The 72089-nt window shown below is 42.9% G+C and overlaps 2 protein-coding genes and 1 pseudogene across 2 annotated transcripts; 1 reads left to right on the forward strand and 2 right to left on the reverse strand.

Annotated features, from left to right (window-relative positions):
• Positions 1-31547: 31547 nt before the first annotated feature.
• LOC140855743 (G-type lectin S-receptor-like serine/threonine-protein kinase At2g19130) lies at positions 31548-34493 on the reverse strand. Its single transcript, XM_073252369.1, has one exon. It carries the CDS (start codon positions 34199-34201, stop codon positions 31835-31837), a length of 2367 nt encoding a protein of 788 aa, XP_073108470.1. The 5' UTR covers positions 34202-34493; the 3' UTR covers positions 31548-31834.
• A 7585-nt stretch (positions 34494-42078) lies between these two features.
• On the forward strand, positions 42079-42660 carry LOC114914509 (uncharacterized). Its single transcript, XM_029266598.1, has one exon. It carries the CDS (start codon positions 42079-42081, stop codon positions 42658-42660), a length of 582 nt encoding a protein of 193 aa, XP_029122431.1.
• A 17989-nt stretch (positions 42661-60649) lies between these two features.
• LOC140855345 (uncharacterized) lies at positions 60650-69036 on the reverse strand (annotated as a pseudogene).
• Positions 69037-72089: the final 3053 nt, after the last annotated feature.

Raw genomic sequence — 72089 nt, forward strand, 5'->3', positions numbered from 1 at the left:
TCCGAACCTGAAATCGGAGTGTTTTGGGTTTACTTGTACCCGGAAAACAAGTGATCTAGCTTGGGATAGCTAGTGTCGGAGTTTCCGACGTTTTGTATTCGGGTTGAATACAAAGGATAGTGGATTGAAATTCCCAAGTAGGATCTTGGGGAGTGGATGTAGGTGCAAGGTTAGCACCGAACCACTTTAAATCCTTGTGTTTGTGGTGTGCTTTATCTCTTCACTTTATTTCTTTATTATATTTTTGCATTCTTGCTTTAAGTAATTAATATTGAATTAAAGTCTTTGTTTTGTTCTTCATAAGTAATCTGTTGGGCTTAAAATTTTTAGAAACCCAATTCACCCCCCCTCTTGGGTTGCATAGCTGGGCAACAAGTGGTATCAGAGCCGGTGCTCTAGCCCTTCTTTGATCTAACAATCAAAGAGTCAAAGATCTATGGCAACCCATGTTGGTACTTCTCTAGCCGAGGGGCAATCAACAAACCGACCTCCACTTTTCAATGGGTCTAATTACACCTATTGGAAAGCTCGGATGAAGATTTTCATACAAGCACTCGACTATGATATGTGGAGTATCATAGTGAATGGTCCTCACACACCCACCAAGATTATAGATGGTGAGGAATCAACCAAATCCGAGAAAGAATGGGATGAGGTTGACAAGAAATTGGCACAATTAAATGCCAAAGCCATGAATGTTCTTTATTGTGCACTAGATGCTAGTGAATTCAATCGCATTTCTACTTGTGCATCTGCTAAAGAAATATGGGATATGTTAGAAGTCACCCATGAGGGGAACAAATCAAGTAAAAGAGTCTAAAATAAACATGCTTGTACATAAATATGAATTGTTCAAAATAGAGCATGATGAGTCCATAACTGCTATGTTTACTCGTTTTACTGATATAATCAATGGTTTAATCTTATACTAACAGTGAACTTGTAAGGAAGATTCTCAGGTCACTGCCAAGAACTTGGGAAGCCAAGGTGACTGCCATCCAAGAAGCAAAGGACTTGAACACTCTACCTCTAGAAGAGCTTCTTGGATCCTTGATGACTCATGAACTTAGCATGAAGCAACATCAAGAGGATGAAGTCAAAAAGAAAAGAACCATTGCCCTCAAATCCACAACTTCGCCTGATTATGAAACGGATGACTCTGAAGACGAAGATCAGGATGAAGAGATGGCTCTCATCACCCGGAAATTTAAGAAGTTTTTAAGAAAAAGGAAACAGGGGATGAGAAAGAAATTCACAAAAGGGGATCAAAGCAAAGAAAAGGAGAAAGATCAACCCCCTATATGCTACGAGTACAAGAAGCCAGGACATTTCAGATCCGAATGTCCACAATTGAAGAAAGGTCCAAAGAAGTTCAAAAAGAAGGCAATGATGGCGACCTGGAGTGCGAGTGATGACTCAAGCTCCGACGAGGAAACCTCAACAGAACAAGCCAATCTGTGCCTGATGGCACATGAAAATGAGGTGTGTCTAGCATCCCAAGAAGGAAACAGGAAATGGTATCTTGACAGCGGATGCTCGAGACACATGACTGGTGATGAATCACAATTCATCACGCTTGATGCTAAGGATGGAGGGATGGTCACCTTTGGAGATAATGGCAAAAGAAAGATCATCGGGATAGGTAACATTGGTATCACTCCCTCCAAATACATTGAGAATGTTTTATTAGTTAAATGTTTAAAGCATAACTTACTTAGCATTAGTCAATTCTGTGATAAAGGATATAAAGTAAGTTTTGAATTATCTGTTTGCATTGTGACGAGTCCTATTAACGATGGCATTAAATTTATAGGACATAGGCATGGCAATATTTATATGGTAGACTTGAATGATTTAACAAAATTAGACATGCAATGCCTAGTTTCCTTAAATGCTAAAATAAATGAGACTAGTTGGCTGTGGCATCGTAGACTTGCACACATTAGCATGCATTCTCTCTCAAAATTAATTAAAAAAAAAATTTAGTTCTCGGTTTGCCAAAACTGAATTTTGAAAAGGATAGAATTTGTGATGCATGCCAATTAGGTAAACAAACTAGAGTATCATTTAAATCCAAAAACACTGTTTCAACTTCTAGACCTTTAGAGCTCTTACATATGGATTTGTTTGGACCAACTAGAACCACTAGTCTAGGAGGAAAACGATATGGATTTGTAATAATAGATGATTACTCTCGTTTTACTTGGGTTTTCTTTTTGGCTCACAAAAATGAAACTTTTCATATTTTCACTAAATTTCATCGAAAAGTCTCTAATGAAAAAGGTTTTTCAATTCAAAATATTAGAAGTGATCATGGAACTGAATTTGAAAATCAAGATTTTGAAAATTTTTGTGATGAAAATGGAATTGGCCATAACTTCTCTGCTCCTAGGACACCCCAACAGAATGGGGTAGTTGAAAGGAAAAACAGAACCTTAGAAGAAATGGCCCGTACCATGCTTTGTGAAAGCAACCTTCCAAAATATTTTTGGGCGGAAGCAATTAACACAGCATGTTACATTTTAAATCGTGCTTTAATTAGATAATTTTTAAAGAAAACCCCCTATGAACTTTGGAAAGGAAGAAAATCAAATATTGCATATTTTCATGTTTTTGGTTGTCGATGTTTTGTATTAAATAATGACAAAGAAAAACTTGATAAATTTGATGCAAAATCAGATGAAGCAATCTTTCTAGGTTACTCCTCCACTAGTAAAGCATTTAGAGTTTTCAACAAAAGAACTTTAGTAGTTGAGGAGTCCATACATGTTATTTTTGATGAATCTAACGATCTTCCTTCAAGGAAGAATGAGGGTGTTGATGATGCAGAGCCACTAATAGAAGGTATGAAGGAGATCACTCTGAAAGACTCAGCAACTCCAAAAGACAAGGATCAAGAAGACGAACAAAATGAAAGAGGTGAAGAAATTCAAGAACAACCTCAAGGTACAAATGACCTACCCAAGGAATGGAGGTATGTTCACAACCACCCTAAGGAGTTAATTATCGGTGATCCTATGCATGGGGTAAAAAACACGTTCTTCACTTAGAGATGTACTTAATCATTGTGCTTTTGTATCTCAACTTGAACCTAAAACTTTTGAAGAGGCTGAAAATGATCATAACTGGATTAATGCTATGCAAGAGGAACTTAATCAATTTGAAAGAAATAATGTTTGGACCTTAGTATCAAGACCTAAAGATTACTCAATAATTGGAACAAAATGGGTCTTTAGAAACAAATTAGATGAGCGTGGAAATATAATTAGAATTAAAGCAAGACTGGTTGCTAAGGGATATAATCAAGAAGAAGGAATTGATTTTGATGAAACCTTTGCACCTGTTGCTAGATTAGAAGTCATTAGACTTCTACTTGCTTATGCTTGCTTTATGAAATTCAAATTATTTCAAATGGATGTTAAAAGTGCATTTTTAAATGGATATATTTTTGAAGAAGTATATGTAGAACAACCCCCTGGATTTGAAAATCATGCTTTTCCCAATCATGTCTTTAGATTAAATAAAGCTTTATATGGATTAAAACAAGCACCTAGAGCATGGTATGAAAGGCTAAGCAAATTTCTACTAAATAATGGTTTCTCAAGAGGCAATGTAGATACAACCCTATTTATTAAAAGAAACCAAAATGATATGCTAATTATACAAATTTATGTTGATGACATAATTTTTGGGTCTACTAATGAATCCCTTTGTCAAGACTTTGCTAAGCTTATGCAGGGAGAGTTCGAGATGAGCATGATGGGAGAATTCACTTTCTTCCTCGGACTCCAAATCAAACAATCAAAAGAGGGAATCTCCATCACCCAAAGCAAGTACACCAAGGAACTACTCAAAAGATTTGGAATGGAGAACTGCAAACCAATTGGTACACCAATGAGTCCCTCATGTAAGCTTGACAAGGATGATGAAGGTAAAAGCGTAGACTTAAAATACTATAGAGGTATGATTGGCTCATTATTATATTTAACTGCAAGTAGGCCTGATATCATGTTTAGTGTTTGCTTATGTGCAAGATATCAATCTAATCCTAAGGAATCTCATTTGAATGCTGTTAAAAAAAAATCCTTAGATACTTAAATGGTACACAAACTATAGGGTTATAGTACTCTAAGGACTCACAAATTAATTTGTTAGGATATTCAGATGCTGATTTTGCTGGATGTAAATTAGATAGAAAAAGCACAAGTGGAACTTGCCAATTTCTTGGAGTTAACCTAATCTCATGGTTTAGCAAGAAACAAAATTCGGTGGCACTGTCTACGGCTGAGGCCGAATACATTGCAGCCGGAAGTTGTTGTGCTCAAATCTTGTGGATTAAGCAACAACTCGAAGATTTTGGAATCAAACTTAATGAAACACCAATAAAATGTGATAATACAAGTGCCATAAATCTATCTAAAAATCCAATTCAACACTCAAGATCTAAACATATTGAAATAAGACATCATTTCATAAGAGAACATGTTCAAAATAAAAATGTAATTCTTGAATATGTTTGCACTGAAAATCAATTAGCTGATATCTTTACAAAGGCCCTTAGTGAGGATAGATTCTGTGAAATTAGGAGAAATCTAAGAATTCTAGATCCATTTGCCTAAAATTTCTCAATTTCCAAAGAATTGATTAGAGCTCAATTTTCAACATCTATCCTGGTCCCAAAAGCTCAGATTTATCACTCTAAAAACTTATCATTGAGCAAAATTCCTTCACTCAAAATTTCAAATTTTTCTGGAATTTATTCATATTTTTCCTGATTTTCTGAACTTCATGAGTCGACCCCCATGAGTCGACTCAATGGCAAACTTGTAAATCCCACAAACTTCCCACGGGCTCATTGTTTTTAAACGGGAACCCTGTTTGTGAGACGACTCATCTTCCCATCGTCTTCCTTCCGAAAGCCGTTCTTTCCAACTCTTTCTTGCTCCAAATCCAAGGATCAATTTTGAGGCAATTCTCCCTCCTACTCTCCACCAAAAAATCGCCTCCTTGGAAAAGAGATTTCTCGTGCTTTCTTGCATTGCTTGGCGCGGTTGGAACGTGCCCTAGCACTTCACCGAACTTCCAATATCCACTTCTTTTCTCCACCAAAATCTTTCTTTACTCTCTTGTGATCCCTCCTCCTCTCAATTCAAGTCTTCTTGTCTGCTACTTTATTGGATATGGCTCCAAAGATGAAACTTCCCCAAAGAAGGAAATCAATCCGTGAGCCTGAAAAAATTGTCCGAAAGAAAAGGCATGCTCAGTCTTCCAGTGTTCCCGATCCAGTTTCAATACCTGCTCAAGGTCCCTCTCAATCCTCCATAAGCCTCAGTGTAAATCCTCTTTCTGATAGAAAAGTAGAAACCGGGAAAAATATAGATTTTCGGTTCTTTGAGAAAGAAGGCTTTACTTTTGCTAGTAAGATCAAAAATCAAGGATGGAAACTTTACTGCTCCCTTAAGGAAGTCACCTATGTTGATCTAGTCAGAGAGTTCTACCAGAACCTACATTATGGAAATGGGTCAGTGACTTCAACTGTAAAGGGAATTGACATATGCTTGGATTCTAGGATATTGGGAGAAATACTTCAGTTGCCTTGTGAAGGATATTCATATATGGAACTCCCAATTAAAGAAGAAGGGATCAGAATTATCTTAGGAGAAGCTTTTTCAGGAAATTTAAATAAATTGGAAGCAAAGCTATTGTCCATTGAGATGAGGGTCCTGTATCAGATTGTAACAAAACTCTTCTTTCCTAGGAGTGGTAGGCATGATCTACTGTCTGGCAGAGATGTATGTATCATGTTTCATGTCATCACTCAGACCCCCCTGAACCTCCCTGTACTTATGATAGAGGCCATGAGAAAAACTTTGAACAGATCCAAGGCACACTTGCCTTATGGTATGGCCCTTACTAGAGTATTTAGGAGGTTTGGAGTTAGCTGTGAGGGGGAGGCATCTACCAAGCTCTCACATGTAGACACTTTCAACCAACACAGCCTGCACCGAATGAGAATTACAAAGACTGTTGGTGGTTGGATCAAGGGCTCTGAAGAAAGAGCTGAGGAGAGAGTTGAGGAAAGAGCTGAAGACAGAACTGAAGGCAGAGTAGAAGAAGAAGGTCCATCTTCTCCTGTACATGACTTCAGGGCAGCTTCACCAGATACCCAGTTCATTCCTGATACTGAGGCTGGCCCTTCTGAGTTTATTAGGATGCCCACACCAGTGTATCAGTCAGAGAGCAGAGCACCTCATTCAGAGTTCAGACTGGCTGACGATCAGTTTGAGCATATTTCTCAGCGTGTGGCTTCTTTGCTGTCTAGCCAGTGGAGTAGTACTTCTTTTGCACCTGGAGCTACCTCTTCTGATCAGACCATTACTCCCCACATCTCCACTGTGTTTCAGATGATTTCAGATCAGTCCATCCGGATCCAGCAGCTTGAGGACACAGTATGGCGACTGACTGGCAGAGTTCTTGACTTGCAGGGGCAAGTCCTTGCATTGGCCCATCCCCAGCCACAGGAGTCTACTATTGAGGTCACAGACCTCACTGCAGAGGCTGGCAGGCTCAGAGGAGCACTAGAAGGTGGATATGAATTACTGAGGAAAGAGATCCGAGGATCGAGTGAGCATGCTACCACCCAGTTCACTGCTCTACTTCAATCTGTTTCCAGAGCACTGAACGTACTTGATTCTATCAGACTCATGGTATCAGCCCTAGCATCTCAGCGTTCTCAGCCACCCAGTTCATCTCGTTCTCCTGCTCGTGCCAGAGGCAGACGGGGTAGAGGACGCACTTCTGATCCATCATCTCCTCATCCTATCTCTGATGACTCCGATCATTGACTTATCTTGATCTTTACTAGATCCTAGGTGTTAGTATTTTGTTCTAGGATCTATACCTCGGGGCCATGTATTGACAATTAGCTGGTTGAATTTTATTTTTAAGAACTGTATTGAAACAATTATGATATTAATGGAATCATCTTTTACCTATATTTCTACCTCTTTGTAATGATCATATTTTGGTTATATATATTCTTCTTGTGGAAAAATTGTCTTCTCCTTGTTGTTGTTTGCTGTTGATAATTGCTATATTAAGGGGGAGCAAACATCTGTGAAAAACTCTAAAGAGGAAGAAAATAAAGAATATTTCAGAAAAAAAAAGGAAGGGTTAACTATGTTTGATGATGTCAAAAAGGGAGAGAAATTAAACAAAAACAAAAATTAAAATTAGACAAAAAGCAAAACCCTAAATTATGAAAAAAAAAGGGGGAGAAATTAAACAAAAACAAAGATTGAAAGATTAAAACAAATATTGGAGAAATTAAATAAATATTGAAGAAATTAAAACAAAAACAAAGATTGGAAGATTAAAACAAATATTGAAAAAATTAAACAAAAACAAGGATTGAAAGATTAAACAAAACTTTGAGAAATTTGGTATCGAAATTTGGTATCAGACAGAACTTAAACAAAAAGCCATCCATCAAAAGCAAAATCATAAGTACAATGCAAATAAGTATTTTTTTTATGCTCTGATATATTTCAAAATTCAAACTTGCTCTGATACATCTTTTGAAATTTTATTCACCTTGATACATCTTAAGAAATTTGTTTTACTCTGATACACCCTACAATTTCTTTTAACTTGCTCTGATACATGATAAAATTTAATCTGATACAGTGTGAAGGTTTCTCTGATAAATTATAACATTTGCTCTGATACAGTGTGAAATTTTCTCTGACATTTGCTCTAATACAGTGTGAAATTTTCTCTGATATATTATAAAATTTTCTTGCTCTGATACATTATAAAATCTTTTCTAATATCATTGTAAAAATTATTTTTCTTGCTCTGATACATTGCAAAATTTATTTCTCTTCTCTTGCTCTGATATATCTTAAACTCAAAATGATCTAATACCCTTTTCAAATCTTTAAGAAAATGGACAAACTATTTTTGCATTTATATTACATGCCAAAAGAATCATATTCTTTTCAAGCATATACACCTATAATGGATTCTTTTGAAATTAATGCATTAACATAAATATTTTTGTTCAAATATTTTGTCATCATCAAAAAGGGGGAGATTGTTGCTCCTAGATTGATTTTGATGATTACAAAGCAGATTGAAGGGATACAAATAATTTTAAAATGAAAAAGTTCTTATGCTCTTCAAGGGCAAAATCATAATTTTACTAAAATCCTGATTTGATAGTACCATTTGGTAGAACAAATGATTTGAAATCTATTGGTGAAAATTTCATTGTGTTTGGACTTATATTTTTGAAGTTATGAAGGTTTGAAGTGCATGAGTCGACTCATGAGTCAACTCATGGCACTGTGAGCTGATTGGCACGCAAAAATTCTCCTTGGCACACTAGTTTTCTGGCTTGGCACGACCTGTGAGTCGACCCATGAGTCGATCCACAAGGCATGAGTCGACTCATGAGTCGACCCCTGCTAATTTGAGCCAAGAATTTTCAGAAACGCATTCTCTGATTTTTGCAACAGAGGTCGACTCATGAGTCGACCCCTGAAGCATGAGTCGACTCATGAGTCGACCCCTGCGACGGGAAATGTCAGCAACGGCTATTTTTTTTCCCATTTTAATTGCCATTTATGCTTCCTAAAAATCCTCTAACGGCTCTTTATCTACCTAAATTATTTTCTCTTGCTTCTAATGCTACAAAATGCTTAAAATGATGAAAGAAATTGCAGATTAAATAGCGGATCAAACGTGAAATCAAAAAAGAGAAGAACAGAAGAGAGGATCCAAAATTTGCAAGAAAAAGCCTGAGATCAACGAAAAATTCAAAAAGAAAAAGAGAGAGGATCCACAATATACCAGAGAGATTGTGAAAGAGAAAAGTAAGATCTTTCAAGGAGAGAATTCTTCACGCCTATTGTTTCAACCTTGATCTAGAGATCGTTTCAAAGCTTTCAAGAGATCTTCAATCAACAATCAACCTCTTCTCAAGCATTCAAGCGTTCATCCACTTTGAGAAAATCTGAAAAAGGGGTTCTTCATTTGAGTAAAGCTTTTATTGTTATATTCGCTCATTTAAGGAGCTGTTATTGTATTTGTGCTCTAAATTTTCTAACTCTTTGTGAGTTTTTGTTCTTGTTTTTGGAGGATTTCCAAAACAAGGAAAGGTTGATCCGAACCTGAAATCGGAGTGTTTTGGGTTTACTTGTACCCGAAAAATAAGTGATCTAGCTTGGGATAGCTAGTGTCGGAGTTTCCGACGTTTTGTATTCGGGTTGAATACAAAGGATAGTGGATTGAAATTCCCAAGTAGGATCTTGGGGAGTGGATGTAGGTGCAAGGTTAGCACCGAACCACTATAAATCCTTGTGTTTGTGGTGTGCTTTATCTCTTCACTTTATTTCTTTATTATATTCTTGCATTCTTGCTTTAAGTAATTAATATTGAATTAAAGTCTTTGTTTTGTTCTTCATAAGTAATCTGTTGGGCTTAAAATTTTTAGAAACCCAATTCACCCCCCCCTCTTGGGTTGCATAGCTGGGCAACAACAGCTGCCTGCAGTGTTAGTCATGCTGACACTTGGATCATGGATTCTGGATCATCCTTTCACATGACACCTCACAAGGAATGGTTCTCTTCCTTTAGATCTTGTGAAGGTGGTACTGTTCTTCTTGGAGATGATGGTATTTGTAATATAGAAGGTATTGATGTTATAATCCAAGTGGTGTGCCCAATGCCCAGGGGATCAAGGCTAAGGCCAAGGTCCATCATTCATGAGGGCTTCATGGAGGCTCTAGGGCTAGTTGGGCCCTAGGTTGAAAGGCTGTGAGTCTTTCGGGTTCTTGAGGTCTAGGTTATGTGGGCCTCAAGGGACCAACTCTTTATGGGTCAGGTCTGAGCCCAGGATAGGTGAGATTAGGTCGAGTCATGGGTGTACATGGGCTTGGGTTAACCTAATCTCCTATAGAGTTGGTCAAGGGAGTTTTGGGTTTGGGTCACTTGACCCTGTGTTTATATATACATGTATTGTGTATAGGTTTGATTAAGCCAAAAAAATACAAGACTCTTTCTCCCAAGTCTCTCTCTCTCTTCTCCCTCTCTCTCCAGCAATTCTCCACACCCCAGGAGCAAGAAACCCTAGGGTTTCTTGCTGCCAGTCCATAAAAAAAAAGAGAAGAAGGGGAGGCGCTAGCTCCTTCCCTCTTGCAGCCGCCTACCACATCTGCTCTTCCCCTCTTGCAGGCACCCAAACATCAGGTCCAGGATCTGAAATCTCTTGAGAAGAGGTTGGTACAAATCTCTCTCAGATCTGGAGTTGATCTGAGGTCGTTTGAGGCATGGGTGAGATCTCCATCAATAGATCTACAAGAAAGGCTGCAGTAGGACAGATCTGCAAGGTCTGTCTCCATCTATCTTCTTCCCCAACTAGAATGCCCCGATTTGAGATCTATGAATTGAAGGACCTCGGTCCAGGTCTGATCTAGTTGGGTACCAGATCTTGGATTTTTTAGAGATAGTTTCAGAGGCGTTCTTCATCTGGAACGAAAGGCTGACGAAGAAGACAGCAACCAGGCTAATTTTGTCAAGGGCCTTGGATCGTGTCCAGACGACTCCAAATCTATTCGTTGCTGGTTCTGCTGCACCCAAGGTCCGTGGGAGGAGCCGGGATCATGCTCCAACAGTTAGTATCAGAGCCACGGTGGTGAGGAAGCGGTTCCAAGTACGAGAAGTTGAAAATCCCAAGTGCTGAAAATTTTCAGCAAGGTACCATCAAGGTATATTCTACACTTCTTGATTTTATATTGCTTGTTTGGCTTGGATCCAGTCATGGACAGCAATATAAAGGTCGATGTTGAGAAGTTTGATGGCAAGAAAAATTTTTCTATGTGAAAAATCCGGATGGAGGATCTTCTGGTGTAAGTAGATCTGGATCAGACTTTGGATGAGAAGCCTGAGGGAATGACAGATAGACAGTGGGCATCGTTGGAGAAGAAAGCATGCTCGGTGATCAGAGGATGTTTGGCGGATGCGGCGTTGTATTCGATGCTGGAAGAAAAGACCCCGAAGGGCCTTTGGTCGAAGTTGCACACCATGTATATGGGGAAGAATATGTGCAACAAGCTGATGCTGAAGAAGAGGTTATACAGTCTTCAGATGTAGGAGGGATCTGATGTGATTGGCCACATTCAGAGGTTTGACCAGTTGTGCATGGAGTTGATGAATATCGGGGTGAAGCTGGATGAGGAGGACAAGTCCCTGTTGCTTTTGTGTTCACTACCAGGATCATATGATTCTTTGGTGACTACACTGCTCTACGGCAAGGAGACTCTAGAATATGAGGACATGGTCTCGGTGCTGAGGTCTAATGAGGAGAGGAAAAAGTTGACCAGAGATCGGGCTCCCCAGAAGGGTTTGGCAATAGGGGAGAGGACAGGTAGAGGCAGAGGCAGAAGCAAGTCCAGGGGGCGGTCCAAGTCCAGAAAGGGAAAGAAAGAGGTGAAATGCTTCAAGTGCAACGAGTTCGGGCACTTCAAGCGAGAATGTCCACTATGAAAGAGCAAGAAGGGAGAAAGAAGTGGCTCAGAATCAGTGAGTGCAGTTGCTGGGCAATAGATGGAGGATGATCTACTTGTGGTATCAGATGGTCACAGGCATTACACAGAGGAGTGGACACTAGACTCTGCATGCTCACATCACTACACACCACACAGGTCTTGCTTTGCAACATACACCAAGACAGATGAGGGATCAGTGACTCTAGGCGACAATCATCCTTGCAAGGTGGCTGGGATAGGGACAGTCAGGGTGAGGATGTTTGATGGGATTGTGAGGACATTGACAAATGTAAAGCACATCCCGGAGCTGGAAAAGAATATGGTGTCACTAGGCTACTTGGAGCGCAGTGGATATAGCTTCAGCAGTAGGGCTAGAAGCGGAGTACTAAACATCTCCAATAGAGCTATAGTAGTGATGAGAGGCAGGAGATTGGACAATAACCTCTATCGCATGGAGGGATCTATGGTGACCGGAGAGTCTAATGCAGCAGCTGCAGCACAGGACCAGGAGGGGACTTACAGGATGTGGCACTACCGCCTAGGCCACATGGGTGACAGGGGGCTGAGGGAGTTGAGCAGGAGAGGACTCATATCTGATCTGGAGGATGGTGCTACAGGGGAGATCTGTGAGCCTTGCCAGATGGGAAAGCAGAGGAGAGTTTAGTTCACCATCAATACAGCCCACAGTGCAGCCCCTTTGGAGTTAGTACACACGGATGTGTGGGGATCAGTCCCAGTTTCAGCTAGGAATGGGGTCAGATACTTCATGACCCTGATTGATGATTTCTCAAGGAAACTCTGGATTTACTTCATGAGAGAGAAGTCAGAGGTCTTCACCAAGTTCAAGATTTGGAGAGCGGAGGTGGAGAAGGAGCAGGGGAGGAGTGTGAAGTGTCTGAGGTTAGACAATGACGGAGAGTACACTAATAAAGAGTTCCAAGATTACTGTGAGGAGTGTGGGATCAGGAGACACTTCTCAGTTAGAAAAACTCCATAGCAGAATGGGGTGGCCGAAAGGATGAACAGAACACTTTTGGAAAAGGCACGGTGCATGAGGCTGCAGGCAGGGCTTTCAAAGGAGTTCTGGGTTGACACAGTAGATGCAGTGGGTTACTTGGTCAATCGGTCACCTCACACCAGGTTGGATGGCAGGCTTCCAGAGGAGGTATGGTCTGGGAGGACAGTTGGGCTGGGCCATCTACGGATACTTGGGTGCACGGCCTATGTGCACATTGGAGCTGGTGAGCGGAGCAAGCTAGACGCCAGATCATGCAAGGCGGTGTTTCTAGGCTATCCGCGAGGAGTCAAGGGATACAGGCTGTGGGATCCCTTGGAAAAGAAGGTCATCATTAGTTGGGATGTGACTTTTGATGAGGAGTCAGTCCTACAGAGGCTAGCAGGCATGGAAGAGCAGCAGGAGCAGGAGGAGGTCCAGCAGGGTGCTGCTGGACAGCTTACCTCTTTGATTTTGCCTCTTGCAGGTACTACGGGAGGACATGACATTCAGGTGGAGCACCTACCTAAGGTGTCTCCACAGGTGGAGAGGACTCGGACGGATGATCGAGGTGGAGAGGTCCAGCAGGAGCGAGTTAGATCGAGAACTGATATCGGTGTTGCCCTACACAAGCCCAAGAGGACCATCAGGCAATCGGACCGATATGGCTTCGAGGAGACGCTGTCATATGCCCTGGTGACAGCGAATAGAGATCCATATACGTATCAGGAGGATATTGAGTGCCAGGACAGAGAGCGGTGGGTCCAGGCGATGTCCGAGGAGATGCAGTCTCTCCACAAGAACCAGACGTGGCGATTGGTGCAGTTGCCACAGGAGAAGAGGCCCATTGGCTGCAAATGGGACTACAGTCACAAGGACAGAGTGGAGTTGGTTGAGGCCTTGGGACACCAAGGTGGAGATTGTTATGATCCAGGTGGTGTGCCCAAGGCCCAGGGGACCAAGGCTAAGGCCAAGGTCCATCATTCATGAGGGCTTCATGGAGGCTCTAGGGCTAGTTGGGCCCTAGGTTGAAAGGCTGTGAGCCTTTCGAATTCTTGAGGTCTAGGTTATGTGGGCCTCAAGGGACCAACCCTTTATGGACCAGATCTGGGCTCATGATAGGTGAGATTAGGTCAAGTCATGGGTGTACATGGGCTTGGGTTAACCTAATCTCCCATAGAGTTGGTCAAGGGAGTTTTGGGTTTGGGTCACTTGACCCTGTGTTTATATATACATGAACTGTGTATAGATTTGATTAAGCCAAGAAAATACAAGACACTTTCTCCCAAGTCTCTCTCTCTCTTCTCCCTCTCTCTCCAGCAATTCTCCATGCCCCAGGAGCAAGAAACCCTAGGGTTTCTTGCCGCCAGTCCATAAAAGGAAAGAGAAGAAGGGGAGGCGCTAGCCCCTTCCCTCTTGCAGCTGCCTACCAGATCTGCTCTCCCCCTCTTGCAGGTGCCCAAACACTAGGTTCAGGACCTGAAATCTCTTGAGAAGAGGTTGGTACAAGTCTTTCTCAGATCTGGAGTTGATCTAAGGTCGTTTGAGGTGTGGGTGAGATCTCCATCAACAGATCTACAAGAAAGGCTGCAGTAGGACAGATCTGCAAAGTCTGTCTCCATCTATCTTCTTCCCCATCTAGAACATCCCGATTCGAGATCTACAAATTGGAGGACCTCGATCCAGGTCTGATCTGGTTGGGTACCAGATCTTGAATTTTTTAGAGATAGTTTCAGAGGCGTTCTTCATCTGGAACGAAAGGCTGACGAAGAAGACAGCAACCAGGCTGATTTCGTCAAGGGTCTTGGATCGTGTCCAGACGACTCAAGATCTGTTCGTTGCTGGTTCCGCTGCACCCAAGATCCGTGGGAGGAGCCGGGATCGTGCTCCAACAATTAGAACGATACAAATTAAATCTAATTCAAATACCATGGTGATATTGGATGATGTCAGATATGTTCCTAAATTAAAAAGGAACCTTCTCTCAATACATGCCTTTGACAGAGCAGCATATGAGGGCAGATGGGGTAGAGGATCAAAAGGATATTAACTTTATTGAGAGGTAAATTAAGTGGCACTCTTTACTACCTGGATGGTAGTACAGTTGTTGGTCAGGCATCAGCAGTACAATCTTCTATTGAGCAATTGACACATTTATGGCACCAGAGATTAGGACACATTTCAGACATAGGTCTACAGGAGCTGAGCAGACATGGTCTGCTGAGTGGTCAGAAGATTGGTACACTTGGATTCTGTGAGCACTGCATATTTGAAAAATAACACAGAGTCAGCTTCACTACAGGCATGCATAGGACAACTGGTATATTAGACTATATTCATTCTGACCAATGAGGACCTGCCCCAATTACATCCAAGGGTGGATCAAGATATATACTTACTTTTATTGATGATTACTCTCGAAAAGTCTGGATATACACCATTAAAAATAAGAGTGATGTATTTGAAATATTCAAAAGGTGGAAGTCTATGGTCGAGAGGCAAACTGAAAGGAAGGTGAAAATTTTTCGAACTGATAATGGTTTAGAATTTTGTTCTATAGAATTTGATAACTTTTGCAAGTCATAAGGCATTATTAGACATAGAACAACAGTGGATACACCTCAACATAATGGTGTGGCAGAATGCATGAACCACACACTATTAGAGAGAGTCAGATCTATGCTATCTAGTTCTGGATTAAGTAGAGATTTTTGGACAGAGGCCGCTCACACAGCCTGCTATATTATAAACCGATCTCCAGCATCAGCATTAAGCATGAAGACTCCAGAAGAGATGTGGACAGGAAAACCTGCAGACTATTCAGTACTCAGAATCTTTGGGTGTCTAGCTTATGCACATGTAAGAGATGGAAAGTTGGACCCCCGGGCTAAAAAGTGCATATTTATTGGATATGCATATGGGATAAAGGGCTATAGATTATGGTGCATAGAGCCTAGATCTCAAGAATTTCTAGTCAGCAGGGATGTGACATTTCATGAGACAGCCACTGCTTCAAGGCAGCTACAGCCTAATTCTTCTCACAGCAGCAGCAGTCAAGTGAAGATACTTATAATGAACAACAACAACAAACAGATGCAGAGATTCAGACTCAGGAGGAGGTGACATTACAAGATCAGGATCAGATTGATAGTATTGCCACTCAAAGACCCAGACGTCAGATCAGAGCACCTCAAAGGCATGGCTTTGAGGATTCTGCTTGTGCTGAGTTAGTCTATTATGCTCTGAGTGTTGCAGACACCATTGGTGATGAGCCGACCATATATCAGGAGGCTATTAGTAGTTCACGGGCTGATAAATGGACCATGGCTATGGTTGAAGAATTTCAGTCTCTAGAAAAGAATCAGACTTGGGAGTTAGTCAAATTACCAAAAGGTGAGAAGGCAATTGGCTGCAAATGGATCTTCAAAAGGAAAGAAGGAGCCACTCCTCAAGATTTTAGATATAAGGCCAAGTTAGTAGCAAAAGGATACAGTCAACGAGAGGGTATTGATTATAAGGAGGTATTTTCTTCTGTAGTCAAACACTCTTCTATCCGTGTATTACTTGCTTTTGTTGTTTCTCAAAATTTGGAGCTGGAACAACTAGATGTTAAGATAATTTTTCTTCACGATGATTTAGAGGAACAGATCTATATGCAATAACCACCTGATTTTGAGGTTCCAAATAAAGAAGATCATGTATGCTTACTCAAGAGATCATTATATGGTCTCAAGCAGTCTCCAAGACAGTGGTACCGCAAATTTGATAGATTTATGGTTGACCATGGATACAGTAGATCTCCATATGACAGTTGTGTGTATCACCAGCAGCTTTCAGATAGGTCCTTTTGTTATTTGTTATTATTTGTGGATGATATGTTAATTGCAGCCAAGGACATGTCAATCATCCAGAAACTGAAAGCCGAGCTCAGTACTGCATTTGATATGAAGGATCTTGGACCGGCAAAGAAAATACTTGGGATGGAGATTATTCGTGACAGGCAGTCAGGTAGATTTTTTCTTACTCAGCATAGTTATATTGAAAAAGTCTTGGATAGATATGGTATGTCTACCGTTAAGCCTGTCATTACCCCCCTTTGCCAGTCATTTTAGACTTTCTGCCAGAGACTCTCCTCAGACTGAGGATGAGGAGAGATATATGTCTAGAGTGCCATATGTGAGCGCAGTTGGCAGCATCATGTACGCGATGGTCTGCACTCGACCTGATATTTTACAGGTAGTAAGCATTGTAAGCAGATACATGGATAAGCCTAGAAAGGCTCACTAGTCAGCTGTGAAATGGATACTCAGATATCTAAAAAGTACTTCTAAATTGGGATTGATATTTACTGCACAGAGTAATTGCATAGTTACAGGATTTTGTGATTCAGATTATGCTTGTGACTTGGACAGGAGAAGATCTTTGACCGGATATGTGTTTACTCTTTCTGAATGTGCAATCAGTTGGAAGGCTACTTTGCAGTCTACATTTGCTTTATCTATCACTGAAGCAGAATATATGGCATTGACAGAGGCAGCAAAAGAAGCTATTTGGCTAAAAAGGTTGGTACAGGATTTGGATCTCGAACAGGATTGTTTGGACACTCATTGTGACAGTCAGAGTGCTTTGCACCTCGCCAGAGATCAGATGTATCACGAACGAACAAAGCATGTAGATGTCAGGTATCACTTCATCAGAGATCTGGTAGAGAAAGGTGATGTCAGGCTTCAAAAAATTTACACTGCCCATAATCCGACTGACATGTTCACTAAACCAATCCCTGCAATTAAGTTCAGGAATTTCCTGAACTTGATTGGTATAAGCATTTGGTAATGCCCTGTGGGGCTTGTGGTGAGGAGGAGGTTATAAAAGTTTTTTTTTCCACATCTGATATAAAAAGTATAATATTTGTCGCAAGGAGAAGGATTGTTATATATTGCTCCAAAATTATAGAGAGATCAAGGGATTTTCTGTAAAATGGTTATATATATATATTCGTTCCTTGTTTATCTCCTGTGACAGCTTAGAATTCCTCTTCGGGTGAACCTCTATTTAAAGGGTGCACGGTGGTTCTTGGTGTTCTTGCGCAGGCTTGGTTCTTGGCTTTCTCCCGCTGGTATTCTTCCTGGCATTCTTCCGCTGGTGTTCTGTTGGTGTTCTCCCTGGTGTGTCATCTCTCTTTCTTCTTGAGTTTCTGGTGGATGAAGGCTTTTGGTTGGTGTTCTACCTTTCTTCTTCCTTCTCGATTTCACGGATGCCCTATGCTAATGACTGAATGCTTCTTCGGTTGGTAAGGAGGTATTCATCTTGATTTTTTATCGAGGATTGAGAAAGGTTTCTTCGCCTCAGGTATTCTCTTACCCTTGATCTATTGCCGAGGCTGAGATTGGTAGATCCGATTGGATCTTTGTTGCCTTCTATTCGATACTCTGTTGCCTTCTTGTTGATTTCAGTTTTGGATATTTTATACCTCATATTGTATCTATTTTTTCGAGATGGATTTATAGTGGATTGCTCCTCCTCCCCATGGATGTAGGCCCCTTGTACCGAACCACGTAAATCTTGATTTCTTTATCTTTGTTTATTTATGCCTGTAATATGTTTGGCGAATTGTCTCAAAGAGATTAGACATTAGATCAAAAGCCTAGGTCGATCCTATCCGATGCGCATGATCTCAACACCTAGTCTCCTCTCCTCTCTGACTTAAGCATGGGAGGGTCTCCGTCGGAGACAACTCCGATCAGTGTGGACTTCTTTTGCAGGTGCTCATTCCCGGCGAGCAGGCAACGAGGGGATTGGCCGCAACAGATTGGCGCGTCAGGGAGGAATACTACTCGTGATGACGAAAATAAGAGCTCAGCGATCAATGACTACCAGATCGATGAGACACTTTTCTTGTCGGGAAGAGGCTCCTCCCCTACCCCCAGTAGCGGAGTCCAGTTCTCCGCATCCTGTGGTGACCACGGAGGCACAGATCGTGACGATCGTGCAACAAATGACTGTTTTGACGGAGGCAGTCAAAAGCCTCCAGCAGTAACAAATCCAGCCGTCGCAACTGCCGGTGGAGCAACGGGTGGCACGCTCGATGCCATCCAAAGCCAGCCGCAGATGTCCACAGCAACCCCCATCACCTCCACAGGAGCGGCCATCTCGGCATTTCCATCGAGATGGGCAGAGGCATTCGCATCACTCACGATGTGCTACCTACTAGTCGCAGCATCCCTCTCCTTCCTAGGTGGATCGAGCGAGGAGGGAAAAACGGCCACAGACACTGTCTGCCTCTCCCTCGAATTCGTCAGGAGGCTCAACCCTTGGAGTCTCCCAACATAGATAGCTTAAGGATTACGAATGCAAGTTCGAGAAAATCGATCGTCAGCTCACCCAGATTCAGAGGGATGGTCAGAAGTCTTCGAATGATGTCAACTTCCGCATCGCCCAACCTCTCTCCCGATTCATCTTGGATGAACCGATCCCTAGTCGGTTCAAGATGCCCCACGTGGAGCCTTATGACGGCTCCACCGATCCAGTTGATTATCTGAAGAGCTACAAGGCTCTCATGATGATCCAGGAGGCAATCGATGCCCTCCTCTACATCGACTTCCCCACTACACTCTACAAAGCTGCTAGGGCCTGGTACTCCGGGCTCTGCTCCGGGAGCATTCATTCCTTCGGACAGTTGGAGCACTCCTTCGTGGCCCACTTCACCACCAGTCAAAGATCGTCATGAATCTCGGATAGCCTTTTCTCCATTAAACAAGGAGAAAATGAAACACTCTGGGACTTCGTGACCCGATTCAATGCGGCCATGCTCAAGGTCAGGGATCTCAATGAAGACATGGCCATCTCAGCCATGAAGAGAGGACTGAAAGGATCCCGATTCACATACTCCTTAGACAAGACTCTTCCTCGAATATATGCAGAGCTTTTGGAACGCGCATAAAAATACATGCGCACGGATGAAGGAGCTTCTGACCGACGCCAAATCGAAAGCAAAGATCAGAAGAAGAAGCAAAAGAAAAGTGGGGATCGTACCGAATCCAGCAAGCTCCCGACCAACAAGTAGGTCTCACCCTGACAACGGAGTCCGAGACTGACATACACCAGGTATAATTCCTATACTCTCCTTTCCACTCCTCGTGCGCAGATTCTCATGGAGATCAAAGGAGCGGAATATCTACCACACCCTCCGCCCATGAAGACGAAGAATCATGACCGGAGAAGATACTGTCAATTCTATTGGATCACGACCACGATATTGAACAATGCATCTAACTCAAGGATGAAATAGAGACCCTCATACGATGAGGATACCTCGAGAAATCTCGGAGGGATCCACCGACTCAGCCTCCTCCCGATCGATGGCCCCAATCGATAGAAGAAGTTGTTAACAACCAACCGACTGTCGGAATCATCAACATGATCTCCAAATGGCTGGATCGATGAACAACTTTCGAGGAGGAGTTGGCAAAAAGACTGCACCAAGATGATGTAATTACTTTTATAGATGAGGATGCTCAGAGAATTCAAACTCCCCACGATGATGTTGTTGTTGTCTCGACAACAATAGCGAATTATGATGTAAAGAGGATTCTCATTGATAATGAAAGCTCAACCGATATTTTATTTTACTCAACTTTCTTTCGAATGCGATTGTCGACTGACCGACTCAGGAGAGTCTCTACACCGCTAGTAGGTTTCACCGAAGACGCCATCACAGTGGAAGGAGAAATCACTCTCCCTGTAATCGCTGGGATCGAACCATGATAGAGTACTGTCTATCTGACTTTCATGATCGTCCGAGTACCCTCGGCTTACAATGCCATACTTGGAAGATCCAGACTAAATGCTCTCAGAGCGATAGTCTCGACATACCACTTGCTGGTCCGATTTTCGACTAAACTGGAGAAATACATGGGGACCAACAACTCGCTCGACGGTGTTTTCAAATCTCAACTCAAAGCAATAAGTCGGAGGATTTCTTGTCGGTCGACAAGCTGGACCAACGGAAAGATCAGAAAAGGGGTGAATCGGCTGAATAGCTGGTTTCCATCCCGATAACAAATAATCCTGAACAGGTAGTCCTGATTGGATCACAATTATCCGGCCTGGAATGCCAACAGCTAGTAAAGCTGCGAAAAAAGTCAATGCCGATGTGTTCGCCTGGTCAACCACAGACATGCCCGACATTCTCTCAGAAATAATGACTCGCCGACTCAACATTGCTCCAGACATGAAGCCGGTAAGACAAGAAATGGTCTTTTGCTCCGGAGAGACAGAAGGCCATTGATGAGGAAGTGGATAAACTACTTGAGGCGGGCTTCACTAGAGAAACCACATATCTCGATTGGCTCGTCAATATCGTCATGGTGAAAAAAGCCAACGAAAAATGGAGAATCTGCATCGACTACACCGATTTAAATCGTGCTTGTCCAAAGGACAGCTTTTCACTATCGAAGATCGATCAACTGGTGGACACGACGTTCGGTCATCGGCTACTCAGCTTTATGGACGCCTTCACCGCATACAATCAAATCCGCATGGTGCCTGAAGACAAAGAATGTACGGCTTTCATAACCGCTAAGGGTCTTTACTGCTACAAAGTGATGCCCTTCAGTCTGAAAAACATCGGAGCTACCTATCAACGACTCGTCAACAAGATCTTTAAAGCACAAATCGGACGCAACATGGAGGTGTACATTGACGATATGCTGGTGAAAAGCACACAAACTTCAGATCATGTTCAAGATCTGAAAGAAACCTTCAACACACTTCAACAACACCGGATGAAATTAAATCTGATCAAGTATGCCTTTGGGGTGACCTCAGGAAAGTTCCTTGGATTTCTCATTTCTCAATGCAAAATTGAGACTAATCCTGAAAAGATAAGAGCTATCATCGACATGAGACATCCGACCACCAAAAAGGAAGTGCAGCAACTGAATGGAAAGATCGCTGTACTCAGCTGATTCATTTCTAGGTCGGCTGAGAGATGTCTTTCCTTTTTCAAAACCTTAAGGCAAACAAAGGATTTCTCCTGGTCAAGTGAATGCTGACAAGCCTTCGAAGATCTGAAGAAGTATCTGACTTCTCCACCTCTACTTACGAAACCAGAGGTCGGAGAAATATTATATCTCTACTTGGCTACCACTCCAGAGACGGTTAGTTCGGTACTTGTCCGAGAAAGTGAAAGCCGGACTCACCAACCCATCTATTATACCAGCAAAGTACTTCATGAAGCCAAAACCCGATATTCAAAGGCCGAGAAGATGATTTTTGCTTTGATCATATCGGTGCAGCAGCTTCGATCGTACTTTCAAGTGCACACTATTGTGGTCCTCACCGACCAACCCCTAAGAGCGATCCTACATCGTCCCGACACATCAGGATGAGTGGCGAAGTGGGCGGTGAAGTTAAGTAAATTTGACATACAATATCGACCACGACCGGCTTTGAAAGCACAAGTCTTAGCCGACTTCATTGCAAAATGCTCAATAACCAACGATAGGCTGGAAGATGAAAGTGCAAAGGAAGCTATGACCTCTGAATGTGACCCTGAATCAGCCTGGGTACTACACATAGATGGGGCATCTAATGCTCAAGGGAGTGGAGCTAGATTCCTGCTTACCACTTTGGAGGGAGTGGTTACTGAATACACCCTTTGGTTCAATTTCAAGGCTTCAAATAATCAAGCCGAGTATGAAGCTCTTTTAGCCGGCTTGAGGATAATCAAAGAACTTGAGATCAATAGCCTCAAGATCTTCTCCAATTCTCAATTGATTGTAGGATAAGTCAGAGGCGCGTTCGAGGCTCAAGACCCAACTATGGCGAAATATCTCCAGAAAGTCAAAGATCTCATGATTCATTTGAAATATTTCAAGATCTCCCACATACCCAGAACGAAAAATGCTCGGACCGATGCACTCTCCAGACTTGTAACGACTGTTTATAGTGCTCTGGGTCTAACACTCGTAGAGTGTCTCGAACAACCAAGCTCGATAAAAGTTGAAGAGGTGTTACAACTGACAACCGAACCAAGCTGGATGGATCCGATCATTCAATATCTGACTGATAGAACTAGCCCTGAAGACCCTATAGAAGCTATGCGGCTTCGATGGACGGCCTCCCAGTACGTGATGATGGACAGTCGTCTGTACAAGAGATTGTTCTCCCTTCCTTTGCTGAAGTGCCTAGGACCGACAGATTCAGACTATGCACTCAGGAAAGTGCATGAAGAAATTTGTGGAATCACTTGGGAGGCAAACTTTTGGCCTATAAAATCTTACGACAAGATTATTATTGGCCTACTATAAAGAAAGACGTGGCTGATTTAGTTCGAAAGTGCGAACCATGCTAGAAGTATGCCAACATACAACATCAGCCCGTCAGTCAGCTGACCTCCATCATCGCACCGTGGCCTTTTGCCCAGTGAAGAATCGACATATTCGGTCCTTTCCCTCTGACGTCTGGCCAAAGGAAGTTCATAATCGTCATCATCGACTATTTCATCAAGTGGGTGGAAATCGAACCCCTGACGCAAATCACCGAGCGCAAAATGGAAGACTTTATCCCAAAATCCATCATTTTCAGGTTCGGATTGCCACACACTATCATTACCGATAATGGACGGCAATTTGACAATAAAGACTTCAGAGAATTTTACGCAAGATTCCACATCACGCACAAGTTGACTTCAATCGGGCATCCACAATCCAACGAAGAAGTCGAAGTAACGAACCGAACCATATTACATGGATTGAAGACTCGACTGAATGAAGCCAAGGGTCTCTGGGTCGAAGAACTGCACTCAATCCTATGGGCATACCGAACGACACTCCGTATTCCAACTGGGGAATCTCCTTTCAACTTGGCCTATGGGACGGAAGCAATGATCCCACTTGAGATCGGGTTGCTATTAACTAGAGTTGAATAATATGGTGAACCGAACAACTCTGAATGTTGAAGAGCCGACTTCGATCTCCTACCAGAGCTCCGACGCGAAGCTCAACTCCACATGGCTTCTTACCGACAAAGAGTAGCCCGATACTACAATGCTAAAGTCAAGCCGAAGATTTTTAGACCCGGGGACCTAGTTCTGAGAAAAGCAGAGGTCTCAAAACCTCTGGATCAAGGAAAAATATCTCCGAACTGGAAAGAATCCTATAAGATAGCGGAGACAAACAGATCAGACGCCTACCAACTTGAAATCCTGAAAGGGATGGCCATTTTTCAAACTTGGAATGTCGACAATCTGAAGTTGTATCATCAATGACCCTTGTATATCCCTACTTGAAATACAATTCAACTTCAGAATCATAAAGTCATCGATGTTTGTCTTCCTGCGGAGAGTCAGCCCTCATGGAAGAGGTCTGAGCCCCGATGCTGTGACTTGGATTTGACGTTTCATTAGAAATCGATGGCCTAACTACCGACGACATATCGGGTTCCCACAAGAATCGATCTATCAATGTCAACGGGAGGTTAGCGCCGGTAATAAAATCTCTTCAACCAAAGCTGCGCTCCTTCCATAGTCAGCTCGCGATCAAAGTAGTTGGCTAATTTGCTGACTTAGTCTCAACTAAGAAAGACAAAATACCAAGACGACCAAGGTCGGATTGGTAATATGCTGACTCGACCACGGTCAGTCAGGAGATATTTGGCTTGCCATTGTTTATCGTACATCACGATGTATACGTCCGACCAAAGTTCGGGCAGTGGATATTCGACTTACCATCGATATCCAAGCTAACTACGTCGGATGCCTCTCAACCATCAGATCCTATAAAGTCTGTATGACGGTCGGATCAACGAGCTACATTCAGAACTTACTCTACAAACAGCATGACGTGCAAGGTATGCTGTCGACTATCCTATCTAGGTACATCGGATGCTATCGACTATCCTAACTAAGTACGTCGGGGACTACGCGACCAACAGATTCGGCAGAATCTATGAAGGTCAAGTCTACGACCTATATTCGGGAAAGACTTCAACAAGACATGCATTCTGGATTGCACAAAATTCCATGATTTCATTAAGTCAAAAATTGGACTTACAAAATTGGGCTAAGGCCCGATTACAAGTATCAAAAAAAATAAAAAAATACACCGACTAAACATCGGGGTCGACATCTTCGGCTTGGATGAGTTCGGGCCCGATCGGTGCTTCCACTTGAGTCGGAGTAGTGTCGAGGGTTGGAGCGGCCTCATCTTCGGCAGCTTGATCTGCTGACCTTGGGGCAGCCTCCAACCCGGCAGCTCGACCTTCCAACCTTGAGGCGGTTTCCTCCCCGGCAGCTTGATCCCCCGATGCTGGAGGAATGATGCTACTCAAGTTAAGGTCTGGATACAGTTCTTTGACTGCATCTCGGGAATCCTCGTACCCCACGTAGTAAGAAGTGAAGCTACCTTCAAGAAGCTCTTCCTTGAATTCTTCTGATTCATGAAAGTCTTCCACCGCTTGGCGCAGAGCCTCTCTCGCCGACTCTGCTTCTGCCTTCGCCATGTCGGCGTCGGCTTGAGCAGAAGATAAGTTCTCCTCGGCCAGTGCCAACCTTTCCAAGCTGGCCTGATGACGTCTGCGCTCGGCTTCAAGCTTGTCAATACACCCATCCCGCTCATGTCGCAACCGATGGGCGGAGTGTATTTTGCGCTTGACCTGCTCGCAAGCCAATTGAAGCTCGACTTTTGAAGATGCCAAACCTTCAGTGAGTAGGTGAACCTCCTCCTGAAGCATTGCTTCGCGTTCTGTTGCCGACTTCAATTTCTCTTGCAAGGCCGCCCTCTTGGCCTCAGCGGTTTGCACCCGATTCCTCCAGGCCGCCCGGACGTCATCGAATTTTCGATAGCCGGCCTCTAATTCAGACATATCATGAATTAGCTGCAAGCAAAAGATAGGTCGTCAAAAAAAAATGGGAGAAGAAGCTTACCCAGATGATAGTTGGGTAGAAGAAGGCAGCCTCCAACCCGACAGCTCGACCTTCCGACCTTGAGGCAGTTTCCTCCCCGGCAGCTTGATCCCCCGATGCTGGAGGAACGATGCTACTCAAGTTAAGGTCTGGATACAGTTCTTTGACTGCATCTCGAGAATCCTCGTACCCCACGTAGTAAGAAGTGAAGCTACCTTCAAGAAGCTCTTCCTTGAATTCTTCTAATTCATAAAAGTCTTCCACCGCTCGGCCCAGAGCCTCTCTCGCCGACTCTGCTTCTGCCTTCGCTATGTCGGCGTCGGCTTGAGCAGAAGATAAGTTCTCCTCGGCCAGTGCCAGCCTTTCCAAGCTGGCCTGATGACGTCCGCGCTCGGCTTCAAGCTTGTTAATACACCCATCCCGCTCACGTCGCAACCGATGGGCGGAGTGTATTTTGTGCTTGACCTGCTCGCAAGCCGATTGAAGCTCGACTTTCGAAGATGCCAAACCTTCAGTGAGGAGGCGAACCTCCTCCTGAAGCATTGCTTTGCGTTCTGTTGCCGACTTCAATTGCTCTTGCAAGGCCACCCTCTTGGCCTCAGCGGTTTGCACCCGATTCCTCCAGGCCGCCCGGACGTCGCCGAATTTTCGATAGCCGGCCTCTAGTTCAGACATATCATGAATTAGCTGCAAGCAAAAGATAGGTCATCAAAAAAAAAAAAAAAGTGGGAGAAGAAGCTTACCCCGATGATAGTTGGGTAGAAGGAGGAGAGCATTTCGATCACTTGTCGATTCCTCCTAAGCTCCCGATCAATCGGGAGAATGGTTGCCTGACACAACTTCCTAGACAAGTTGTGAATGGCTAGGGCCGACTCGCCCTCGGACACTTGGAGGTCAAAGTGCACCGCTCGACCCTCGAACACAGCCAGCGCCGCACGATTTCCGACATGGTGTCGTCTACCGACGCCATGGGAGATTTCCCCTGGTCTGCTGCCCAGGATCGGAGGTCGGAGAGTGAGGGGAAGCTCGAGCTCGACTGCGTTCCCCCTGAAGGAACGGTGGGGGCAGCCACAGATTGTTTGGGCTCTCTTACCTCTGCCCGAACCTCCTCTGCAGGCGGAGCTTCCGACATTTCTTCGGCAACTCTTTCTGCTGCCCAGTCCTCGGATGGCGCAGCAGGAAGCGCCACTGGAGCAGACAGAGCAATAACTGGTTGGAAACCCGACACATGTTGAGTGTCGGGCTGCACAGCCGGCGTCGGGATATCGGCCGAAGTCAACATTTGGAGACTCTTGGGCGGTCGTGAAGGCCTGACCCCGAATGCCGCCCATGTTGCCAAATGTCAGCAGTAGACAATCACATTTTCGGCTGCATACCTGCAATCGCAACAAAGGTCAGTACAAGTCCAAAAGCAAAGGAAAAATCAAAAACAATAGATGGATTATATCGTACCTAGACGAGGGACCGAACTAAGATCGGCGTCATAGAGAGCCTGTTCGGTCACAAGCTCTCTCTGCTTCGAGACCGACATATCCTTCAGCCGATGAAAGTCTTCTTGATCGTCGACCTCTACTCGGCTGTTTTCATTGGGATGAGTTTGAGGATTGCCCCAGCGAAAAGGAAACCCCCAAAAAAGCGAAGAAGAAACAAAAAAGAATTGGTTCTTCCATCCGTGGATCGACGATGGAAGACCGATGATAAAAGAAAGGCCCTTCCGAGGGTTAAAGAACCACCACCCTTGGGCTTTCGGATGAGGACAGAGGACAAAGAACATCCGAAAGAGAGAAATGCATGGAACGGTCGGTAACAGCCGACACAACAGGGCAAAGCTGATTATTAACCGAACTGAGTTCGGCACCAGTTGAGCCGGACAAAGTTCGTAATAATCCAAGATATTTCGAACAAACTCCAGAACCGAGAATCGAAGACCTGCTCGGAGATCTTCGACATAAAAGGCCACCTGACCCAAGGACGGGTTGTTCACCCGACTGTCGGCCCCAGGGGCAAAAAATTGAAATTGCTCCAGGATACAAAACTGTTCCCGGAGCCGTTCAACGTTCGACTCCGAAAGTGAAGAGACCTCCACATCCGGAGTCGACTGGGATTCATCAGCTGGATTCTCCGACCGATCTTCTCGAGAAGAAGAAGCCCTAGCCATGCAAGCAAAGATAAAAAATTCCAAAGAGAAAGTTTCTAAAAGGAAAGGATGAGAGCGACAACCTGGGAGCTGGGGCGACAATCTGGCAGAATCTCAGCACAAAGGCAGTGGAAAGTAAAATTTTGGAGATAAGTGATCCTATATATATAGGATCCCTCAATGGTCGAGATAAGAGCGACCTAAATGAGGACATTCCGGATGACGACATGTGGTAGCATCTGGGCCCTTCAATGACCCGACGGTTCGACACACCTACACTAGATTGAACCACGTCACCTCCATCCGCGTGAACAACTCCGACTCAATGATGCCCCGACACATGGCGAAAATCTATGCTTCAGGATTAATTACCGCGACGACGGTTCACATCCCCGATATGACGCCTGACGCTGGTTTGTATTCCCGATATGGCGTCTGACATCAGATCATCCTACTGATACGACTGCTCAGAAAATGACAAAGTTTGTTGGCAGTATTTCAATGAAAAAGACGGCAGAGTCGGGATGTGACGTGACAAAGGACAACTCCTTTCACCTGAAGCCATCACCTAGGTGGCGACACACATTGCAATACGATATCAGACTCAGGAGTGGAGGGGCAACTATTGGGATAAACCGATTGATCCCGAAAGCTGACTGATCTCCGGCGTCCATCAGTTGACGCTCGACTCTAGCCCACCGAGTGAGTGGACGACTCTAGCCCACCGAGTGAATAGACGACTCTGGAATGACCGACCGACTATGTGTCGGCTAAACAGTCCAGTCCCACTTCCGACCAGCCGGACTTCCTTCACCAACTCGTCGTCGGCATACGATCGACATTCGGTTCCCACAAGCAACAAACCGCAACTGTCGGTATTTCAGAGTCATTGACCGACATTTCGACATTTGGACCTCGACACACAGTCGGCCAACTCATTCAAATGCAGTATAACCGCTTGGGGCGATTATCCTATGAAGATTATGGCTTAATTCTCGGGATTGACAACCCACGACGAGATAACAACCTGATTTTTCTTCACCACGAAAGGCGAGATTACCCCTGACGGTTACGGAATTCTATTATATAAAAAGGGATAAGGTAGCAGCAAGGGTAAGCCCTTTTTGAATGCTGAGCTCGTCTCTATTGCTGTTGCCTAGTCTCCTCTCCTCTCTGACTTAAGAATCGGAGGGTCTCTGTCGGAAACAACTCCAATCAATACGGATTTCTTTTATAGGTGTTCATTCCCAACGAGCAGACGATGAGGAGATTGGCTGCAACAAATACTTTAACCTTCTTAGCCACTATAGCCTTCCAAATTATCCTATGTAACTACCAACTGATCCCACCACTAACGATGAACTTATGAGTCCGCACCGTATATCTCACCGCAACAAGGTCTCCACATTGGCACATCAATTGTCATGCCCCAGGCCTGGGACATAACATGGCCATCTTACCATCAGGTACCGCCTATAATAGCATGAAACCAACAATAGCAATACTGTAAACAAATCCATCTCAAATAGAATATAACAAAAAGGGTCCAAATATATCATTTATTAAATAAATAAATAAGTACCGGCACAGAGCGTCTAAATCCAAATGTTTGACTGTACTAACTAGGTCAATTAGCCTTATTTTCTTTAGAACTGACACAATCATTTATCAACCTCCAATTCCTTTATTTATTCAGTGAAGAGCTAAAACTAGAAGCCCAATTAGCTCAAAACAGAGTACAGATCAGATGCGTGCCATCTACTGCAGAGCCTAGAAAAGATTGCCAGTCGTCTTCAAATGGTTTTTCTGGAAGCTTGAACTGATTTAACACTCCCTCATTTGTTATGTGGGTAAGCGCAAAATAGAATTAGATTGTGCGTGATTAAAGAAGGAAATTATATATTTCTTAGTCGTATGCCATTTTTCTCTTCTTTCAAAGAAGTGAGAGGGAGGGTGGAAAAAGGAGTGGGAGGGAGGAAAGCCGCCTCCAGCTCTAATTGACATCATCTGTAATCAAGAAAACATCAATGGTGTATGATCACCTCAGATGGCTGGGCCATGAACTTCACAAACACAAATGCATACGTGGTTTGATTGTTGATGTGATTCAGTAAAGCTGAGAAATTGTGAAATATATTCCTTGAAAATAAACAGATCAAATGATCGAAATGGGTGGTAGGGCGGTTTAGGGGGTCAACTTAGATCTATAGGATATGAAAAATGGGATCCGCTACTGGGATCCATGAGTCTTCTGGGAGAGAAAAAGAGAGGAGAAAGAAACACTCGAGAGAGAAAAAGAGAGACAGGGCTGATTTCTTTCTTACCTCTTTCTTCTTCTTCTTCTCGGCTAAATGGGGGAAAAAGAGGGTGGTCGATGGCTGTGGTCATGGTGGTCCAGCAAGGTGGTAGCAGGTGGCGGTGGTGGGCAGCGGAGAGTGGCCAATGGTGGAAACCGGCAAGCGAAGATCAGCCCAAAAAATATGGCTGAACGGACTTTCTTTGGCTTCATCTTTTTTGGATCCTATCCTGCTCGCCAGCAACTGGGGCTCTGGCTCCAGCTAGGGGCCGATGCAGAGGAGAGATCGAGGGCTTCGGCGATGGGCGTTAGCAGCGGACATGGCTGGAAGAAAAGGAAAATAAAAGAAACAAGGCCGGTTATTCATGAAATAGGGGTGGCCTTTTTTCCAGTGATCCTTTGTCGGAATCTGAGCGATGATGGTTTGAAAAAGGAGGGAAAAGGTCAGCGATGAAGAATAGAGAGGAATTGGGGCCTCTCGCCTTATCTTCAGTGAGTTTTTGCGGCTAGCACAGTGAACCCAATGGTGGCTTCCAAGATGAAGAAGGGGAGGAAACAGGCGGCGCTGGTCGGTGATCATCAATGCTTCGAGGAGTGGAGGATTTAGGGACGAGAGGGGTCTTTAAATACAAGTTGAGAATAGCCATCGAGAGTCTTTGAGCAAGAAGACTCCCAACGGAATTGTCTTCCGGGCTTTTCCTTTTCTTTGGGTGGGACATGGGCCCATTAGATAATGAGCCAGTCCGATGGACTGGGCCATGGCAGGGTGAATGGGCTATTAATGGAAAGAAGGGCAGCAATCTCACCAAGGTTAAGACAGAGAAATTCTCTGTGCACCGCATGCGGTGCGAACGCGCACCGCAGACGGTTATTAGCTCATGCATGGCGTTCATATCGTACGCGGTGGTTGGCCCACGCATGGGGCCAGACAAATTTTTTTTTTCTGCACCACTGCTCGGATCCGTGTGTGAGCCAATCACCACACGCACGGTGCACAAAAAATTTCTCTAAGACATAAGCCATGGTTCATATTTTTTAACATTTATAGTCAGTTTTCTGGCCTATATACATGGCCGCTGATTGCTCGTCTTTTTACTAATTGAGTTGACGAGCGTTATTTTCTTTGGAGCTGACATAATCATTCGTTGACCTCTTTTTACTAATTGAGTTGACGAGCGTTATTTTCTTTGGAGCTGACATAATCATTCGTTGACCTCTGATTCCTTTATTTATTCGGTGAAGAGCTAATACCACAAGCCTAGTTAGTTTAAAAAAGAGCATGGATCAGATGCATACCGTGTACTACAGAGACTACAAAGGAATGCTAGCCACCCGCTGTCTCTAAATAGTTTATCTGCATGCTCGAACAGATTTAACACTCCTTCATTTGTTATGCGGGCAAGCACAAAATAGAATTAGATTGTACGTGATTAAAGAAGGAAATTATGTATTTCTTAGTTCTCAATTTCAATTTCATATGTCGTTTGTTTCTTCTTTCAAAGAAGTGGGAGGGAGGAAAAGGCCGCCTCCACCTCTGATCAATAATTTCTGCAATGAAGAAAACATCCATGGTATGATCAACTCTGGTGGCTGGTCCATGAACTTCATAAACATATATACGTGAATATGTGGTTTGATTGTTGAGGCGATTCAGTAACACTGAGAAATTGTGAAATAGATGCCTAGACGATAAATAGATATCTTTATAACTAATGAGTTGGAAACTCATTTATGCCACTAACTAGAGAGTACAGCACTATTGAACGTTACCCGCTCATGCAAACATCCATCTTAAGGATAATGACACCTACAAGCTCTACTTTATAACCCGTTACATATCATCGACTTGTTCGGCAGATGTTCATGTGCACTTCATAGCTTGACTTTACCGATAGAAATCCTGAGATTGATCAAGTGGATCTTCGTATTCAGTGGATGGCAATTGATTACCAATTTAGCTCTGATCTCCGGTAAGAAGCTGGAGAGCCTTAGGAAGTGGCGGCATGCTCACCTCCAGGACTCCCTCTAGGATCTGCACCACCTGCCCCATTGTTGGCCTGTGACCTTCAGAGTCTTGAATGCACCAGCAAGCAACTCTACAGACTCTGGTTAGCTCTTCAATGTCTGCAGCACCATTCAATCTGTGGTCCAATAAGCTAAATATGTCGCCTTCAATGATCTTTTTTGCAGCCCAGGAAGGATAAAAGATTTCATTCCCATCCTCAGAGTGCGCTGTGTTTCGCTTGCCTGATATCAACTCAAAGAGCATCATCCCAAAGCTGTAGACATCCACTTTGGAGGTGATTGGTAGGCCTGAGATCCACTCAGGCGCGAGATAGCCAATGGTTCCCCTCATGGTTGTCAATACCCTGCTGAAGTCACGACCGATGAGCTTTGCCATGCCAAAGTCTGCAACTTTTGCGCAGAAATCCTTGTCTAGAAGTATGTTGTCTGGCTTTATGTCGCAGTGTACGATGCACTCCCTGCACTTCTCATGGAGGTAGGTTAATCCTCTCGCAATCCCAAGAATAATTCGATACCTCATCTTCCAGTCTAGAACTGTGGAATTGTTTTGAAAGAGAAGGGAGTCCAAGGAACCTCCCGACATGTACTCATAAACTAGAAGCCTTTTGCTGCCCTCGGTGCAGAAACCGCGAAGACGAACCAGATTGACATGTTGAATAGCAGCCAATGTGCTCACTTCCGTTCGGAATTGCTTCTCACCTTGTCTCAAGCCTTCAAGCTTCTTCACAGCTACATCAGTTGAGTCAACTAATGTCCCTTTAAAAACAGAGCCAAAGCCACCACTGCCCAACCTTTCAGAGAAGTTCTTGGTCGCACGCTGCAGATCGCCATAAGTAAACAGAATCAAAGAACCCTCAACTTGTTTTGACATCCTAATTCGTTTCCTCCTTTGAAATGTCCAAATTAGTCCTACAAGAACGCACAAGATCCCAAGAACTCCACCGATGACACTAAGAGTTAGATCAATTACAAATTTATGTGAGCTACTTGAACCGGGGAAGTCAGAGGCAGCGAGCCGGAGATGAAGAGTACCAGCTCCACTATCACCAACATAGAGTTGTTGAAGGTTCCAAAGGTCCCCAGTCCAAATTAAGCATCCACTCACATAAGCATACGCGTTACAAGAGCAGTTGTTCAAGCAAGCTTGTTCGCAGTCTTCGGCACTCCCAACATTCAAGTTCTGTGGACTGGCAGGCAATCTCGTATTGGTCATCTCAAGGAATCTATCCTCTTCTCCACCAGCCGAGCTTTGATTACTGCATCGCAAACTGGTTTTCCGCACGCACCCTGAGCTCCAAACTTTGAGCTCCCATTCTTCCATTGAAGCTGGTTCGAAACCAGGGGAGCAGCTGCAAATATTATCCGAGCTTTTCTGGTCGCAGATACCAAAAGTGCCACATAGAAAGTAGACATCGCATTGGGCCACAGGTTGAGTAAAGACTGTCTGCCACTCCTGGGAGCTGTTCAGCCAATGCCATTGCTGTAATTGCCCAGATGAATCAATCACACACCGAGTGATGAAAGAACTGTCGCGGATGGTATACATGGCATACTTCCGCTGCTTGTTGTCGGTGAAGGTGAAGTTGAAGGGACTACTTGCACTGGTCGTAGGGACCGCAGTGAAGTACTGGCCATTCCAAAGCCCACTGCTCCAATAAACTTCAGAACCATTCCACAGCAATACAAACTGATTGGATCCATCGGGATCCATACTTTCAGCGAAAAGCCCGGGGGCAGGGTTCTCGGGATTCTTCCATGAAGTGATGCTTTGATACTTGCCTGTGACCTTGTTAACTCCAAGCCATCCTCCTGGCATCCATGTGTCAGTTGGGTGATCAAAACTCTGCCAAATTGTAGTGTTTGACCCATTTCTTATAACAAGATTTCCGGTGTCGAGAAGAACTGCAACTGTGGAATCCGATGTTGATGGAGTTGAATTGGATGACCAAACTGGGATTTTGGAACTGTTGAGGAGGACTAGGTTGCCATCTTCTGAGATTTTGAACTCGGCAGAGGAGGGGTTGGAGATGGGTGTTGCTCTGTTTGCCACCCAGAATACAGTTTGGCCTGGAATTGTTTTGTACCAGATGCCTATGTAATAGTTATGCGAGTTACCTGGTTTGAAGAACCCAAGCTCAAAGTTGCCTCCTTTGGACACTATGGTCTGGTTTCCAGAGATAGACTGGCCCGAAGAGATGATATCGGTTGCTACATAGTGTTGGATGTTGAGAGAAGAGAAGAGAAAGAAGAGAAGAAATATGGAAACAGAGGAGCATGGCCTTATCTCAGTATCCATGGGGGCAGAAACATGCAACAGAAACCAGCCTGCTTATGTAACATATATATAAATAAGAGGAAGTAGCTGCAGCCTCTTTATAGGTTATTTTAAAGTCATTCAAATTTCAAGTTATATATTAAAAGGGAGGATTAAATTTCTTATACTTGCCTGTTGATTCTTTGTCTATGGAATATTGTATGGTAGAGATGCCACTTGTTGCATGTCTTGTTTTCCGCTCTCTTTTTAACGTGTACCAGTCATGCCATCACACTTGCTCAAAGAATCAGTTTATGCAATGATCCTTTTACCCTCCAACCAAACCATTCTGTCTCGTGATGGATGACGTAGAAATGAGAGGATTTAAGTCATTTATAATTTTAGGGTTCATTCGAAGATTCACTGATGGAAAGTTAACCCAAATGACACGAAAGAACAAACAAATGGGAAAAATCGACAGCTGCCTTGTCCTCCCTTCAAGGCTAAATAGCCAGCCGTCAAGATCGGGTAATCTGTCACGCCCCGAACCCAACACTCGGATCGGATACGTGATGGCCGCACACTCCTTAGAGCAAGCCCTAAAGAATATGCAAGGCCAAAATAAATCATTACAACCTTAACATCCATAACAATTAATTTCAACAATAATTCATAAAATTTTGTATAGGTACAAATTAAATTTCTTCAGTTCTCTGATCAGGTACTATAACACTCTATCTATCCATCTGCTCACCCATAAATCTAAGCCATAGCCAATCATGAACATCCTGTATCTCTGAAAAGAAAAGAAAGATGAAGGGGTGTGAGCTTTACAGCCCAGTAAGAATTCCCATATCACACTGATATAGTAATATAGTCTGAAAATAAGGATAAGCAATAAAATATAAAATCTCATGTTCAATGTCCAGAATAATGCAAACCTTCATAAATTTGCTGTCTTGTCAAAATAGATGCATCATCATATGTTAACAGGTGAAACACTTTTGTTCAACAATTGTTTCATGCCTTATCTTTCATTTCTCTTTTCATAATCACATGATTTTTAACATTTTCTTTCTGGCTCTGGACTATCGAAGTCTATACCTCAGTCATCATCCGGATCGAATCCACTTTAAAAAGTCTTTCAAGACTGTCCCAGGATGAGCTCCTGGCCGGCTGTCCCACGTACCAAAGCCCGTGAGAGGCTGTCCCAGACATAAGCTCCTGGCGGGCTGTCCCAGGCATGAGCTCCTGGCCGGCTGATCCACCTGTAAGCCAGTGGGGGCTATCCCAGGCATAAGCTCCTGGCGGGCTGTCCCAGGCATAAGCTCCTGGCCGGCTGTTCCACATGACAAGGCTAGTCCATACCATATATCTCTTTCTTTTCATTTAATCATTATGTGTTGATTTCATCAATCAATTCTGTCTTGCATTATGATCAATTCAGATATGTCATATCCATATAATCATGCCATCAATCTCTGAACATATATATTGACATAACATACTCATGCTCAAAATCAAATAACAGTATCTCAGGTATAATAAATTCATCGATCTCAAATCCGACGATGCAAAACCAACGATGCAAGACCAATAGTAAAATAGCATATATAATAGTGATCATGTACAGAGATTCTTACCTTTACCGGTGACTGATCCAAACACAGAAATTAATGTTCTTCTTTGATTTATGAATTTCTTTAACAAAATATTCCACTCGATATCATTTGCGGATGATCATCTCTTCGTAACCCTGATCAAATATAAAGATCATATATGGAGAAAATTACCGATAATCGATCTGATAACACAAATCTAGGATCTCTCTTAGGATTAACCAAAATTAGGATTTACCTAAGTATCTGGATCCTCCACTGATCCATAAGACTTCTAGAGAGAGAAAATTCTAGAGAGAGAAAGTAGAGAGAGAAAGTGGAGAGAGAAACCTTCGTATCCTTCCGATGAGGCAATCATGGTCGAGATCATCAAAGGTCCTATCAGGGTGACTCAATATGAATCAAGTGTTACAAATTTCAAATAGAATCGGACTGAGATCAGATCTACCGCACGAATTTTGGAGCAATCTCAAATCATCTTATTTTCATCTTCAAGTTTATTCTAGGGTTCATGATGCAATCAGAGAGGAAGAAAAGATCCTAGAGAGACAAAATCCGTAAAGAGAGAGAAAAGTCTAGAGAGAGAAAATATAGAGAGAGAAGATAGAGAGAGGAGAGAGAAAAAAGAGAGAAAAAGGAGAGAGAAAGGAGAGAGAGAAAAATTCTCTCCTTCTTCTTCTTTTTATTTTATTTTATTTTATTTTTATTTTTATTTTTCTCTTTTTCTTTTCTTTTCTTTTTCTTTTTCTTTTTTCTTTTCTTTTTCTTTTTCCTTTTTCTTTTCTTTTTCTGTGGGTTCCGTTGGGCCAAAACAGGGGACCGTGAGGTCCCCTCGTTGGTTGGCCGGGCTCCGACGAGGGGGGCGACATCCACTCGACGGCGACAAAGCAAGGCCGGTCGGCGGCGAGGTTCGGCCAGCGAGCCGAAGGGTTTTCGAAAAAAATAGAGGACCGTCCCTATTTTTTTTTTTTTTTATCTGGGTTATTACATTCTCCCCTCCTTAAAATAATTTCGTCCTCGAAATTAAGTTATGTTGTTTTAGATACCTATTTCAAAGTATACATTCTTCATGTCATTCTCAAGCTTACAATAATGTCATATATATATTATTTATTTCTCATGATCTTGTTATAACAAAATTATTTGAAATTTCAAATTCATCCCTTTTTATTGATTTCTCAACTTTTTGAAGAACTGTAACATTTTAGACTTGTATTAATATACCACCGTTATTTGTCTAATACATTTCACTCGAAATTCATAATTATCTTAGACTACCCTTGATATAAAATAAATAAAGGTCAAACATCGGGCACTCTTCACAATCATCGATTTCTTTCTTCACTTGATCTTCCAACAAATTTTATATATAGACTCTCATCTTAAGAAAAATCTCAATCTTCTATATCAGTTTAAGTAACAATATTAATTTTTTTTAAAAATATGAGATGTATATCAGGACATTCTAAGTTTGAACTAATATCAGAACTATCAAGCTGTTAATAAACTTGAGATATCTAAAATTTCTTGGCCTTATCTACAATGAAGCAACCTACTGACAAAAATTATCAAGCTATGATCAGATTAGATCAAAATTTCTAGCATCCTTTTATTATCAATAAAATCCTTCTTTTTTTGCAACTAATGTATTCCAAAATATCTTCGGAATCAAAGAATTAATATTTCTAATCAATTTAACCCACCATGCTTTTGCTGCGCACTCTGATCTTAATTTATCAAATTATATAATTATATCAAAGATAAAAATATCCTTATATGTTAGATCGATCCAGGATAGATCCAACCTTCAAATTTCATATAAGACTTAAGACAAAATTTTAAGTTTCTTGATTTTTACTACCTTTGGGCATAGCATATAAAAATTAAATCTTGATCTACTTCCTATATTTGAAATTATTGTATAAGTTTCATCACTTTTCAAGAATCCAACATGTCTAGAATTAATTGAAGTTAATCTTAGATTTACCTTACAATCATTTAGATAATTTCTAAATCAATTTTCCTTTTTAAGAGAATTAATTCTAACTTGACAACTAAAAGAACTCAAGCCAACATCCTTAAGTAGAATCAACTTGAATATTTCTTATAGAGCTCTCTTCATCACAACCCTTAATATTAATCGATAAATCCATAGAAAATTTTGTCCCTTGTATAAGTCATTCAAAATTTAACACTAACAAGATGTCTTAGTTCAATTCAGAAATCCGAACTCTGACTTGAATAATTAATACACTCCACTATCTTCAACAATTAAAGAATCTAATCCAAAGATGAAAATATAAATTGTTAAAGATTTCATCATAACCTGTATATCATACTCTGACAAAATAAATTTTCTTCTTTAATTTAACAATATCAAAATACTTTTGATCCACTTAGAAAAGTAAGCTTTTGACTTGAAATTCAATACAACTTGAAAGACCAAAGATTTCACCAAAATATGTGTCTCATATTCTCATAATAAAATTCAAGTATTATTTTTTTTTCTAAGATTGAGTTTCATATATGATCCTCTTATAGGTTCAATGCTCAAAAATATTTCTCTCTCATATGATGAAATTTCTTCTTAGACCATACCCTAATTAATTTTCTTTTGATAAGTCCAAAAATTTATAATGCTCAAATAATTAACATCAAAATCAGAAAAGTTATCATAATTTCCTTCCATATAAGTTTAGCATTCCAAAATCATCGAGTATACTCAACATTACATATCAATACCTCCCACTTCATTCTAAGGTCAACTCTTCTTATATTCAGGCCACCCTACTAATTGAAATCCAAGATATAACTCGTCAATTTTATTATAGATAACATATGCCACTTATGCATAAATTCCATCTTAATATCTATTGATTCGAAATCTAAATATTGAATCTTCTCTTTCATATCTATCATGTTCCTCATGATCATAACCTAAGTTTAAATATCACTAAAGTCATAATTTTGAATAATTATAATCTTAAGCTTAAATACCACTTAAATCATATTCTCTAATGATCATCACCTAAACTATAATATCATTCTATTACATCCTTAATGATTATAATCTTAAACTCTGATATTATCTATCATACTCTATTGATTATAATCTTAAAGTTTTGATATCACTTATATGACAATCCCTAGTGACCTTAAATCTGGGCTCTAGTACTGTTCTGTCATATCCTAATCACTTGTATCATTGTCTTCAAATAAACATAATCTAACCTCTAAGCTCAGATGCCACTCTATCACATCCTACTGATCTTACATAAAGTTTTAATATCTCTTCATAATCTCTAGTGATCTTAAACCTAAGCTCTGATATTATTCTATCACATCCTAATCATTTATATCATAATCTTCAATGATCATAACCTAAGTTCTAATATCACTCTGTAATATTCTAATCACTTATATCATAATCCCTAATGATCAAAACCTATGCTCTGATACCATTTTGTCACGCCCTGAACCCAACACCCGGATCGGATACGTGATGGCCGCACACTCCTTAGAGCAAGCCCTAAAGAATATGCAAGGCCAAAATAAATCATTACAACCTTAACATCCATAACAATTAATTTCAACAATAATTCATAAAATTTTGTATAGGTACAAATTAAATTTTTTCAGTTCTCTGATCAGGTACTATAACACTCTATCTATCCATCTGCTCACCCATAAATCTAAGCCATAGCCAATCATGAACATCTTGTATCTCTGAAAAGAAAAGAAAGATGAAGGGATGTGAGCTTTACAGCCCAGTAAGAATTCCCATATCACACTGATATAGTAATATAGTCTGAAAATAAGGATAAGTAATAAAATATAAAATCTCATGTTCAATGTCCAGAATAATGCAAACCTTCATAAATTTGCTGTCTTGTCAAAATAGATGCATCATCATATGTTAACAGGTGAAACACTTTTGTTCAACAATTGTTTCATGCCTTATCTTTCATTTCTCTTTTCATAATCACATGATTTTTAACCTTTTCTTTCTGGCTCTGGACTATCCAAGTCTATACCTCAGTCATCATCCGGATCGAATCCACTTTAAAAAGTCTTTCAAGACTGTCCCAAGATGAGCTCCTGGCCGGCTGTCCCACGTACCAAAGCCCGTGAGAGGCTGTCCCAGGCATAAGCTCCTGGCCGGCTGTTCCACATGACAAGGCTAGTACATACCATATATCTCTTTCTTTTCATTTAATCATTATGTGTTGATTTCATCAATCAATTCTGTCTTGCATTATGATCAATTCAGATATGTCATATCCATATAATCATGCCATCAATCTCTGATACATATATATTGACATAACATACTCATGCTCAAAATCAAATAACAGTATCTCAGGTATAATAAATTCATCGATCTCAAATCCGACGATGCAAAACCAACGATGCAAGACCAATAGTAAAATAGCATATATAATAGTGATCATGTACAGGGATTCTTACCTTTACCGGTGACTGATCCAAACACAGAAATCAATGTTCTTCTTTGATTTATGAATTTTTTTAACAAAATATTCCACTCGATATCATTTGCAGATGATCATCTCTTCGTAACCCTGATCAAATATAAAGATCATATATGGAGAAAATTACCGATAATCGACCTGATAACACAAATCTAGGATCTCTCTTAGGATTAACCAAAATTAGGATTTACCTAAGTATCTGGATCCTCCACTGATCCATAAGACTTCTAGAGAGAGAAAATACATGAAGAGAGAGAAAATTCTAGAGAGAGAAAGTAGAGAGAGAAAGTAGAGAGAGAAACCTTCGTATCCTTTCGATGAGGCAATCATGGTCGAGATCATCAAAGGTCCTATCAGGATGACTCAATATGAATCAAATGTTACAAATTTCAAATAGAATCGGACTGAGATCAGATCTACCGCATGAATTTCGGAGCAATCTCAAATCATCTTATTTTTATCTTCAAATTTATTCTAGGGTTCATGATGCAATCAGAGAGGAAGAAAAGATCCTAGAGAGATAAAATCCGTAAAGAGAGAGAAAAGTCTAGAGAGAGAAAATATAGAGAGAGAAGATAGAGAGAGGAGAGAGAAAAAAGAGAGAAAAAGGAGAGAGAAAGGAGAGAGAGAAAAATTCTCTCCTTCTTCTTCTTTTTATTTTATTTTATTTTATTTTTATTTTTATTTTTCTCTTTTTCTTTTCTTTTCTTTTTCTTTTTCCTTTTTCCTTTTTCTTTTCTTTTTCTTTTTCCTTTTTCTTTTCTTTTTCTGTGGGTTCCGTTGGGCCAAAACAGGGGACCGTGAGGTCCCCTCGTTGGTTGGCCGGACTCCGACGAGGGGGGAGACATCCACTCGACGGCGACAAAGCAAGGCCAGTCGGCGGCGAGGTTCGGCCAGCGAGCCGAAGGGTTTTCGAAAAAAACAGAGGACCGTCCCTATTTTTTTTTTTTTTTTATCTGGGTTATTACATAATCAGTCCTGTTGGAAAATCTAATAGATTGCCTTACGTTTCCGGCAATCAAGAGTCAAGTGATAAAAGCCAATTTCAATCAAATTGATAGTTCTTTTGTCCAAAAAAAAATCTAGCGGTTCAGTTGCTTTGCTGCTGAACCAAGCAAGAATTAGAAGTCAGGAAAAATTAGATGGCACGGGACTGTTGGAGCCTGTGGAAAGAGCAAAACAAAAGAATTTTCAACTTTGAAGCCATATCTCCCAATGAAGCACTTCTACAACCTCTCAGCTTATTACAGCTATAGACAATGAGCTGCGACGGGAAGTTTAAAATGGCCGTAAGAAACCTCTGCAACTGTATCTGTGGGAGAAGATGCTATGAAACCTGCTATAACTTAGCACTAGTAAGTCTGCAGGTTGCACCAGCATTGGCGCCGGAACAGAGGGAGAGTTCGTCCTAGCATCGCAGTAAACGAAAGCCACAAAATCCAAAACTGTGCCAACCATGCCGATGTTCTATCCTTTTCTTCTCCCTTCGTGCTCTGCCGATAGGTACACCACTCGGATGGCTTCACACCCGCCCAGTGACGATCACGTTGCATGACTGTACCAGAATCCTTCATAGTAGGGCTGTTAATAAATCAGACACGATCGAACATGCCACTGTTCGGGATCGACTGTTTCAAACTACTGTTTAGTTCATGTTTGGTTTGGATTCGAATGTATTCGAGGAAGCTTTGTTTGAGATCAATTTCGTTAAGGTCGTTATGTTCGAATTAGTCTTGAGTTCGACTCGTCTAGAGTAACATAAAAAATAAATATTCAAAGGAAACAAAGAAAAAAAATAAAGAAGCAAACCATGCTGACTCTATGCAAGACGACCATCCATACCTTGCTGGACTTTTCTAACCACTCCACCGAATGCCAGAATCCTCCCTACTGCTGTCGGAATATCCCGTCCCCCGACGTCGATGGCCTGCGCCTCCTCATCGGAGACACCTCGAAGCTGCCGAACATTGTCAAGTCCTCCGTTGTTGGCCCCGCAGGGAAGCCACCACACCGGACTGACCTCGGCACCCGCGACCTCCATGACCTCGACCACAGCAACCTCCGCCTCTGCACTAAAAACCTCAGCTCCGAGAGCTGCGAGGACGGTAGGATCGGGATCAAAGAGATCGGAGGAAGGATGCCAGAGGAGGATGATCGGAGACCGGAGGCGCGGCCGTGGGGGAGGAGGAGGAGGCCACGATGGTGGAGGGTGGAGGCAAAGTTCCTGCTACCACTACTATGGCTGGTGGGGTGGGATGGACGGTGGAGCCAGTTCATGCATGTGGTGTGGGAGGACAGTTGGATCATGCTTACGAAGTTCCGGATCAAGCAGCCGAAGCTCCTTCGTGCCTCCTGTCGTGAAGAGAGGCGAAGAGGTCGAGGGATGAAATGAAATGAGGCTGTCTGAGGGTTAGGGTTTGAGTGTAAGAGAGTATATATAGGCTAGGGTTAATTGATCAATTGATAACCACCATCGGATCATTGATCCAATGGTGATAAACAAAGCCTTCTTCAGCCACTGGATTAATGATCCGACGGTGATTATTAAGGCTTATGTATATAATGCTATATTGTACAGTATAAATTATATATACTAAAAAAATATACTAAAAAAATAAATATATTAGAATAATATGTATATAAATATATATATAATATATAATATATTTATTTATTTTATCAGACTTTTATCGATCCGAATACGATCAAACAAAGGCTTATTCTAGTTTGGATCTTTAAGGTATCGATTTTAAAAATCTTGTTTGTGTTTGGTTTTACATTTTAACGAGCAAGCCGAATACGACTCAAAAATGATTCAAATATTTTGAATGAATCAAACAACGAGCTAGACTGATAGCCCTACTTCACGGGGGTCAATCAAACTTTGTGAGGATTGTAATCCTGCAGTGACCAGTTATATATATATATATATATATATATATATATATATATATATATATTGACTTCGTCTATAATATTTCTGGTAGCTAGACTAGGTCTTTCCAAAAATTTCTCCTGACAATCATGTTGCATGAGCATAGCGGAATCCTTCCAACGGGTGAATCAAGCTTTGTCAGGACTGTAACGATGCAGTGGTCCATTATATTTGTGGACCTATAGCCTATGATATCCTGCCGGCAAGGGCTATACTGTTGGTACTCTAACAGGCAAAAGCTGCAAAACTATAATTTTTATTTTTTGATTGAGATGGATAGTTCATATAAATCGAGTATAAGTACATCTTGGTGACTAATGGTATGCACCGCTAGTCTCCATTTTCTTTCAAAAAAAAAAAGTACAAGTACATCTAATAAAGTCAGAAAATAAAATATCTTTAAATGCACTGAGAGTCACCATCAAATCGGTCCCAAAGACGTTGCTCGAGTGCTACGCAACAAACAAGGCAATCTAATTCGTTGCACTATTCACCTCACGATAAATATGCCATACTATTAGTGAAGCGCACCCCAGCAAAACCCATCGGATGTCATGAAAGAGTGGATGGCTGTAAGGCTCCACTCGGTGCTGGATCCATGCTCTCATTATGGCTGAGTCTCCCTCCACAAGCAACCAATTAGCTCGAAGGACTCACTTGGTATAGATGATGCCTGCCTATGTTGCCCTCAGTTTTGCATCAACAATTGATGCATCAAAGAGATTACTACCTCCAGCTGCCACAAGGCCCACGAACAGGCCATGAATCACAAACCCAATGCTGCCACTACCACCAGTTAAGCTACCATCGAAGTGGATCTTGAGGAAAGTCGAGCATGGGAGCTCTCATGGGATGAAGACCAAACATCTCAGTCCAAGTCCCAAGTGTCCCGATATATCAAAGTCACTCTCTCGAAGGAAAAGCTAGTAATCTCTGTAGCTTGGAGTAGAGCTCTCTACATAATGATTCTCGTTCTGTCATGTACCCATAAAACACCTGTCTGTTCCTAGCCAGCTAGATCCAATACACCATATATGCTGCACTGATAAACCCCCCCCGAACGGGAAGAGTCACCTCGCATACTCCCATGAAGAAACTGAAGGAAGAACTGAATTGGCTCATACCCCAAGCAACCTCTGGAGCCACACAGGCAAGGCTCCAAACCTATCGAGCCCTCTGACACTAGGATAAGAGATGCACCAGCATCTCAGTGTCTCCTCAACAGTAAGGACACTTCGGAGGGAGATCCATCCCCCGCTCCCTCATAACTCCTCTTGTATAGGCAGTTAACCCCATGCTATCTTCCAAAGAAAGAGGCTGACTCTCGGATGCACATGCAATCTCCAGATCCAAGCCACTGGTGGACTCCTCGATGGCTCCCCTTTATAGAGCTCATAAAGGTCTTTAAAAGGAACCCTAGAACCACAAGTGGACCTCCAAAACCTCGCACCTAGACACTCTAGATTGGGATTGGCAAGCCAAGAATCTGCTTCATCTGTTAGGCTCCAAACAGTCAAATAATCAGGTCAGTATCCCACCTTCTCTCCCTAGCATGAAACAGCTCCCAAACTTGACCATCCAACCAGTCCCCCATATAAAGCTGGGTAGGCCACAAAGTGAGAGGAAGATTAGACACCCACGCATCAAGCAGAATATCCACTGACTGTCCATCTCCAATCAACTATTTGGTGTGGGAAAAAATCTCTAAGACATGCACAAATATCCCTGCAAAGGAGCTACTCCTTAGGGCACTGATGTCTATTATGGTGGTCCAAGACCCATACTTAACTCTCATCATCGAGCTCCAGAGGCCTCAAAGCTCCAATAGGAAACATTCCGCATGTCTGGCAATCAAAATATCATGCCAGACCACTAACGGCTAGATACCCAACCCCCCCTCACCATCTCACCAGTCGGCTAGCATAGCACATCCCACACAATAAGATGGACCCCTCTCCCTCCTCCATGTGTCGATGATCGCTAGAGGAACCCTCGAAACAAGCTCTCCAACTATACTAGGACACCCTTTGACAGAATGACACTAGACATAAGGTAGATCGGCATCGAGCATAGAACTGATCTGATCAGCATTACTCGACCTATCATAGATAGCGATCTGGCCCACCATCCCTCTAGTGACTCCCTAATCCTCTGCTCCATTTCAATGTAGTCTAATCTTCACAGTCTTTGATCGATAATTGGAACCCCCAGATAACGCCATTATCTAGTTTGCTTTGTAATCCCTAAATAATCTCTAATTTCCTATCTCAATCAAGGCCTGGCTTTAGGGCCGAAGCAAATGGCTGACTTTGAAAGGTTCACCTTCTACTCAAAAGCTAATAGTAGTCTGTCAAGATCCTGGTGAAAGTTGCTGCAATCTGCACTGATGCTCTACCTAATAGAAGACAATCATCGACAAAAAATAAATAAGAAATCGGCTAGACCTCCAGAGTCATAGTGTATGCATCAACATCCTAACTCTATGATGCAACATGGAGAGCACGAGAAAAGGCATTAGCACAAAAAATAAAGAGATAATGAGAGAGAAAAATCTTGACAAAGCCCCATACTGGACTAGAAGAAGGTGGTTGGGGTGCTGTTCATCAAAATGACAAAAGAAAGAAAACATACACCCCAGAATCTAGTTGATCCATCAATTGTGGGCCAAAACTCTCTAAGGCAAAGCAAAGAAAGTCCTAGGATATTGTTAGATGTATGCCCTAGAAGCCAATATGGCAGACACATTGTAATTATTCTAGGACATATATTTATATTTATACTATTGATTTATCAATATAATGGGTTTATTTTATCCATTCTTGTATAATATGTCCAAGAATCATCTAAGAAATTGATAACTTAAAGATACATATTCTCAAAAATTAAGAATTTGAGACATATGTGATTAATTCTTAAATTACTCTCGATCAATGGATCATCATAGAGATGGTGATTGATCTGATTAGATCAGCACATGGATTATTTCTTTCAAAGTAGACGAGTCTCGAGTCTACAATGTAAGGACACTGAGCGAGAGTGTAGGTGGTTGTTAGAGAACATCAGTACTGAGCATGATCAAACGAAAGATCACATAGATGTCTACTCACTCATCAGTGATCTTATCAATATTGTGTGGTGTGAGTGGTTCTTTGATCTGCAGTGCTTCTGCTGTTCATAGTGGGGTTGCTGTAGTTTGCTGCACAAAAATATGGCCTCTTAACCACTTAAGTTTTTATAGTGTATGTTGGCTACAGTAAGTTCATTGTAGGAGTAAGGTGTGTACCTATATGGGATCCATCGATCTTTGTAGATAAAGAATAGTCCTATAGAATTTGAAAAGCTGAATTTTTAAGTCTGTGGCCACAATAAATTGATTGATGGAAAAGAGTTTTTATGAGTATCATGATTTGGACTTGAGCTAATCAAATTTTTCATATGACAGATGTCGGGGTTTGATGAGTTTTCATAATTTCTATCTTATCGGGACTCACAATAGAGAAACTGAATCATACTGTAACTATACCTAGGGGTTCTATTTATTCTATTCTATTAGATTACCACTACATGCTGTTCAACGTCACTAGTAGATTGTGAGAACTTACTAGGATCGTTCTAGATCGATGATCCTTGATGGATGAGATTTAAAAATATTCTAACCTATTAAAAGATGTTTCGATGATACTATGATGGAGATCATGGTATGTCTCACTACCAGACAGAGCAGAACCTATAGAATCATATACAAAAGAGATTTGATTAGATTACATGGTTGGATTATGATCAAATTATCAATATAATTGATAATTTGGATCAATTTATAAAAGTTATAAGTAAAGGATCTGCTAATAGTTAGCAAGGAGGACTTAATTGTTGCAATGCAATTTGATGAGATCAAATTATGGATCAAGTTCTAATGAAATTAAATATGATTTAATTTAATTAAACTTGATCTAATTAAGTTTAATTGGGCTTTTTAGTTTCAGAATTGAATCCTAATTGGAGTAGGGTTGAGTCTGGATTGAGTTGGGCTTAAATTAGATTCGAATTGAACCCTAATCTGAATTAAATCAAACTAGATGTCAGAGTCCCAATTTACTAGGGGACTCTCTCCTCTTTCACGTAAGAAGGGAGGGATGCACATGGGGATGCGCATCCCCTTCTTTGGTGTGTAAAAAAATAAGAAGGGATGCCCACCTCCTTAGTCTTATCTCTCTATCACCTTATCCTTATCCATTTAAATTCAAATTTAAATTTGATTTAAACTTAAATTTAAACATCTAGATAGACAAGGATAAAGGGATAAGGAGGTTGGGGTGTTTGTTTTAAATAGGGGTATTTTTGGGGCGCCACACATATGAGAGAAGATTTTTACGTGAGTTTTTCATCGAAGAAATCAGGTTGTGGCACCCCCTTCTTTCTTTATGCACCTCATTTCTGATGCCCACCCCTCGATGCACCAATAGAGAGAGAGATCAGAAAGAGAGAGAAAAAGAAAGGGAGAAGGTGTTCTTCCATCATCTCTTAGCATCCTCCGATCCTGCGAGAAAGCAGTTTGTGCATAGATCCATCCTCAAATCTTCTTCTATGATAGTCGAAGAAGGAGATCGATCCAGTCTAGAAAGAGTGAGATCTGCAAGAGAGCTAGCACCTCGATGGTTTCAAAAGTTTCTGATCTGCATTAGCCCCATGTGGATATCCGTAGAGGTTGAATACGTATGCGGCTTCATCAGAACTTGTGGACATCCTGAGATTCAATTTGAAGAAGAATTTTAGCGATATAGATAGGTGATCTGATCATCAGATTTAATTTTATTTTTAAAATTAGATATATACTCATCTTACTTTCATTGTATGAACTAGATCCGTAGGTGTAAGATTAGATCTTTGCATGCATAGGTTAAAAGGTAGTTTTAATCTAGTCTTCCATTGTGAATTTCGAAAATAATTTTGAAAAATCTGCATGCCTGACACCTCAAAACCCAACAGACATCTGGTCAGAAGCTCTCTCTATGTCCAGTTTTATAGCCATCAAGCTATGATGGGATGGGGCATGTTGGAGGTCATACATGAACTTCTAGGCATGAGGACATTGTTAGTGATACTACGACCCCCTACAAAAACATGCTGCTTAGGATTGATGAGATATAGAAGCAAGTGCTTCATCCTACTAACTATGACTCTGGCGCAAGCCCTGTATGGGTTGTGGACCAACTAATGGGCTTGTAGTGCCTCAATTTGAAGGCATCCTATCACTTCGGGATCAAGGTGATAAAGGTTTGCTTCTGGGCCACTGGCATCCTCCCAGTAGTGAAGAACTGCTGCACTGCCTCTACCACTTTATGTTGAATGATGCTCCAATATCTTCTAAAGAAGAGTGGGGGAAAACCGTCCAGCCCAGGTGCTTTATCCTCTTACCTAGCCCAGAATACCCCCCTTCGCACCTTCTCACTAAACACCTCTTTGATCAACTAATCATTGTCCATAGCAGAGACACGAGTGGTGGGTGGCAGGCTCGAGAAGGACCCAGAAGTCCGCTGGTCGACAGTCCACTGAATCTTGAAGAAGTGAAACATTTTCTAGCTAATGGTGTCCTTGTCCTCCGCCCACTGCCCACTAGAGTCATGTAGAGTCTGGATCTGATTCCTATGCCTCTTGATGATAGTGGACTGATAAAAAAAAACTAGTATTCCTATCTCCCTCTTTAATCCACTATATTGTTGGGAATAGTGTCCCAAAGCCAATCGTCAGCCTGTTGACGGTTGTGCTCCTTTTGTAATAGTACATGAATTATAAATAAATAAAAGTTATTTTGGTATTTTTTCATCACAAATGTTTCATCTTCTAATGAACTCCTGTATTGTGGTGAAGTCCTTAGGACTATTTAGACTCGATAAAGGAGGATTTGTCGCTTAGTCCTTAAACATGTTCGCGACCAAATGATACGTTGTTACCAAGGACGACAATGTTTATCGAGCATAGGTCGTTGTGTGTCATATGGGTTGGTTGTCCTCATAACCAAAGAGTGTGGAGACACTGGTATGGCATACAGGTGAGATGTAATGGTACATCTGCACTGAACGTGACCAACTCCGGAGCTATTTCTGTTATCAAGATTTGCTCCGATGGGATATGGGTATAAATGTCCCTCCGACCTGAGATCGCCACGGTGACTTGCAAGCAACTCACTATACTTAGGCACTGGACTACTTGAATTTCTAATTCAATGACGGAAGGCTGCTGGGTATAGTCAAGTACTTGACTTATCGGTGCGTGTGTTAAGATGGGATTGACCACTCCAGTTTAGGAGCTGTGTACACTCATATTTCAATTTAGCAAAACCTTGGCCAGGGTAGTCCTAGTGAGGAGTCACAGGACTAATTGAGTTGAGCACGATTCGGATGATATCATCAGGGTTGACAATTTAATCCTGAGTCATCCTAAACACAAGGGTCAAAAGGGATGAATTATACGGTAACCATATTCACGTAGGTTCTGAATGTTGCGATTGCGATTATTCGACCTATCCGATCGTCGGGTACCATTGCTAGATGGTCACTTCAATTAGTACAGGAATTGGTTCCTGTGCTACCGGCTTAGGTTCGAACCTGCGGGGTCACACACATTAGTGGTTCCTTTCTGATCAGATGGCTGATTATGAGTCTTATATGTTTGAGACTCTATGATTGAGAATTAGAATTTTTTGATCATGAGTTCCACACATTTTGGGTACCAGGGTCAAAATTTTAAATTTTAAATTTTGAATTTGAAATTTGAACTCTTTGATCAGGATTTCATATCGATGGTCTCTGATGCCTGATTGCTCATCGAATTTGGACTCAATATTTATGAGAGATTTAATTAGTGGTTTGATCACTAATTAACTCAATTTGATTGAGCAATTATTTTTGGATCAAGTCCAATTGAATTGGATTCAGTTTGGATTGACCCGATTAGGTTAAATGTTGACCTAATCGCTAAGGTGGTTTAGTCCCTGATTTGATCAGGGGTTAGGTTTACTTAATTTCTGATTTGATTAGGATTTTATTGAGTCTAATTAAAGCTAATTAAGTTGGATTTAATTTATTCTAATTGTGCTTAACCTATTTAGATTAGGTTGGCTCAATTAGGTTCAAACCACCTTGACTTTTCTCCCTGCGCCACCTCACTTCTTCTGTACATATTTAAATTCATGAGAAGCAACTTCTCATGAATTTTCTCCACACAGAAGCCATCCCACGCCCACCCTTGTGCGCCAAATATCTGGATAAAAATAAGTTAGTTGGCCATTCAAATTCAAAAGAAAGTTTGAATTTGAATAAGCAACCAACTAATCCATGCGCCATGGTCTTATCTTGTGCGCCCTATATTTTACACGAGAAAATGTTTCTCGTGTAAACTCTCCATGCACAAATCAACTCACGCCCCTTCTCTTCTCACGCACAAGTGGATAGGGATGAGTTGGTTTTGCATTTGAATTCAAATTTGATTTGAATTCAAATGTGCAACCACTTATCTTTATCCTCTCACGCGGATAAGACACGTTCGATGTTGTTTTAAAAAGAGGAGAAAGGTGAGACATTGCGTAAAGATTTTAGGAGAGAAACTTTGGGGCATGAGGAAAGTTTGTGTGCAAGGTGAAGGTCCAAAACCTTCCGAGAGAAAAAGAAAGAAAAGAAAGAAAATTGAGCGCAGGGTTTCTAGTGTGTACCCTAGGGTTTCTACCTAGGGTTTGGGAAGTGAGATTGGTGTGCCACGAGTGTCGTGAGTCTACCAAATTTTAGAGAGAGATCCATCAGCCTCTCAAGCAATCGTGTAAATAATCTGGAGCATCCGAGGAGTCGGCACACATTGATCGAAGGAGTTCGATCAACATCTGCCATCAAAAGGGTGAAATCACGAACTAGCATTCGTGAGGAGCTGATCAGACGGGAGCTTCGTGTGGATGATCCGCAGAGGCCAGACATTTATGTGGCTGTGACGTGATGATCAGAGCCCCCCGATGGTGATCAGATTGCGGTGATCGACTACCCGCAAAAGGTGATGTGTTCTGAACACAGTACTGTAAAAGGTTTACTGATTCAAATTTGAATTTCAAATTTAAATGCATGCTGTTGTATCATATTTAGATCCTAGTGTAGGGTTAATTAGTATTAATTAATGAGATTAATTAATAATTTTGCTGTAAAATAGTAATTTTGAAAAAGTTTTAAAATTATCATTTTGCTCCTGCACTAAATTTTCGCTACAAATGGCATCAGAGCATGGTTCTAGAATATGATATACATATGCATGCGTAGATTAAGGTGTGATCTATAAGTTTAAATTTGAAATTCAAAATTCAAAATTTAAAAAAATTTGAAATTTGAAATTTGTTAGAAGTTTCAAATTTAAAATTCAAAATTTGAAATTTGAAATTTGGTTGAAATCTCAAATTTGAAATTCGAAATTTAAAATTTGAAATTCAAAATTCAAAATTTAAAATTCAAAGATTGAAAATTCGAAATTTAAAATTTGGTTGAAATCTCAAATTTAAAATTTAAAATTTAAAATTCAAAATTTAAATTTTAAAATTGATATATTTAGATATACTGGATCCAAGTAGCAAGTAATCTAATTGGGTTGGTTGCCATGGCCATCCGGTCATAGGAGAAAAGTAGGGTTTAAAGGCCCTCTCTTCCCATTCGATGGGGTCTCCTATGGCGGTAGGGGTGCCGATGCAATTATATCCCATGCCGATGAAGCAGCGAAAGGACTTAATTATAAAATTTATCATGAATGTGTTAGATTAGATCTAAAAAAAAATTTATGATTTATTTTGAGTTATTTTCTGTTATGAAATGAGCAATAGGATTGCTGTTTATGAATTGTGCTGACCCGTTTGTGAAATGAGTCAACACATTTGGTGAACAAAAAATAAAATCTTTCAAAATTTGAAAATTATTTTCGAAATGCCAAATCCTGACCCATCAGCCCAAGTACTTAATTAAAAGAATTAAGTGTTGTCTAGTAGGTCTAAAATTATGAATTAAGACCTAAGACAATTGCATAAACTTGTGGGTCAATGGGTTAGATGAATTAGATCCATAATTGGGTTAGACCTAAGGTTAGCTTAAAAAAATAGACTAAATGGAGTAATTGGTCAAATCTAATCAAAAGTTGAATTAGATTAGGTCAAGGATACTCTAGACTCAACTTCAATAGTTGTAGTTGAATGGGTCCATGTCTTTAACTAGACCAAGATGGACTTAATTCATGGCTACACGGTGGAGCCCTATTTACTAAGTTGATCAAAATTAAAACTAATGAACCGATTGGTGTCTAAGGTAAGTTCGACAGTTTTGACCAGTGGTTCTTAAGCGGGAGCTACTCGCATTGATTCGATCATTGACGAGTTAATGGCAAATCTCCACCACTGATCTCACTTACCTGGCCAATCTGGTAAGTTAGATTTTGATTAGATCACTTGGTGATTAGAGCTCACCCATGTCATTAGGTAAATCAGTGTGACTGATTTAGGTGCTCCTAATGCCAGCTTTAATTAAATCTTTTTTTTAATCTGACTTGGTGAAGTCAATGGGAGGATTGAAATTGGCTGGATGATTTCTTCTCTACTATTCTTTAATAAAATCCTCAAAATTATTAGGTCCCTAAAATGATTAAGTTATAATGATAACTAAGTCATAGCCTCCCATTAAGTGAGTGATAATGAGTCCATTAGTTCAATGATCATTGGAGGCCCAAAGGCCTGGTGCTCATTGGCTAATGGAATTATTATTCATAATATGATAATTTGATTGAGTCTTTCTGATGGTGGTTAGGTTGGCCGGCCAAAGTCGGGCCTGATCATTTATTGGTCTGATTCATTAAATTAAGTCATGTTAATGGTTGGACCTAATCAGATCTTTTCAGTAGAGGCCAAAGCCTACAGATTAGGTTCTGGGGCAAAATCAATTACTAGAAGTTGTTTAGAGAAACAACTGGTTAAAAACCTACCCATAGATGCACATGGGTTGACCAACCAAAGTTGGGCTCGTGTGTAGTCTGTGTGGATTTTAGTACCCATTAAGGAATTAAAGTAATTCCTCGAATTGGAGGATGAGGCTACCAGTTCGTAAAAATATTGAGAAAAACTTTAGACTAAAGTCCAAGTCTTTAGTATTAATTTATGTACTAATAGAGGTCTCGTTTTTCTTTATGCAGCTATGGCCACTACCCTGTCGCTCCGATCATTATTAGATAATGACAAGCTCATGGAACCCAATTTCGATAGCTGGTATCGAAAATTGAAAATCGTCCTTGAGCATGAGCGGATCCTTTATGTAGTAACGGATCCAGCACCTGAGGAGCCAGCTCCGAACGCTAGTAAGGCGATCCGAGATACTTACTTGAAGTGGCTCAATGACCGCACCACCGTTCGATGTATTATGCTGGCAGCAATGAATGACGAGTTCAGCTGAAGGTTTGAGAACGCCCAGCCATAGGAGATGCTTCAAATATTGAACGACTCCTTTGGCATGCCTGACGATGTTGAAAGGCACAAAACTAGTTGTGCCATTTTCAATGCTCGAATGAGGGATGGGGCCTCAGTCACTGATCATGTACTGTACATGATCGAGATGATTGAGTGCCTAAGTAAATTAGGCTTTCCTCTGCACGAGCAGCTCGGTAAGGATGCGATCCTTAATTCCTTGCCCAAGTCCTTCCTCCCATTCCTTACTCATTTTCGAATGACAAAGCCTGCAGTAAACTACCACGGATTGTTGGGGTTGCTGCAGAACTTTGAGAAGGATCACCAACTCCATAAGGAGTCAGTGAATGTAGTGGGAGGGTCTTCTTCTCGTCGTCAACCCTTTGGGAAGGGGAAGAAGAACAAGAAGAAGAAAAATAAGAAGGTGCAATCTCATGCTGGGACAGTAGCACAGGGTCAGACCAAGAAGTGCAAGCACGACCAGAGCCAGATGGAGTGCTTCTTTTGCAAGAAGCAGGGGCATTGGAAGAGGAACTGTCCTCAATACATTGCCTCCCTGGACCCGAACAGGCCAAAGAAGAAGCAAGGTAATTATATGATAACTCCTTGCAACTTTTCGATTTGTGATACTACTGCCTGGGTATTGGATACTGGAAGCCCTTATCATATTTGTAATTTGATGCAGGGTCTGCAGGTCAGTAGGAGATTTGATGAAGGTGAGAGGTTCCTGAACGTTGGAGATGGAAGCAAAGTTTCAGTTCTAGCTTTAGGAATCATGAGTCTTGTAATCAATTCTCATAATGTAATTCTGAGTGAATGTCACTATTGTCCAAGTTTTTTATTAAATATTATTTCTGTAGGCCTTTTGGCCATGTACGGTTATGATTTTTTAATAAAAAGAAATATTTGCAATATCATTTTGAATGGTGTTACAATATTTGTTGGATAATTAAATAATAAAATTTACTTACTATCACAGCCTGTTAATATGGTTCAAAACTTCGGTAAACGCTCTAGAATAGATAATGTGTCAGAAGTCTACCTTTGGCACTGTAGGCTAGGTCATATCAATAAGAACAGGATAAACAGGTTGGCTCAAGAAGAAATTCTTGAAGTTAGTGATTGTGAATCACTTCCAACCTGTGAGTCCTGTCTTCTTGGGAAGATGACCAAGTCACCTTTTACTGGAAAAGGTGAGCGAGCCAGTGAACTCTTAGGTCTGGTACATTCTGATGTATGTGGACCCATGAGCTCAAGTGCAAGAGGTGAATTTTTCTACTTCATAACCTTCACAGACGACCTATCTAGGTATGGGTATGTCTACTTAATGAAGCATAAGTTGAAATCATTTGAAATATTCAAACTATTCTGAAATGAGGTAGAAAAATAAACTGAAAAGTGTATTAAAACTCTTCGATCTGATCGAGGAGGTGAATACCTTTCCAATGAGTTTCTGACGTATTTAGGAAAGAATGGGATTCTCTCTCAGTGGACTCCTCCTGGAACACCACAGCATAATGGTGTGTCTGAAAGGAGGAATCGGACCCTGTTAGACATGGTTCGATCCATGATGGGGTTTGCTGGTCTGCCGATCTCCCTCTGGGGATATGCACTCGAATCGGCTTGTTACCTTCTAAATAGAGTTCTGAGTAAGTCTGTAGCCAAAACGCCATATGAGATATGGATAGGACGTAAGCCAGTACTCTCGCACCTTAGGGTTTGGGGGTGTCCGATTTATGTTAAACGTTTAATTACAGACAAGCTTGGACCTAGGTCTGACAAGTGTAATTTTATAGGGTATCCAAAAGAGACCAAAGGGTATTATTTCTACCTTGCTGATGAGCAAAAGGTGTTTGTCAGCCTTAAGGCAATTTTTTTAGAAAAAGAGTTCCTTAGTGAAAAAACTGTTGCCTCTAAGGTCGAACTTGACGAAGTTCGACAGGTGAAAAAACCGACACATGTTACTGAACCTGAACCGGATTTGATTAGATCAGATCCGGAGCCCATTGATTATGCACCCTTAAGGCGGTCTGGTAGAGTACCACATCAACCGGACAGATACTATGGTTTCTTGGTCCGGGATGGTGATCCTGTCGAACTTGATGAAAACGATGAGGATCCGATCACCTACATGGATGCAATGCAGAGACCTGACTCTGAGAAATGGCTAGAGGCCATGAAATCCGAAATAGAGTCCATGAAGGTCAACGATGTGTGGACATTGGTTGACCCACCCGAAGGAGTAAAACCCATAGGGTGTAAGTGGGTCTTCAAAAGGAAGAGGGGCGCAGACGGAAAGGTGGAGACCTATAAAGCCCGTCTGGTTGCCAAGGGATATCGTCAATATTATGGTATAGACTATGATGAGACGTTTTCTCCTGTGGCAATGCTCAAATCCATTCGGATTATGCTTGCGATAGCTGCCCATCTGGACTATGAAATCTGACAGATGGATGTGAAGACAGCTTTCCTAAACGAAGAGCTGGACGAAGAGGTGTATATGATATAACCTGAAAGGTTCACATCCACAGATGAGTCTAAGGTGTGCAAGCTACAGAGGTCCATTTATGGACTTAAGCAGGCATCTCGGAGTTGGAACATACGTTTTGATAGGACGATCAAAACGTATGGCTTCGTTAAGAACGGAGAAGAGCCCTACATTTATAAGTGGGCTAATGGTCCAGTAGTAGTATTTCTTGTATTGTATGTGGATGATATTCTCTTAATCGGGAATGATGTCCCTGCATTACAGGGAATAAAGATTTGGCTATCGTCACAGTTCTCCATGAAGGATCTGGGAGAAGCTTCCTACATCCTAGGGATGAGGATCTATAGGGATAGATCCAAAAAGTTGCTTGGCTTATCCCAGTCCACGTACATTGATACTATGCTGAAAATGTTCAGCATGGAAAATTCCAAGAAAGGCTATCTACCGATAGGCCATAGAATTTCTCTCCCGAAGAGAGATTGTCTGACAACACCTCAAGAGAGAGAGCGTATGGGTAGGATTCCATATGCTTCGGCAGTGGGATCTATCATGTACGCCATGACATGTACACGACCAGATGTGGCATACTCACTAGGGGTAGTGAGTAGATACCAATCTGATCCAGGAGAAAATCACTGGAAGGTTGTTAAAACCATCCTGAAGTATTTAAGAAATACTAAGGACCAGTGGCTTATATATGGTGAATCGGACTTGAGACTTATAGGGTTTACAGACTCTAGTTTTCAGTCTGATCGCGATGATAGCAAGAGTGTGTCAGGATTTATTTTTACCCTTAATGGTGGGGCTGTCTGCTGGAAGAGTTCCAAGCAGCACACTGTGGCTGATTCAGTATGCGAGGCGGAGTATATTGCTGCATCAGATACTGCCAAAGAAGCGGTGTGGCTGAGGAAATTCATCATCGAGCTCGGAGTAGCACCTTCCCTTGTTGGTCTAGTTCTGCTCTACTGCGACAGCTCTGGAGCCATTGCTCAGGCGAAGGAACCAAAGGCACACCAGCGGACGAAGCATATTCTGCGTCGCTACCATCTCATCCGGGAGATCGTGGATCGAGGTGACGTTGACCTTCAGAAGATCGACGGGAAGGAGAACCTGGCCGACCCATTCACTAAAGCCATTGCAGTGAAGGAGTTCAACGACTACAAGTTGAAGATGGGTATTAGATACTGCACCGATAGGCTTTAGGCCAAGTAGGAGATTGTTGGGAATAGTATCCCAAAGCCAATCGTCAGCCTGTTGACGGTTGTGCTCCTTTTGTAATAGTACATGAATTATAAATAAATAAAAGTTATTTTGATATTTTTTCATCACAAATGTTTCATCTTCTAATGAACTCCTGTGTGTGGTGAAGTCCTTAGGACTATTTAGACTCGACAAAGGAGGATTTGTCGCTTAGTCCTTAAACATATTCGCGACCAAATGATATGTTGTTACCAAGGACGACAACATTTATCGAGCATAGGTCGTTGTGTGCCATATGGGTTGGTTGTCCTCATAACCAAAGAGTGTGGAGACACTGGTATGGCATACAGGTGAGATATAATAGTACATCTACACTGAACGTGACCAACTCTGGAGCTATTTCTGCTGTCAAGATTTGCTCCGATGGGATATGGGTATAAATGTCCCTCCGACCTGAGACCGCCACGGTGACTTGCAAGCAACTCACTGCACTTAGGCACTGGACTACTTGAATTTCTAATTCAATGACGGAAGGCTGCTGGGTGTAGTCAAGTACTTGACTTGTCGGTGCGTGTGTCAAGATGGGATTGACCACTCCAGTTTAGGAGCTGTGTACAGTCGTGTTTCAATTTAGCAAAATCTTGGCCAGGGTAGTCCTAGTGAGGAGTCACAGGACTAATTGAGTTGAGCACGATTCGGATGATATCATCAGGGTTGACAGTTTAACCCTGAGTCGTCCTAAACACAGGGGTCAAAAGGGATGAATTATACGATAACCATATTCACGTAGGTTCTGAATGTTGCGATTGCGATTATTCGACCTATCCGGTCGTCGGGTACCATTGCTAGATGGTCACTTCGATTAGTACAGGAATTGGTTCCTGTGCTACCGGCTTAAGTTCGAACCTGTGGGGTCACACACATTAGTGATTCCTTTCTGATCAGATGGCTGATTATGAGTCTTATGTGTCTGAGACTCTATAATTGAGAATTAGGATTCTCTGATCATGAGTTCTACACATTTTGGGTACCGGGGTCAAAATTTTGAATTTTAAATTTTGAATTTGAAATTTGAACTCTTTGATCAGGGTTTCATATCGATGGTCTCTGATGCCTGATTGCCCATCGGATTTGGACTCAATATTTATGAGAGATTTAATTAGTGGTTTGATCGCTAATTAACTCAATTTGATTAAGTAATTATTTTTAGATCAAGTCCAATTGAATTGGATTCAGTTTGGATTGACCCGATTAGGTTAAATGTTGACCTAATCGCTAAGGTAGTTTAGTCCCTAATTTGATCAGGGGTTAGGTTTAGTTAATTTCTGATTTGATTAAGATTTTATTGAGCCTAATTAAACCTAATTAAGTTGGATTTAATTTATTCTAATTGTGCTTAACCTATTTAGATTAGGTTGGCTCAATTAGGTTCAAACCACCTTGACTTTTCTCACTGCGCCACCTCACTTCTTCTGTGCATATTTAAATTCACGAGAAGCAACTTCTCGTGAATTTTCTCCATGCAGAATCCATCCCATGCCCACCCTTGTGCGCCAAATATCTGGATAAAAATAAGTTGGTTGGCCATTCAAATTCAAAAGAAAGTTTGAATTTGAATAAGCAACCAACTAATCCATGCGCCATGGTCTTATCTTGTGCGCCCCATATTTTACACGAGAAAATATTTCTCGTGTAAACTCTCCATGCACAAATCAACTCACGCCCCTTCTCTTCTCACACACAAGTGGATAGGGATGAGTTGGTTTTGCATTTGAATTCAAATTTGATTTGAATTCAAATGTGCAACCACTTATCTTTATCCTCTCATGCGGATAAGACACATTCGACGTTGTTTTAAAAAGAGGAGAAAGGTGGGACGTGCGTAAAAATTTTAGGAGAGAAACTTTGGGGCGTGAGGAAAGTTTGTGCCCAAGGTGAAGGTCCAAAACCTTCCGAGAGAAAAAGAAAGAAAAGAAAGAAATTTGAGCGCAGGGTTTCTAGTGTGTACCCTAGGGTTTCTACCTAGGGTTTGGGAAGTGAGATTGATGTGCCACGAGTGTTGTGAGTCCACCAAATTTCAGGGAGAGATCCATCAGCCTCTCAAGCAACCGTGCAAACGATCTAGAGCATCTGAGGAGTCGGCATACATTGATCGAAGGAGTTCGATCAACATCTGCCATCAAAAGGATGAAATCACGAACTAGCATTCGTGAGGAGCTGATCAGACGGGAGCTTCGTGTGGACGATCCGCAGAGGCCAGATATTTGTGTGGCTGCGACGTGACGATCAGAGCTCCCTGACGGTGATCAGATTGCGGTGATCGACTACCCGCAAAAGGTGATGTGTTCTGAACACAGTACTGTAAAAGGTTTACTGATTCAAATTTGAATTTCAAATTTAAATGCATGCTGTTGTATCATATTTAGATCCTAGTGTAGGGTTAATTAGTATTAATTAATGAGATTAATTAATAATTCTGCTGTAAAATAGTAATTTTGAAAAAGTTTTAAAATTACCATTTGCCCCCTGCACTAAATTTTCGCTACATATATGCTGGATTTTTATCTCCACAAAACCTCTTACTACTGGTGCAAGGAATGGTGTGGGGGATCGGCTCCTTTGTAGCTCCACAAGATTAGCCTTAGGGAACCCACCATCCCTCTCCTACCATAACTTGAGGTCCAAGATCATCGCTTCAATATCTTCCAAGCATCTGAAGATGTCACCCACCTCCAATCTGTTCCACCGAAAGAGCCTATGTTTAGCCAACTCCAATCTATAAGTCATCCGATACATGGCATCCCCATGCACTGATAGCCTCCATACCTCCCTCACAATGTTCTAAGATTGCAGATAGCTGAGCCAAAACTTCTTTAACTAAAATGGGCTCCTGTAGGTCCCCCTAGTGTCTAGAGATTAAGAGTGGGCAATGGTCAAACGAGAAGTGGGGGAGATACAATACTTGGTAACTCGGGAACAACTGGACCTGCTAGCCGAGATAACAGCTCTATCAATCCACTACCACACTCTTGCTTTACCTTGTTGGTTGTTGCATCAGCTAAATCGGGGCTTGGAGAAGCCTAGGTCAACCAAACCATTCGCTGCAATGAAATCTCAGAACTCTCTTACTTCAATTTTCTCAGTGAAGGGTTTGCCTTCTCTTTTCTCTTTGAGGGCTATCAATGCAATTGAAGTCACCAGTTATATGGGTTGGGATAGTCTGCTCGATCAACTTGAAAACTTCGTACTAAGGTGTCTGCTTTTGTCTGTACTCTATGCTAGCATAAATATCAAATAAAATCCAAAAAGATCCATTAGGTTCGGAAATTACAAATGCAATCTGCTGGTTACATTGATGGAACACATCAACGCTAGCCCCACCCAATTTCCAAACAACAATAATTCCTCCAGCGAGACCTTGGGGCTCAATTGCATAGAATTCCCAACACGCTGAGAAATGAGATCGGGCATGATCAAGGCTACTCCTGCTCAATTGTGACCCCAGAAGCACATGCAAATCATGGCTATGAAGAGCTGCATCAAGATTCTTTTATAGGTAGATGAGAATGATGGTTTTCTCACCACCTTGGTGTTCCAAACAAGGATCTTCATGAGAGAGAGGGCTGCGAGGGAAGTTTGATCGGCTCCCCACTTGGCTCTGGGTGCTCCAACATCGTCCAGTCTACCTCCTCAGTAGAGCCTCCAGCCTCCACATCACCACTCACCCCACACAGGGTTTTATTGACACGTCTCATGATAGTGTCGTGGCCCAGCTCCTCCCGATTCAATGAAAACCCCAAAAGAACACCCACAGTGGGCTGGCCCCCCTCTCGCCTCTCAACTGGGTCCGAGTGGCCCAAGTGCTTCGATCGGGTCACAAGGGTAGGCGATCAACCCTCCCCCGTCCCTACCCTCCTCTTGACATCGCCCCGCCCTCTCATCCTAGATCACCATCGTCCCAGCCAACCGGCTGCAATCCAACCCACTATCAGCACCGGGTGAATGATGGTTGGTGGAAGCCGAGTTATCCCCTCCAGTCGAGCAAACCTGATTGTGAGCCAACACCACCTCTCCTTCTGGCTAGCTCGCCATCGCCGCGTTCCGATGGTCGTGGGGCTTTGTTGGGTCGCCATCGAGGTTCCATCGCTCCTCAGATGCAGATGGCGGCTTGACTGGGGGAGATGAAGGCCTCTTCGAAGGGCACTAGTCCGATTTAGATCCAGCCCATTCAGTATCCATCCTGGGCCCATCACTGTTGGGTTGGCCCACCATAGCCCTCGAGGATGAAGCGCTCCGAGGCCGCTTGAGAAGGCTCGAACTCTGACCCACTTCGCTCATTGGCAGATCCTTTCCATATCAGTTAGTGGTTCGAATGCGGATCCGGATCCGGACCCGATGGATGATGATCCGACCCTCTTATTCAGGAGACCGGCGCCAAGCCACTTTTGATGGCTTCTACCACCCGTCTGAGTCGAGCGGGGAGGCCAGTGGACTGGGCCAGTTCGATGGGGAACTCGGAAGGCTGGGGGATCACCCGAGGCCGGAGGACTCGGGCATCGACTCGGTCTCCTTCCTTGGCCACGGTCTTCCCTTCGGCATCTTCGGCTGCCAGATCTTCTCCGTGACGATCCAAGGCCTGAGCCTTGGCGGGATGCTCCACCACCATCGGGATAGGGGTATCCTACTTGGATTCCGGCCGAATAAAGTTCTCCTCATGCAGCTGCCGGTCCCCTTCCTCCACCATTGGCACAGGGTGGCTGCAATCCTTATCCCTATGCCCGTTCCGACCGTATCGATAGCAGATGGTCAGGATGTTTTCATAGAGGAATGGTTGCCAAAGGAGCTTTTTCTGGCCCCTAATGCGGATTCATGGTTTAAGGGGCAGCGAGGCGTTGATAGATACCTTAATCCGAGCAAACCCAAGCTTCTGCAGTTGGTCTGTGAACCCATCGAGGGCCACCGGCCGCTGCCACAACACTCAGGATCGACTCTGTCCCAATACTCCATTGGGAGGTTGGGTAGCCTCAACCAAGCCACAGCGGTGTTGGTCGGGTCCATTCCCAATGGGAAATCAGGCGTCCACCTTTCCATCGCCAGTAGTTGGTCGGCGATTAGCCATGGCTCGCCATCCATGGCCGCCCCCTTGTCTTCCTCCTTGAATTGGAAGATACAGTGATCCTCTGCCAACAGGAAGACAACCACATCACGGCCAAGCTTCCCTCTCACCTTTAGTTCCCGAGCCACCCAATCCGTTGGAACCCGGCGGCTGAGACTTCTGGTGATGACTGATGACTGCCGTCGTCTCCCAGGCCTGCCGAGAGGCCTTGATTCGCTCCTCTGGCAACTCCAAAACCTTGGTGAAGTACCCTTGGATGCTTTCCAATTCCTCGGGTGAGATCTTATGGGAAGTCCAAGTGCTCCTCCAAGGGGGGCCCTGGGCCACCCTAGCCCATGACCGCTCCTTCCCACTCGTCGCCGGTGATCCCGGCTAGCCTCCCCTCGGATGACCCGTCCATGGACTACCCCTGAAAGTCGCTCATATTTCTGTCCACAGACTACTCGATGAAAGGCCCCAGTAAATGCACGAAAGTGATGCAATCGCCCCAAAAGCGCATGCTGCTATGAACGCATCCTTTGTAAGATGATAAACGCTGGGTGGGCCCAGCTCCTATTTTCATTAAAGAAAAAAGAAAAAAACACCAGTGCATTAAGTTTGGCTTATCTTGACGGCTTGTATAGACGGGTTATAGTCAAGTCTATCGGCCATGATATTTAGATGCACTTCATCAAATATATGAATATATGTACGTGTGTATGTGTGTGTGATCACATCAGTTGGACCTAACCTAAAGATAAATAAAAGATCTAATTTCATCCAACACCCTAGATAGTACAAGTATTACATCCAAGTATTCTTTCTTTATGAACCCATTATTTTGTGGGTCCCTCTTTTCACACCATTTGGTCTCTTTATAATTTAGAAGGATCATTGGACTCGATGGCAACTACGGATATGGTTGGACAAAAGATCCATCACATTGGAGATCCGTCGTATTGGGAAGTCAATTCGTGAATCAAATTTTTAAATTTAAGATAACAACGTGATCATATGATATTTGATTTGATTTTTTTTAAAAAAAATAGATATTATTCAAGCTCTACATGTGATGTTTTCCATTAAAGAGGCGACACTCCAAGTGATCAAACCAAAATTCTTTCGTCTAGGATCTAACATGGATCGATCAATCGAAAAAATTTTCTTTCGAATAAGATATTGATCAATCATAACTTTCAATTCAAAAAAAATCTAATGAAGTAATAGAAATTAAAGTTGATGTAAAAGTTGAGATTTATCTTTCGAAGAGTTTTAGTTTTTTGTAGATTATGTCTATTAGACATGTCTATTTTAGACAAAAGATTTTCATTAGATTGAGAAAGTTAATCCAACCCAAATTATTCAAGGGCCAACATTTATCTAGAAGTTAGAAAGAGAAATCCGATCCAAATTATGTAAGAATAGATCTTGCTGGTTTAAATAGAAAAAATATATCTTATTTTAATCAATAAAAAAAATAAAGAAAAAAAAAAGAAATTTGAGTCCAACTCTTTTAAAAAAAAATTTCTTCTTCTATTTTTTTTTTTAATAAGATTCGAGTTGAACGGATTGAAAAAAAAAATTTTTTTTATCGAATTGGATCAAGTTGGTACCAAAGCATTGGTCCTCTGCATCTATAGAGGACCGATGCCAATTTTGAGTGATGAATGATCTTATTGGCATGTAAAAAATTATCCAAGATCTTTAAACAATTGTGAACCAGACTTGTCGGGGGAGAATCTAAACGGGAAGTAGCGGCTTCTTTTTAGGGATGAGGGTTAGAGTGGCATTGTTTATCTGAGCAAGATCAACAATGAATTCGTGCATTTTTGCAGAGAAAGCTCCAAGATCATTGCAAATCAAGCTCCTAAAATGCTGGAAAAAGCACATTGTATCTGGACCTGGGCTCTATGTCACCCTTGAAGCTAAAGGTAGTAAATCAGATTTCATCAATGGTAAATGGGGCTTCAAGGTAGCTAAGATTCAACTCAGAGGAGGGATAAATTTCAGCCCAGTTGAGGTCCAATTGGGGTAGGAAAGGTTCATCAAATATATCTCTAAAAAATTCTTTGAAGACATTCAAGATATGGGAAATGGATGTCGCCTCGGAGCCATTCCATACCATGTTAGTGATAGTGATCCAGTTGAATGTCCTCCTCATGTTGACAGTCTTGTGGAAGAAAACGGTGTCGTGGTCCCCTTCTGCGGGCCACTTGACCTTTGATCTTTGCTTCTAATAAATCTCGATAGATCCTACCGCGTCGGTCTCTACGATTTCTTTCCAAAGTTGAGCCCAATTCTTTCTTCTTTTTTTGTCCAGCTCTTGAATTGGAGGGAGTCTGATTTTGTCTTTTTTGGCGGCTGCTCTGACAGAAGATGACCAGACTTTAAGAGCATTCCCAGTGGCTTTTTTTGATTTTTCGAACCATATTAAAAATCGCATTTTCCGAGGCGCCAACCAAAAGTCAGGCACGACCCACAATGTGGAGAGATCCTCATGAGTAAACCAACATCCATCAAATTTGAAAGGAACTCTGGATGAAGGCATCCCACCAAAAGATAAGCTTGACCGAGGCATGATCCGAGCATGGGTTAGGTAGTACCAAAAATTTGTCCAATTTTGCCATTATCGGTGATTCATGATAGTTGCTCCAAGTGTAATTCTGACATTTGAGCGGTGGATCGATCAATTGATGGCCTCTTATGAAGGAGATAAAGCTTTGGATATCTTTTTCAGCTTGTGGCGTGCCATTCCTTTCATGAAAGGTTTTAGGTATTGGAGAGATTCCAGTCGGTGCATGTCCTTTATTTTGCCCCCTGCTGCTCTTTTCAATGTTTACTAGTTATACCATTACACTTGGTCAAAGAGTCAGTTTATGCAACGATGCGTTCTACCCTCCAACCAGACCCCTCTCTCGTGATGGATGGCCTAGACATTAGAAGATTTAAGTCATTTATAATTTTAGGGTTCATGAGAAGATTGGCTAATGGATTTTTTTTGGGGGTTTTGGGAGGCGAAGGGAGGTGAGACCAGCCGGCTTTAATTAGAAAAGGAGGAAACTTACATAAAGAAGTTCAGAGAGATCTGCAGAGTTCTACAGGAAAAACAGGTGACAAAAAAACATGGCAGGTGACATAACAGGGATGAACACGTGATAAACCAACAGAGTCCAGGAAGAGTCAAAACCCCTTTCTACGCCACTGATGGAATGTTTCTACCCAAACGACGTGCAAGAACAAACTCCATTCAAAAAAGACATGCAAGAACAAACAAATGAAGTTCAAGTAATTAATGTTGGAAAAAGATAGTGAAACACCATCAAGCACGGTGAATTATCAACATATAGTTGTTATGAAGGACTAATACCCTCCTCAAGTCCATGTCGAAACTTCCTATGAAAAAAATCAATTGCTGCTTTCACTGGTCAGACCATTATACTTGGTCAAAGAATCAGTTCATGCAATGATCATTTTACCCTCCCACCAAGCCTTCTCCCTCGTGATGGATGGCCTAGACATTTTGGAGGATTTAAGTCATTTATAATTTCAGGAATCATGAGAGGATTCACTGATGGAAAATTAACCTAAATGACATGCAAGAACCAACGAATGAAGTCCAATTAATGTTGGAAAAGGATAATGCAAAACCGTCCAGCACGGTGACTTACCAACATCTAGTTGTTATGCAGGACTAGTATCCTCTTCAAGTCCATGTCGAAACTTCCCATGGAAAGAAAAAATCAATAGCTGCTTTCACTAGTTATACCATTACACTTGGTCAAAGAATCAGTTTATGCAATGATCATGTTACCATCCAACCAAGGCGCCCTTCTCTCTCGTGATGGATGGCTTAGACGTGGAAGGATTTAAATCATTTATAATTTTTGGAATCATGAGAAGATTCACTCATGGAAAGTAAACTCAAATGACATGCAAGAACAAACAAATGAGGTCCAAATAATGTTGGAAAAAGATAGTGCAGAACCAGTGATTTTTGTCAGAAAAATTAAAAATCATGTGGTTCTGTTGCTCTATCTGCAGCTGAATCTAGCAATAATTAAATTTAGTCTCACTAACGCCAGTGCATTAAGCTTGGCCAGCTTGCTAAAATTTTTCTTGACAGCTCATATAGATGAGTTATAATCAGATCTATTTGGACAAGATATTAAGAAATGCGCATATAGTAATCACATGAGAATGGCCTAAGGCTAAACTAAAGATAAATAAAAGATTTTTTTTTTTTTTTTGTTCATGATGAAAATGCTATAGGCCTTATTCATCATGTGCTCGTACCAATGATGGGAGAAATTATACTGTATATTGCTTGTATTGAGATGAATGCTTGATGAATAGGATCCATGGAAATGAGAAATTGTAATTGGCTTCGTGCACAAGCACGTAGTGTCACGTCCCAAGCCTAACACCTGATTCGGATACATGATAGCCGCATACACTCTGGGCAAGCCCTAAAGAATATGCAAGGTATGTAAAATCACTCAATTGCTTAAACTCCATCAGACCTGTCCGAAACTATATGTCCTATAATTCTGAAAAAGGAAAGAAGGAAAGGTTGTGAGCTTTACAATCCAATAAGAATTCTCTATGTTCATACTAGAATGAATATGAAATATCTTTTAACAAATATACATAACTAATAGAAAAATAATAAGATTCATACATCATCAATATAATAGTTGAATAATATCATGAAAATTCTGTTCAACACATCACATGTTACTAATCAGCAATTTTATTCAGTGATCTTTTAGAGAAATTACTTATCATAATTTGGTTAACACCATTCTAATTCGAACAATATTATTATTTCGGTACTAAACTAGACTCGCTCATGCTCCAGCTCGTGGTAAGCCACCATGTTTCTGCCCATAGCCGGCAACATATCTCAATCCACGACTGATATCACAATATCACGCTTCACACGTGTTGGCTAGTTCAGATATCCTTCTATTAAACATTGTTGCGGCCAATCCCCTCGTCGCCTGGTCGCCGGGAACGAGCGCCTGCAAAAAGGAAAGTCTACACTGACCGGAGGCGGCTCCGGCAGGGACCCTCCGACGGTCAAGTCAGAGAGGTGACTGGGCAACAGTGAAATGAAGACAGAGAGCTCAATCGAGAGAGAGAAAGAGAGAGAGAGAGAGGATGCAAGCCTGTTGTTTCGAAGGGCCCCTTACACTGTTACCTTCCCCGATATATATAGTGGAGCGTGGTATGGCGCCGTCATTAATGACGCGGACAATTGAGGAATTGTCAACTCACTGTAGACTGTCAGAGTCGCCGTGAAAGTGTCACATCACCGTGGGACTGTCAAATCACTAGGGTTGACAATGCCCTAGGCGGGATAATGCCCTTAGATGGCAGTGCCGCATGTTGCTGTCAGGGCTGACAGTCTCTGGCAGCCGTACGGCGATCGGAGGAGTTGACCGACCCTAGGTCGGTGGCCATCTGTGCGGCGTCGGGCGAAGATTCGGGCCTCTCTGATAATCAGCCGGGCATGTTGTGAGAGTCGACCATCGGACTTCCCGGTTCAGTCGGTCGGGAGAGTGGGAAAGGCCTGCCCGACCGATATATCCTCAGTCGGTAAAGGGCCGTTAATCGGCCGGTGATGGCATCCGATCGGTCGGTCCGTCGGTCGATCGGTCCGTCGGTCGATCGATCGATCGGTCGGGTATGTCCGATCATAAGTCATCGTGAGCGGGGTCGGTCGGTATCCCCCAACAGTTGCCCCCCTCCACTCCTGAGTCGGACGGTGCGTTGGCCGATGCCTCCGTTTGGACAGCAACGCCGGGCGAAAAGGAGTGGATTCACCGCAGGCCAAATTTCAACCGTACCGCAAGTTGATACGATGTCAGGTGTCTCATAAATGCCAAGCGATTCGCTGGTGTCAGGTGTTACGTCGGTGTCAGACGTCCCATCTCGTCGGCGTCAGGTGTTACGTCGGTGATCGAGTGCCGGACGATTTGGTGTCAGGCAATTGGGTGCCGGACGATTTGGTGTCAGGTGGTCGGGTGTCCGGCGCCTTTTAGGGAATGCAAACCACCGCCAAGCGCCGGTCCTGGGAGCGCGGGGCGCTGTCAGGCGTCCCATCGGGAATACGAATCGCCGCGGACGATTGAATTCAGAACCGCGGCCCTCTTGCCACGTGTCGGAGGTGGTTGGGGCCGGCGTCCTCCATATTAAATGAGGGCGGTGCGGCCTTCCCGGGATGGGCGCGTCGGACCATCGGGCCAAAAGAAGGGCCCGGACGCCGCCACGTGTCGCCCATCTGGGGGATCTCGGTCGGCGCGGGGTCATCTTGGCCATTGAACGGCCCTATATATATAGGACCACCTGCGCTCGAAGCCCCACCCTGAACAATTTGCTGCAGAGACTCTGTCCGAGTACTCCCTCCGTCGTCGCCGGCAGTCGTCTCCCCTTTCGCTCTTTAAAGGGTCCGTTTCGGGTTCGTGATCCTTTCCCTCAGCCGTGGTTTCCGTTTAAATCTTCTCTTCTTTCTTCTTCTTCTTCTTCTTCTTCTTTGGCCTCACCTTTGCCTCGGTTCTGGTGCGATGGCCGGAAATCCATCTCGAGGGGCTCGATCGGGAAATCCGACCGATGACCCTCGATCGACTCCGAAAGTTGAGGTTTCCTCGCTTTCGGGGCCGAACGTTGATCGGCTTCGGGATCAGTATCACATCCCGGAGCAGTTTCAACTTTCCGCCCCAGGGGTCGGCGGTCGGGTTAACAACCCTCCGTCGGGCCAGTTGGCGCTGTACGTCGAAGATCTCCGCGCGGGTCTTCGGCTTCCGATTTCGGAGTTCGTCCAAAATCTGCTGGATTATTACAGACTTTGTCCGGCGCAACTGGCGCCGAACTCTGTCCGACTAATAATCAGCTTCTCCTTGTTGTGTCAGCTTCTGCCGACCAACCCTCGTATTTCTCTCTTTCGGGCATTTTTTGTGCTCCGACCCCACCCTAAGGCCCGAGGGTGGTGGCTCTTCAACCTCCGGAAGGGTCTTTCCTTCATCACTGGTTTTCCATCGTCCATCCACGGGTGGAAGAACCAGTTTTTCTTCGTCTCATCTTCTTCTCCCTGAGGCTTTCCTTCTCACTGGGGCATGCCCCGGACCGAAACAAACGAGAACAGCCGGGTGGAGGCGGACGATCGGGAGGACTTCCACCGACTCAAGGACATGTCGGTCCCGAAGCAGAGGGAGCTTGTTACCGAACGAGCCCTTTATTGGCCTGAGCTTGGTCCCCCGTCTAGGTATCGCCCGATCCATCGATTGTCTTTTCATTCGGCTTTCGTTCTTGTTCTTATATTAATATTTCTGTCGGTATCGCAGGGACACCTCCGAGGATGAGGCCGACCGATGCCGAAATCCGACAGTATGCGGCGAGGAAGAGGCCGGCATCGAGGGCAGGACCTTCGCGTCCGCCGAAGAAGCCCACCGCAGCGGCACCGACCGTCGAGGCATCGGCGACCGACCAGTCGGAGCCGGTGATAGCACTCGCGGCACCGGCTGTGCAACCGGAGGAGAGACCAGCGGAGGAAGCGACGGAAGGGACATCGGCGGCTTCATCGGCGGGCGTGGCGTCGGACGACGTTCGGGAACCCGAACATCATCCGGCAGCATCTGCAGCCGCCACAGGGGGTGCCGCGTCAAACTCGAGCATCCCCTCCCTACCGGATCCGCTGGTCGGGGTGGCCGATCGGGGGAAAGCCCCGATGGACCCCGTGGACGACACGAGATCGGGGAGTCGCACTGTGCCGCCCAGCGCTCAGTTCCCCGAAGGGGCGTCGGCGCTGGCTGACCACAACCTGGCCAGGAGGCTGTGCCAGGGGATCCTCCTCCCAGCCGATGTGGAGGCGCTGAGGTCTCGGCAAGTGACCGAGATGTTATCCTCGTTCTACCCGACCATGGTCGAGGTAAGTTTCGCTTCGCCATCTTTTTCCTTAATGTTTTCATTATTTTTCTTTCCTGATGAAACGCTCACGTCGGCAGCTGATCTACACCATGTTCGAACTTGAAGCCGGGTACCAGAGGTTCGGGAACGTCCGGGCGGCTTGGAAAGACAGAGCGGCGGTGGTCGAAGCCGACCGGGCAATGCTGGTCGACCATCTGAAGCAGTCGACCGATCGGAAGGCGAAGTTGGTGGACGAGGTCTCTCGCCTCGGGTCCGAGCTAAAGTCGGCCCGGAAAGAAGTCAAACGCAAGGGTCGGACCGTGCACCATCTGCGGTGCGAGCGAGCAGCTCCGGGTCAGCCTGGAGAAGCTCACCAAAGCTGAGGAGGATCTGTCAATCGCCCAGGCCGATGCCGACATAGCCAAGGCATAGGCGGAGTCGGCGAAGGACTCCCTTGATCGGGTGGAAGCAGAAGCAAGGTCGGAGAAGGAGTCGGCGAGTCGGGCGGTGGACGACTTCCGTGCCACCGACCGGTACCGGGAAGAGCTATTAGAGTCCGGCTTCGCGTCGTACCGGGTGGGGTACGAGGACGGTCGGAATGCGGTCCAAGCCCTGTACCCGGAGCTGGACCTCAGCAGTATCGTCCCGTCGGGAGCCGAGGACCAAGCCACGGAAGAGATGGCCGACCCGTCGTCGGGAGGCATCGCCGTGGCGGGAGAGGCCGTCCAGAAACAAGCTGCCGAAGGAGAGACGGTCGTGACTCGTGACCCGTTGCCGACTGCCAGTCCCTTGCCGACTGACGATCCTGCTTCGGCCGTCGACCCAGTGCCGATCGTGGTGGACACGCCGGTCATCCCCGACCTTCCATCGGTCGAGGAGATTGACTCGGAAGGATGACCGTGGCCTCATCGTCTTTTACCCTTTTTGTTTTTTCTTCTCAGAACACTTGTAACTGGGCTTCGGCCTGACTTTGTAAGCTTCCTTTGATCTTGAATGAAATCAATCTTGGACTTAAACTTTTTTCCCTCTGCCTGTTTTTCTTTCTTTCATGTGTTGTAGAATGCATCTGAACACGTAAGTTGCCAACTCATATAGGTCGGTTAGGACGTTCGGCAACTCGCGCTGCCATGAAGGTAGAACAAATTCCGACTTTGGATCGGCCTTTGATGGTCGAGGTCGTAAGTCGGGCGCGTTCGTTGAGTCGGAAGCCGACCGACCGTCGGATAAAGGTTCGGTAGTCGGGTCTCTTCCGACGCGTTCAGTCGAATGTCGTCCGGCGTATTTAGTCGAGGGAGCACCGATAAGTCGGATCCCGATACCCTTGTGTCGGGTATCTACACTGCGCCTCATGATATACGGTGGTAAACCGAATATCTCTCGACCGGTCGTAGCTCGGTCGGTGAGTCATGAATGCGACTGAGGTCGCATCGTGCGATAGACGGTGGTAAGCCGAATATCCTTCGACCGACCGTAGCTAGGTCGGTAAGTCGCGAGAGCAGTCGCGTAGGCATTCCGCCTTTCTTTGGTCGGGGCTCAGTCGGTAGGTTAGCCGATTGTCTGGCCCGAAAGTATGATCGTAGGAGTGTCAACTCCCGTCAATATAGATATATCGATCCTTGTAAGGGTCCGATGTTTCATCGACCGTCGAAGGAGTGGGACTCCCGTCCATGTAGATATATCGATCTTTGTAAGAGTCCGATGTATCATCGACGATGGTGCCGTCGGTCTCA

Source organism: Elaeis guineensis, chromosome 2, assembly GCF_000442705.2.
Source record: "Elaeis guineensis isolate ETL-2024a chromosome 2, EG11, whole genome shotgun sequence".
In the NCBI taxonomy this organism is placed as follows: Eukaryota; Viridiplantae; Streptophyta; class Magnoliopsida; order Arecales; family Arecaceae; genus Elaeis; species Elaeis guineensis.

Bases quoted from the DNA above. Each gene is read 5' to 3' on its own strand.
- LOC140855743 (XM_073252369.1), bottom strand. From the start codon at position 34,201: ATGGATACTGAGATAAGGCCATGCTCCTCTGTTTCCATATTTCTTCTC.
- LOC114914509 (XM_029266598.1), top strand. From the start codon at position 42,079: ATGCTGACTCTATGCAAGACGACCATCCATACCTTGCTGGACTTTTCT.